This window comes from Momordica charantia (genome assembly GCF_013281855.1).
Source record: "Momordica charantia cultivar OHB3-1 chromosome 5 unlocalized genomic scaffold, Mcharantia_2.0 BLBB01000005.1, whole genome shotgun sequence".
Classification (NCBI taxonomy): Eukaryota; Viridiplantae; Streptophyta; class Magnoliopsida; order Cucurbitales; family Cucurbitaceae; genus Momordica; species Momordica charantia.
In genome coordinates, this window is record NW_028275163.1 from 15,472,397 (window position 1) to 15,543,497 (window position 71,101).

Sequence of the window (71,101 nt, forward strand, 5' to 3'; positions counted from 1 at the left end):
TATATACTCACCCCCCCCCCCTCTCTACAATGATTGTTTCAGATGAAGGACTCGTGAGTGACCATGGTGATGGGACGGAGGAGACCTGACGAGCGAGGACCATAGGCTGCTTAGTTTTCCTGTTTAGTTTAATTCATTGGTTAGGGCTTATGTTGTGGCCAATAAACAGTTTATTTGTATTTGAATAATTGAGAGATTTTTTCCTTGTTGTTAGTCTTGCTTCGGGTTAGGTGGCTATTTGAGTTTTATTCCTTTTGTTTAGATTCATATAGATTGAATAATAAACTTGCCTCGTGAGGTGGTTCACGAATGTTGTTGAATGTTATTCCATGAGATTGGTTTATCGTTAATTTGATGAGGATTGGAACTTGATTTTTATGAGCTTATGTGCATAGGAAGTTGGCAGGATGTAGCCGGGGTTAAATTTGATTAGTTGGGTAGTTAATGTGACCTAGAGGTGTGCGGAAAATTCTGGGTCGTTACAAGTTCACTCCTTGCAAGCTCGACCTCCTTAGAGACTTCAACATGAGTCATGTCCTCCTTCTCCGTCGCCCATTGCTCGCGAACAAACAGTCGGCTGCCGCTAAAGCTGCAGACTTGCACATCAGTGCATGTGCTTGAAAAAAAGAAGTTAGAACGAGCGCAAGCACCAGAAGAGAAGAAACAAGTTAAAGATAAGGGAAAAGAGGACGCTAAGTACCTCGATGGCATGGTCGACGACCATTTGAAGAGTGGTCCCACTGTTTACGGTAAGAGAGCTTGAGCATGCTAAAGCACACGTAGAGCTCACATTTTTACACGGCGGGCCAGTGCATTCACACTGCTAGAGGTGGGGTGAGTTCGGCACTGCAGGTTGAAGTCCATGACGTCGCCAATCACCTTAGGAATAGAGGAGCGCGTGCCTTAGCAGTTAAAGGAATGATCTGTTCAGTGCACTCCAACCTTTGCTTTTTCTGGCCTAAGCTCTTGTATGATTTCTTCTTCGTCAGGGGTGAGGAGTGCAGCGTTTGGATGGTAGAGGCTGTGATGATAGGCTTTGACCTAGGGGTACCGAGGACTGGAGACCTCAGACACGCCTCCTCGTCGATGATCTCAATGGGGGTTGAGCCGTCCCCGCCTCAGCAGCCCTCCTCTTCCTCCTAACGAGAAAGGAAATCAACATGTCTGTGCGAGTCGGTAATTAAAAAAAACCAAAAAAAAAGAGGGAAGAGAGAAAGGTGAGGGAGGACGACATACCTTCAGAGTTGACTAGTGAAAGAAAATGGGAGGGCGACCTCAGAGGGCTGGGCGTACATAGGCTAGGTGCATACCGACCTCTTTGATAATGTGCAGGCCGCAGTCGTACAAGTTGTTGTCCACGAGCAACCAGATAGTACCGAGCTGCTTTGCAAATCTTGGGAATCCTCTTCAGATATTTCAAGGTGAGCTTCTCAGGCACATGGGCATGCTTGGGAAGAACTGAAATAGAGGTATGCAAGTCAGAAAACTTTGCAGACCTAAAAGAGCTAAAGGACAGAAGACTACCGAGGACCAAGGAGGAAGGGCGTTACCTAAGTTACTGAAGCTGCAAGGAACTTGCCAGCTTAGCTCACCCTCGCGACCCTTCGTCAACTAGTCGCCATACACATAGAACCAATCATTCTTCTAGTGCTTGATGGAGAACGGTCCCCTCACCAACTTCCCAACACCCTGCGAGCAGTCAGGTAGACTTGCCTTGGTTTATTGGGGAGGTTATTGACATTGTAGAAGGATACAAACTTGGTTAGGGTTAAGTAGTCCGCACCAACGGTGTCGACCCCAAGCCCCCACCATAGCATCAAACAGCCCCAGCCATTCGACGAGAGCTAGGCTGGCGTGAGGTTCACCATGCCGAGAAACTCTTGGGAGAAGGTGTGAAGGGGAAACCTTACCCCGAAGTTGAACATCTTATCGTAAAATTCGACATGCCCCTCAAGAGTTTTATCCACATTCTCACCTTTCCTAGGGAACCTCTATCCTATAGAGGCAGGGATGTCATACCTATCTTTGAAGAAAACCAGGGATCCATCACCCAGCTCGGAAAGAGACTCCCTTCGGGTTTTTTTGAGATCCTAGGTAGGGGAACATAAGATTGGATCTTTAAGCAAGGCGGGACCTCGTCTGCACCCGCATGGGAGGATGACCTATTGCTTGAGTATTGGGTGTGTTATCTTAAAATCGTAGTTTGTAATTATGTAAAAACATATTTATATTCAATAAAGTTATGTTTGAAAGGATGTCAATCCCACAGCGAAAACGACAATCTTGTTCTTGAACTTTTTAGGAACAAAAACCACAAAATCAAAGAAAAATATACGGAAAGAAATTAACTTACATTTGAAGACCTTTCTTCAAGATTCTTTGGTAATCAATCTATTTCACTACCACCGATCTTTCCGGCTATTCTCTAAGTACGAGAATCTGATTGTGGGAGCAACGAACTTGTAAAATGGGTTTGAGAGAGAGCTTGAGAAGAGAAAATTGCAAAGGACTTGTGAATTTGAGAGAATAAAAATATTCTGCTATATATGATACACGCAACTTGGGTCTTCTTATATAGGAGAAAGGCCCACTACAATATAAGGAAACAAATAAATGTCATAAATTCTAAATATTGACAGGCAAATTTACACACAAATAGTGAAATATCCAACACTCCCCCTCAAGCTAGTTTAAAGATGCCATCCACAGCCAGCTTGCAGTTTAGTTTGTCGAATTGTATCTTTGGAAGTCCCTTAGTTAGTACATCAGCAATTTGCTCTGTTGTCGGAAGATAAGGAATACATATTGCACCTGCATCACAATAAATCTGTATAGGTGTCGTCTGAGGAACCTTCAATTCTTCAAGTATACTTTTGATCCATATACCTTCACAAATTCCATGAGCTAATGCTCTAAACTTTGCTTCACCGCTACTTCTGGCCAGAACATTTTGTTTTTTCCTTCGCCATGTAACCAAATTTCCTCCAACAAAGGAACAGTAACCTGAAGTAGATTTTCTATCAGTAGCACTTCTAGCCAATCTACATCAGTATAAACTTCTACTTTGAAGTGATTGTTCTTTTTAAATAGAATACCTTTTCCAGGAGTTCCGATCAAATATCTCAAGATTTTGTATGCAGCTTCAAAATGAGTCAGTCCAGGTGCATGCATAATTGACTTACCATGCTTATAGCAAATGCGATATCCGGTCGCATATGAGACAAATAAATTAATCTTCCCACAAGTTTCTAGTATTGTTCCCCATATTTCACTTCTTCTGAGTTTGCTGCTTGTAATTTCAAATTCGGTTCAATAAGAGTTTCTGCAACTCTGCAACCAAGTAATCCTGTTTCTCCAAGTAAGTCAAGCACATATTTTCTTTGATTGACAAAGATACCTTTCTTCGATCTTGCGAAATACATCCCTAGGAAATATTTTAAGAGTTCCTAAATCCTTGATTTGAAACTCACTAGCAAGATTATTCTTAAGATCAGCTAAACCTACTTCATCATCACCGGTGAGAATAATATCATCTATGTAAACAATCAAAATTGAGATTTTGAAGAAATCCATTGCTAGATACAACTTTTCCAAACCGTTCGAACCAAGCTCTAGGAGACTGTTTGAGGTCATAGAGTGATTTCTTTAATTTGTAGAATTTACTACATCCAAGTTCCTTTTCAAAATCAGGTGGTAAGTTCATAAAAATCACTTCATCAAGATTGCCATTTCCTGATAATCGAGTCCATAGATTGAAGCCTTTAGCTACCAGTCTAGCCTTGTATCTCTCAATACTGCCATCCACATTGCATCTTACAGTAAATATCCATGTACATCCCACTAGTTTCTCATCTTTTGGCAACTCTACCATCTCCCACATATTATTATGCTTTAGAGCATTCATCTCCTTTATAACAGCTAGTTACCAATTTGGATTTTCTAAAGCTTCATGCATATTCCTTGGAACAAACAAATCATTTATCCTAGATGTGAAGACTTTATGACTATTTGACAACTTTTTGATATTAAATGTAGTTCGAAATGGGATATTTGGTACAGCTTCGCACACCTTTTCTAAGGGCTTTGGGAACATCAAGATCAAAGATAATAAGAGAAGTATTGTGAATGATTGAAGAGGTAGGGTTAGAAGAGGCATTACTAGGCAGTTCAGTTTCATTTCTCGGAGTCTCAGATTGGCTTTGTGAAGGAACAACAATTCGATCTTGGTTCCTTTGATTGAGGTTCCTTCTAGTATAAAACTTTAACTCATGAACAGGATTAGTATAATCATTTGGTAGTATTTCTCCCTCTGTTTGGAAAGTTTCTATACTTGACATCGAAGGACTAGTAAAATCCGAACAAATAGGACTAGGAAGAGGAACAAAAATATCTCAAAAATTATCTTCCAAATTCATTTTCTCCCCTGAAGAGAATTTTGGGTAAAATATAGTTGATTTTCTAAAAAAGACACATCCATACTCACCAAAGAAAAAAAAAAGATTTTGTTTGAGGATAAAAATACTTATAACCCTTTTGACCTAAAGCATAGTTTAAGAAAATACATTTAATAGTGCAAGGATCAAGTTTTTACCTGAAATGACTAGGTATGTGAACATAAGTGGCACACCCAAAAACATTGAGAGATAGATCAGAATATATGTGGGATGTTGGAAAAACATTTTTAAAGCATTCAATGAGAGTTTTTGATATGAACCAAAGTGTCTTAGTCTTCAAGAGTTAAAGGAAGTTGTTGGAGAATCCTATGTCCAAGTTGACAACAAATTGGAGTTGCATTAAATGCACTCTAGTGTCATTTATGGCAACCTCAAGTTGCATTGAATTAAGTCAAGAACAAGTCCAACTTCATTTACTACAAACTCAAGTTGCATTAATGGAAGTCTAAGTTGAACTCAAGATGCATTAAATGAACAAGACTTCAAAGTACTTGAAAGTAGTTCAACCTCCAATTCATTCACTCTTGAAGGGTTACAAACTCTTGGTTTTATGGTGGAGCAGTTTCATTCTCAGATTTAAAGCATGTTTAATTGTATTTTCAGTTTTAAACATTTCATTTATGTGTTTTAAGTTTTATTTGTGTTAGTGGTGGTTATGGTATTGATGTAGTAGGGAGTTACAACCTTTACAATTCTTTTAGGTTACTTGAAGGGTTGTTTTGGAGGCTATAAATAGCCTAGCTTGTTCCCTTGGAAAAACAGATTTGAGATTTGAGATTTGAGATTTGAGTTTTGAGATAATGAAATTTAAGCTTATTGAGCCATGAGCTTTTCCTTTGCATTTCTTGTGTTTTAGAATTGCATGCTAGAATCATTCAAGTAGTCTTGATCAAGCTATTTGTGGAGTGGTTCGAATCTTGAGTTTAGAAACAAGTTTTCTCTACTCTTGATATTGATCATCAAGGTAAATCCGTTCTAACTTCTTCCTTGGGTTGACATCATCTTGATTTGGGGGTTTTAGCACTTGTGATCTAGGGGTTTGCATAACCATAAGGGTTCTTAGATCCAATTGGCTATTGTTTTCTTATCATTTGGTATCAGAGATATAGGCTCTAGATCGGATATATGTTTTCGTTTTCGTATTGCTCTTCTTGATCTTTGTTTTGATATTTTTTTTTCTTATTGTTCATCTCGTTACATTCTGTCCACGTATCTAAAATACAAAAAAAGTGTCATTTCCATTCTTCTTTCCGTCTTGTTGTCTTCTATGAGTTTGTAGATCTCTGTCTTATCTACAACTTTGTCTTATTTCATATCGTGTGATTCAATTTGCTTCTGGGTGAAAACATCGAAAATTTACATTCTATTCTGGAAAACTGCTATACCCGAGAGCATGTGTTATTCTTTGTTCTTTTCATTTTTACTTCCAAATCATGCTAGATCTGAGTTGTGCTGTTGAAATTGACTATTTTTGTTAATCTAGCTGTTGGTAATAAATCATATCAATTATGTTTTGATTTATTTCCACAACTAACCGTTACTCATTAAATTTTTGGCGGTTACAATTGTCTCAATTAATTTCCAGCAATTTGTTTTTCAATTCTCATGATGTTTTTCTTGTGTAACTCATATATGTTGTCAAGGCTAAATTAAACTCCATAAATTCTCAAAATAGCCTAATTGTTCAAGGGTTACATTTTCTGGTCTTTTGAACTTCTTGTTCCATCTTAATTATCGTGTTCCAATTCTGTCACTTTCTTCTTTAGCTTGTTTCTAATTTGAGTTTTGAATTTACTCCTATATCAAGTTATTTGAGTGTTTTCTTTGTGTGTTATATCTAACCACTTGAATTGCAAACTTTGCTCATTGGCTTATGTGAGTGAGATTGTGAGTTTCTTGAGAGTGTTGTTGTTTTGAGTAAAAACAGGAGTGACTATACCTTTACGAGTGTAAACACGTGAGGGAGTGCTTGTGAGATCCGTTTTTCTTTGTTACTTTGTTTTCTTTTGCAGCCATGTCTCAGCAAGAGAATTTTACAAAACTTATCCACAATATGGAGCATTTGATAAAGACGCTCCAAAGGTTGGATTCGAGACTCAAATCTATTGAAAGACAACCAACCCATCTGAAGCAAAAGAGGAGGAATAATTCAATGCACCATAAGGAGTATTTGGAGGTCGAAGGAAGGGAACATGGTGGATGTTGCAATGCTGTCCAAAGGAGAAATCTAGGAGGAGTTCATAAAGTTGATCCTATATTGAGAAGCATCAAGCCTAAACTTCCTATGTTCCATGGAAGTACAAACCCGAAGGAATACATTCAATGGGAACAGCAAGTTGAACGTGTCTTTGATTACTACCCATTAAGTGAGGAAGTAAAGGTAAAACTCATTGTTGCTCAACTTCGAGATTATGCTATTACTTGGTGGGATAACATGTTTTTGAGTAGGAGGAAGAACTTTGAGTGTCCAATAAACTCATGGTATGTTCTCAAGCATTTAATGAGAGAGCATTTTGTTCCCAAGTGTTTCTATAAGTTGAGATCTTTGCGACAAGGTAGCAATAGCGTGGAGGCTTACTACAGATGCAAATGTTGCTTGAGGAGCTTGATCTTTATGAGGATGAGGAAGTTACAATGGTTCGTTTCTTAAGAGGACTCAAGAAGGAAATTGCCGAACGACTTGATCTTCAATTTTATGAGGATTTAGAAGGGATGGTGCAAATAGCCATAAAGATTGAGAAACATCTCCAAAGGAAGTCTACAAGGTATACTAAACCTAAACCATTTTCTAAGATTCATTTATCTATAGAGAATTTTAGTTTACCAACTAACATTAAGCCTATTGTTGAGGTAGAATGTGATCAAATTCAAGAAGACATAGTTTGTGACCTAGTGCCACATGCTGATAGTGTTTTATTTAGTAGGCAACTAGATTGCAATGAATTGTTTGATTGTAACACTTCTACTATTGTAACACCTACTCCTCAAGACGTATATGATGTTGTGTGTGAGTTAGGGAAAAAGGCGAATGAGGTCGAGACAAAAGCATGTGAATTGTTTGAAAAAGAATCTTGTGTGAGAGAAAAGCATGAGATTAGTCTATGGCCTAAAGAGAAAAATGAGAGAAAAGCCAAGAATGTAAGCTTGTTTGAAAAAGTTTGTCATGTCAACTATGTTTCATTTTCCAAACAAAACATTCTTGATCTTTTGTACAAAGGTGTTTGTTATCTAACGGGAGAGCTTAAACCATGTTGGTCTAGTGTTTCCCTTGAGTTTTTACAGGAGGCTAGAACACTCATTGAGAAGATTGAACCAAAGAATGCTGCCAAAGTATACAATGGCAGCCAACATGTGGTTTACAAGGCTGAAGCATCTCGTGAGAAGCAAAAGTCAAAATTTGTTTCTAAATTCATTCATGGCAGGAAGCATACAATGTTCAAACCGGCTTATTGGGTTTGGAAACACTATTGGAAGGATCGATTTTTTGTTGGCAAGAAGTTGAAGAGGAACCCATGTAGAGATATACACTTGACTTTTGATGATTTTAAGAGTGCTCTACACGGCGAGTTTGATGAAGATTACATATTCAATGCTGCTGATTTTCGTCCATTTGATGTAGGAGATCCTTTTGATTCGAAGACGAATCCTTTTGAAGAAAGGGAGGATGATATGAACCAAAGTGTCTTAGTCTTCAAAGAGTTAAAGGAAGTTGTTGGAGAATCCTATGTCCAAGTTGACAACAAATTGGAGTTGCATTAAATGCACTCTAGTGTCATTTATGGCAACCTCAAGTGGCATTGAATGAAGTCAAGAAGAAGTCCAACTTCATTTACTACAAACTCAAGTTGCATTAATGGAAGTCTAAGTTGAACTCAAGATGCATTAAATGAACAAGACTTCAAAGTACTTGAAAGTAGTTCAAACTCCAGTTCATTCACTCTTGAATGGTTACAAACTCTTGGTTTTATGGTGGAGGAGTTTCATTCTCGGATTTAAAGCATGTTTAATTGTATTTTCAGTTTTAAACATTTCATTTATGTGTTTTAAGTTTTATTTGTGTTAGTGGTGGTTATGGTATTGATGTAGTAGAGAGTTACAACCTTTACAATTCTTTTAGGTTACTTGAAGGGTTGTTTTGGAGGCTATAAATAGCCTAGCTTGTTCCCTTGGAAAAACAGATTTGAGATTTGAGATTTGAGACTTATTTTTTGTCAACTTGGACATAGGATTCTCCAACAACTTCCTTTAACTCTTTGAAGACTAAGACACTTTGGTTCATATCACTGGCGCACACCGGATGCCATGCGACGTGCGGTGCTCTTTCAGCCATTGGACCCTACCTCCAACTGAGACGTTTCTAGGATAGGCAGGCTGTTAAATGGAAAATATAACTTTTCCCGAGGCCTCGCCGACGCCTCCGGGCTCCCTAAAGTTACCATCAGCCGCGACGTCCCGATTCAGGAATTTTAACCTAATTCCCTTTCGAAGCTCGTGCGGTCCGTGCTATCAGACGGGCTTCCCCCATCTATTAGGATCGACTAACCCATGTGCAATTGTCATTCACATGGAACCTTTCCCCTCTTCGACCTTCAAAGTTCTCATTTGAAGATTTGCTACTACCACCAAGATCTGCACTGACGGTCACTCCGCCCAGGCAAGCACCCAAGGTTTTGCAGCAACCGTCGGCCGTCCTACTCATTAGGGCCTGGCACTTGCCCCAACGACCGGATATAGGTCGCGCGCTTTAGCACCATCCATTTTCGGGGCTAGTTGATTCGGGAGGTGAGTTGTTACACACTCCTTAACGGATTTCGATTTCCACCACCTAATGCACTACATCCGAGAGAGCGAGCGACTGATGCCACATGCCACAACGAGCCGAATGCACTACACGACTGAAGTGGAACATCACGTGGGATTTGAGGTTCATCGGGTACCTCATAAAGGATGTTGACAGAAAGGAACCGATCGACGAGACTTGATGCTTCCATTACGTGGGTAAACCATGCAAGAACCGATCCACATTGCGTTCGCTCGAAATACTACTAATTATGGGAACATCGAACCAATGAGGATGAGTTAGTGTTGACATTTGATGCCCGAGCACCCAGCTTGCTGACCCAACCAATCGAATCACCACTCAGGCACCGTACGCTGTACAATGGACTCAAGCGACAACCCACTATTCGCGCCGCTCCTACGCCAAGCCAAGGGCAAGGAGAGGGGAGGCGCGAAATCGTTGAGCAAAGTCGAGCCTAGAACGTCGTGCATGGTCTCTTTTCTCTTCTCTTTGCAAGGTGAGCCCTTCCATCGAGTTGGGGAGAGATCGTAAGCAATCTCGTCTTGCACAAAGCACGCAAGCCCCAACGAGCGACACCTCATTATTCGCACCTCTCCTCAGCCAAGCTGAGGGCAAGGCGAGGGGAGGCGCGAAATCATCAGGCAAAGTCGAGCCTGCAACATCATGCGTCGACCTCTTTTCTCTTCTCTTTGCGGGGCAAGCCCTTTCATCGAATAGGGCAGAGATCACAGGCAATCTCATCTCGCTCAAAGCAAGCAAGCCTCGACTACGCAAGCTGTTAGGGTTGACTTTTTACTGCAGAAACATATCTCGATCGTCCTGTTTGACCACGTTTTTTACCCCTCTCCCATTATTATTTGCCAAAAAAGACCATATATTCTTAAAGTAGAACATGCATAGATTATTTCTGCATAAAAGTCAAACTATGGTACTTTTAGGAAAAATATGAGAAAAATACGATCAAAGTTGGAAGAAAATAATAGAAATCTATTTTTTGTAGAATTGCATCTGGCACATTTGCATTTTTGGAGGACAAAATGTCAAAATGCATGTTTTGATTGATGAAGGGCAAGGAGGATATTTCCCACATGATCAAAACCATGAGTCCAAGCCCAACTAAGGTGGTTAGGTGAATCTCAACTCATTTCCACCTAAAATGGATGGGAGTTTTAACCAACCTATGGTGCTATAAAAGGAAGTCATCCCTCTATCAGCAAATCATCCCTTCCAAGCTTCATTTCATCTTCTTTTAGTTGTTCTTTAGTTGTAGAACATGTTTTTAGGGTTTATGTTTATGTTCTAGTTGTTCATTTCTTTGTTTTTCATGCTTTTACCTTTTGTATTACCTTTAATTCAAGTTCCTACTTCAATTATTTGTTCATTCTGTTCTTTTAAAGCTAGAACTCCTTGTACGACTTATTTATTCATTTAAATTCAACGAAAAATACTTTCTTTATGTTTTCGTGCATTTACTTACATTTAATTATGTTCTAAATTAGTTATCAATCTCCTTGTGGAATGCCTTAGTCAAATGATTTGATTTTCAACACACTCGGGATTTTGGCCAGATTGCGCCTAGCACTTTTTTGGGTTGGTTTCTAAAAGCTTCTCTTTACGTCTTTTTTCCATTCGACCAATGGGAACTTGATTTATACACCAAAGTCCAACCTTGGGAAAGGTGAGTTAGGTAAAATAATAGGAAACCAATATGGGATGTGATCTAGGAATAAGCGCATAAAACATGGTCCTAGGCATAGGCCCTCTGACCCATAATGCAAATAAGTTAGTAGATATTCTCTAGGATTGTAATCACACATAAGCATATGATTGTAAGTTACCCTAGCCTCTGCAGCAACCAAAAGTAGTGAAAGAGTAGAACTCAAATCCCAAGAAAAGTCAGAAATTACGTCTGGTGCATTTTTCCAACATAGTGTGTTTTCCATGTTTTGCATCAAAATTAGGGTAGGAGACAAGGAGGATGAGTTCTATTAAATTGCTTGTTAGTTAAAACCCCAAATAACAACGTTTCATCACATTTTTTCTCATAAATCACAATTGCATATTCGAACCGTTCACTTCTTAAAACTGTGTCGAAAGCAACAAGTCCCTAAGGATTCGACCTTGGATTACTTCCGAGTATTACTTGTGACCGTGTGCGCTTGCACGAGTCTCTAATCTTTTTAAAGGTAGAGAAAGTCCCAACACAAGCCAAGCTGTTTCTTATCATCAAAAGGCAACCAACGAAACAGCCACATGCAATCATCGTCAAAGAAACACCCACCTCGAGTTCAACTTGACAGCTTGCGAGCATTTTGGTAATTCATAGAAATCAATAGAGAAATAAATGAAAAGAAAATTTGTTAATAGATAAATCTACAGAATTAATTGTCAATATTTTATTAGAAAAATACATTACATTAATTAATAAAGATTCGAGAAAGTATAAAAAATATATTGAGAAAGTATAAATTAAAGTATCATAATTTGGTAGGAGAATCATAAATCAGTGTTTTGGTAATTTTCTTTTTAAGTTGTATCTAGAAAGTTAAAGGAATGATTTTAAATTTCATGATTTGAAATCCTAGAAATTATTTGAAATTCTTTATGTTGTCTTGGATGAGAGTGATTTGAAATCAATTAAATTAAATTTTTTTGTTTGGATGTTCACTAGAAATGAAAAGAAGATAAAAATTTTACTCATTTCGGGCTTTTAATATAAATTTATTAATTATAAATTAAAATATGATAGGGCTAAATGTAATTTATTTTGAAATTATACGAAACCCTGCAAAATTCGACCATTTTAATCAGAAATTCTTTTACATAAAAACAGGATTTGAAATCCGATAATTCAAAATCATGTGCTAACAAATAGTAGAACTCATTTGAAATTGGTTATGATTTTGAAATTTCAAAATCCAAGGTACCAAATAGACCAAATAGAGCATAAAAATATAAATAATCTTAAAAGTTAGACATTTATGAAACATGGATTCTAAAACACATGATGAAAACTTTGTTTTCTTAAAAGAAAAAAGATTATGAAAATTTTTAATTTGATATACAGCCTAGCCCAATGAGGGGTTTTTTTTTTATTTACTATTGTTGTGAATAAAACTTATTTTAAAAATATAGTTGTTTAATTAAAAATATTAAAAATATTGTAGATTTTGAAACTTATTTTAAAAATATTGTAGTTTTAAAAAACTGAACGTTGGTAAGAGACGACCATCCCACAACTATTTAGACATGGCGCCATGTAAATTTTTCTTAAAATTTGAACGTGGTCATCTCTTAGAGACGATCATGTGCCGATCGGTTCATTTCTGGAAAAAAAAATATATAATTGTTTATATTTTATATTATTTAGTAGTTTTAATATAAAATACTATTTTTTCTTAGTGGTGTAATGTGTGTATATTCGAATCTGGAATGGAAGAGATATTAGGGTAGCAATACACCTACTATTTTTTACATTAAAACCACTAAATAATATATAATATAAAACATTATATTTTTATTTCCAGAAATGTAACGACCCAGAATTTTCCACACACCTCTAGGTCAGATCAACTACCCAACTAATCAAATTTAACCCCCGACTACATCCTGCAAACTTCCTATGCACACAAACTTATAAAATCAAGTTTCAATCCTTATCAGTTTAACGATAGATCAATCTCATGGAATAACATTCGACAACATTCATGAACCACTTCACGAGGCAAGTTTATTGTTCAATCTATATGAATCTAAACAAATGGAATAAAACTCAAATAGGCACCTATCCCGAAGCAAAACTAACAACAAGGGGAAAATCTCTCAATTATTCAAATGCAAATAAACCGTTTATTGGCCACAACATAAGGCCCTAACCAATGACTTGAACTAAACAGGAAAACTAAGCAACCTATGGTCCTCGCTCGTCATGTCTCCTCCGTCCCATCACCATGGTCACCCATGAGTCCTTCACTTGAAACAATCATTGTAGAAGGGGGGGTGAGTATATAACATATACTCCGTAAGTAGCCCTCACCAAGTACACACAAACATCATGCTCATAACCATAAAGGAAACATACATCGTCATGCTCTATCATTACAGTATGCGAACAACCTTAGACATGCTCTACTATTACATTATACATTCAACCATAAACATGCTCTATAAGACCCGATGCTAACCCCAATCATATAAAAAAAACATCTACCATCCACTTGGCTCCCTAACACCTCAAATACATCTATGTTCACCTCAGCTATTCAAGCTCTTCGAAACTATTCTATTGGTAGTGTCGGCCCCTGACCATTTATACCCAGAACCCCGACACTAGTGCATCAACCCTCGACCATTTATACCCGAGGCCTCGATGTCTTACCATCTATTGGCCCTTGACCATTTATACCCAAGGCCCCAATAGTTCTCCTTTCGAAAGACTCCTCGCATCGACCCCCGACCATTTATACCTGAGGCCTCGACGCTCATTGATATGAACCAAGGAGCTACCTTTGTTATGCCTCATGGACCGATTACAAGATCGAGAGCTAGGAAACTTCAACAAGCTTTGCTACTTCGTGTCCAAGCGTTATTGAACTCGACAAGAGAAAAAAAGGAAGATGTGCAAGAAGTTGGAACTATGCACTTCAATTTGGTGCAAGTTATGCATTTTTAAGTGTTTTTAAGGCAAGTCAAAGTCCACTTGGTCAAGGTCAAAGTCAACTCCATTAAGACAAGTCAAAGTCAACTCATTCAATTCAAAAACCAAGTCAAACACTCACATCCCTCATTATGGACGAGATTGCACTTATTTTGGTTGGCTTTCCATGTTCTTAACCTTTTCATTTGCTTGTCTTTTCATTTCTCGTAAGTTATGTCTTTTCATTTACAAGTCTTTTCATTTCTTGTAAGTTACAAGTCTTTTCATTTGCTTAAGACTTTTCATATGGCTTGCTAGGATGGCTATATTTAGCCTTGAGATGTCTTGTTGTAACACAATTTGATGTGGAATGAAAAGTGAGTTTTCTCATTAGCTTGGTTGAGAGATTTATCTCTCATTTCTTGTGCAATTTCTTGTGTCTTTAGAATTTGCATGTTAGGATCATTCAAGCGGTGTTGATCATACCTCTTGTGGAGTGATTCGAATCACGAGTTTAGAAACAAGTTTTCTCTACTCTTGATATTGATCATTAAGGTAATCCGTTCTAAAACTTTTCCTTGGGTTGATTCCATACTTGTTTTCGGGGTTTTTGGGATTGAGTTCTATGGGTCTTGTTCGTTAGCAAGGTTCTTAGATCCAACTCTCAAGGGTTTCTTAACACTCATCTTTATCCAATATTGGCGTATCGACCCCCGACCATTTATACCCGAGGCCTCGATACCCAATTAGTGACGTATCAGCCCCCGACCATTTATACCCGAGGCCCTGACACTCACCCATTCACTTCATAACTTCCAAAACTCCATATATCATTTCTAGCCTCCAACCAAGATCCAGTATTAATTCCCTAATAACACCAACCACCACAACGCCCATCTACAACACCACCACTAGTATGATTTCAATGCATCTCTCAGCTCACCAACACAATTCAGCATGCTTCCACAACATAAACATCATTCTAATAGCAAAACAATAAACCAAACATGCTTTCACCACATATCAATTCTTAACAACCGCGCCACAGTGAGTTTAGTCATAACAAAGCATAGTCAACAAATTGCAAACGATTGGAGTCCCAACACAATTCATCTAAACACTTAATATCCAACGTCCATATCCAATAAGCATTGCCAGATATAATAAACAACTCATGAGACACGCCAAACACTTCATACAAATTCAGACAACAAACATTCCCAAAATAAATCCACTTTAACGAACATTCCCTATAAACATACATCATTCTACAATAGATCTCAGCTGCTCAACAATACAAAATTCTCACTATTATCACCGACGGACATTCAACACTACCCAGGTATACAAACCAACATAAACAAGGGTTACACTGCACAACAACGTATCAGAACCAATATTAAACGTCATAAACAGCACATCGGCAACCAAATAACAAACATCAACGCACGCACCCGCCCCCGTGCTACTTACCGACAACCACGCCCTTAAATGTTGCGCCGACTCCACACCTAAGCACACCGAAACAGAAAATACAGCACATTACACAACCTATTTGGCCTCCGAAATTCAACTCTAAAAGGGTTCGAATGACACATTACCACCAAACCAACTTCGTATGGATGTGGGTCACCTAGATCTAGCTTGCCAAGGTGTGGGTAGCCTAAATCGAGCTTCGAACGGATGTGGTTCGCCACCAAACGTCCTAAACACTGCTGTAACGTACAAATCCTGTCGCTGGAGTCGCTGTCCGTCGGATCGTAGCAGCCGACCGCCGCCGGTTCACCGCTGTACACCCGTTCGCCGTGCGCCGCCGCAGATCTGGGCTACCGCCGCGGAGAGGAGCTGCACTGGTTCGTTGCCGACGCCGGGGGAAACGCGCCGCCGCTGCTACAGATTGCCGGAACGTCGAGGTCGTGCCGCCTGCTGCTGCTGCTGCTTCAGATTCGGTCGCCGGCTGCTGCGCGTGGTTGTCTTCGTCCGCCGCTGCTACGAGTCGTCGTCCCTGTCGGAGTGGTTAGCAGCACCGGTGCTGCGTCGAGGCATCGGAGGAGCTGCCGGAAAACGAAGGGAGGGGCGACGGGAATTGGGAACGAAGAAGAACCGGGGGGGCGGCTAGGGAGAAGAAGAAGAATAAAAGAAGAAGAAAAGAAGGAACTTGGGCTAGGGTTTTGTTTTTGTTTTCTTTCTTTTTCCCTTTGTTTTAAAACCAAAATAACCCAAAGGAGGCCCAATAAGTCCAAGCCCAAAGATAAGAAATCTACCCCCTTCCTAAACAAGACCCACCACACGGGATTCGGTAAATATTAATTTAATTGGATTTTAGAGCCCGATAAATATAAATAAATTAAATTAACATTCACTTTGAAAATTAAATAAAAAATCTCCTGATTCGAGACTAACTAACCTGAGGGACTCGGGGCGTTACAAGAAATGAACCGACCAGATTCAAGAGACGACCATCCCACATGGTCGGACCATGTTCAAATTTTAAAAAAAAAATTACGTGGCGCCACGTCAAGAGACAACCATGTCGGATAGTCGTCTCTTCAAAAGACGACCAACCTTCAGTTTTTTAAAACTAAAATATTTTTAAAATAAGTTTAAAAATCTACAATATTTTTAATATTTTTAATTAAACTATATTTTTAAAAGAAGTTTAGGGTTCAGGGTTTACAACAATATTAAAAAAAAAAAAAAAAAACCGCCCAATGACAATGTTGAAAATATCTTGGATCTTGGGAAAATTGACAAAATAAGCCTCCTGTAGGGGCCTATTAAGTTTTTTAATCGCCCTCCTCAAAACACAAGTTTTCTAGTCATTTGCTGACATCACCTACTTTGCCAAATGACCTCCAATGCCCCTCCTTACTTGGGTACAAAATTTTAGTTTTCCCTCCTCCCTTACTTGGGTAATACGAATAGTCTGAACTTTCAATTTTCCCACGTCCGTTCCATCTTTATCGCACTCACACTGTAGCATTCTTCGCTCGACTCAAATTTGACTGTCTTCACCTGCGATTGAAATTACATTTCTCTAAATCTCGGTCTCGTTCTCCTTCATATTTTGATTGCGACTCTTTAAGGTAACTCTGACCCTGTCGTCTTCACGCGGTGAGACGAAGTGATTTTGGTAGCAGATTACAACGAAGGAGATTTCATCGTTAACTTTGGGTTAGTGCATTTATCTCTCGAATTGCTTAAGATTTTCGTTTCATTTCCACTATTTTAGCTATTGTTTGTAAGTTCTGTACAACCCCGACGTTGTTCTTCGGTCTCTTTTGCGATTTTTGTGGATTTTTTACACTGCACATCTAGGGCTTTCAGAGAAGAGGAAAATAATATGTAATCGGCGCCATGAAAATAAATCGATTAAGGAGAAAATCGTGTTTTTAAAAACCAATAATATTGGGGGGGGCTGATGTTGAAATAGCCAGAGCCAAAAATGAGATCGAGAAATACAGTGAACATGAAAAATCGAGAGCTAGAAATATCAAGGACGAGAGAATCTCCAGTGATTTACAATTATCGTGAGTGTGCAATAGGAAGAGCGAAATCGAGAATCATCTGATCGATAAAGTGAACTTGAAAAATCTAGAGCTAGAAATATCGAGAGCTAGAATGATCAAGAGCGAGAAAGATCGAGAGCGAGAGAATCTCCAGTTATTTACAATTATCGTGAGTGTGCAATAGGAAGAGCGAAATCGAGAATCATCGTGATCGATACAGTGAACTTGAAAAATCCAGAGTTAGAAATATCGAGAGCTAGAAATATCGAGAGCTAGAACATCGAGAGCTAGAAAGATCGAGAGCGAGAAATATCGAGGACGAGAGAAACTCCATTGATTTGCAATTAAAGGGTGTGAAATAGGTAGAGCAAAATCGAGCATCATCGAGATCGAGAAACATCGAGATCAAGAAAAATTACAGTGTTTTACATTTTGTATTTCAACTAGTTGTTTGTTTCCCTTTCCCTATCTTCTTAATCCGTGATTATGTATCATGTTCAATTATTAAATTTTTGAACAACTTGCGTGTTTCCGTTTCTCTATCTGCTTAATTTGTCATCATATATCTTGTTCAATTTGTTGCAGGTGCACAATGGACCATCAGTTGAGGATTAAGGAGAATAACCGCTTTTCGGCTCAAGCTACCAGCATGTCTCACTTGAGCAATGTCAACAGGCTTATCAAGGATATGCTCACAGCAGACCAACTTGATATGTTTAGTAGAAGAACAATATTTGGTCGATTTGTCGACTTGGAGATGATGTTTTGCAGTGGTGTAGTTCATCACTTTCTGTCAAGGGAGGTTGCTGGGAGTAGTGACGACAACATGAGATTCTTAATTGGTGGCAACGTATTGACATTCTCGAAGGATCAATTCATGCTTGTAACGGGATTGTGGCGGCTACCCGGTAAGGTGGTCCAGAAAAAGATTGGAAAGAATAGGTTGCGGAGGAAGTACTTCAACGATGAAGCCTCCATGAGTTTGTGGAGGTTTACAAGCAGACTGATTTTGAGGACGATGAGGACGCCGTTAAAGTGACATTAATTTTGTACACGGAGCTTGTGATGATGAGAAAGAGCAAGAGCAAGTCGAAGGTTGACATCGACTTGTACAACCACGTCGATGACTTGTACTACTTCAACCATTTGGACTGGAGTTCTGATGTTTGGAGTAGGATAGTTAACGGCCTGAAGCGTGCAATGAATGGAAAAGTTGCGCTATACAAGAATAAAGTAAGAACGAACAAAAAGTATCTAGTAAAGTATAGCCTACCGGGATTTCCGCTTGCGTTTCAGGTAATCAATACGTATACATACGAGATTGTTATTTGTGAAAACTTTTTTAGGTGTGAGACTAAACTGAAATTTTATATTCAGGTGTGGATATATGAGGTTGTCCCATCTCTCATCACTCCCGGTGTCAATCGTTTGAGCGAGACCGCCATTCCACGGATAATTCGGTATTCGTGTAGTAGAGTCGTCGGTACAAAAGATCTGGGGGAGGAGGTCCTTGCTTCAGCGGTGGTAAGCGATCTAGAATATATTTATTGTTGTGTAGTTGTAATGGTATTTACACTTTCTTATGTTCTTCTGATGTACGTTCAGTTGGTCATATCTTATCCACTCGTGGACACGGAGCTGGATAAAGACTACCAGAGGTGTCCATTGGACGAAAAAGAGGTGGTTGATTTAAATGCACCTGGGTGTTCCACCTCCGATAGCGATGATGGACAAAATCCTTCCCCCATCACCGACAATTTTGGCGCTGAAGACGATCTCCCACTCGACGATGCGCATTCGTTGGAAACGAATGTACAGGCAGTGCGGGATGAGTATTCGGATATGCCACGTACAGAGGCCGCATCCGAAGGTGGGCAACGGACACCAGTCGAAGTACTTCGACCAAGTACTTCTATTCGGTCGAATGTGGGGCAAAGCACGCGGCAATCACCGCGAGAGACGTCACGTGATGCTTGCCCTACACAACAACACGACACCCGTGGATCGAATGATAGATTCGGGGCTATGGAGAAAAGGCTGGATCTTTTAGCTTCGGACATGGCGGAGGTGAAGACGGATTTGGTGGATGTCAAGTCGGACTTGAGTGAAATGAAACTCATGCTTCAACGATTGTGCCAGGTAGCCTTTTTCTATGACTTGGTATAGTTCGTATACTGTATGTATTCATTCAATCGAAGTGCTAATACGTTAGTTCGTTTGCAGATCGATAGGCGCGAGGTGAATATTGGTGTCTCTTCGTCGAATACAGTCCACGTGTCACATCCATTGGTATCCATCCAATATTATCCCCAAGCATGATGGGGATGTTGATGACCATCAACCTGGAGGTTCCAATGCTGGAAAGGATGATGATGTGGTTCATGTAGAAGCGTCGTTGCATGAAAAGGCAACAGATGTTGTAGAGATGACCATACACCCATCCGATCTTGAAGATGCTGAACTAGCCAACCCCTCGCATATCGTCGATTCGGTGGATTCTGTGGATGCCGTGCTAGGTTAGGTGGAAGATTTCCATCCTGGGTGGACGTCGACGTAGTGTACAACCCGCTCTGTATCAAGGATCATTGGGTCCTGGTTGTGATAGATATGACCCAGTTCGAGATTTTTGTGTACGACTCATTGCCAAGCCATATTTCCACGTCGAAGTTGATGACAGACCTGCGGCCGTCGAGTCATACAATCTCATCGCTTTTGTACGCATGTGGGTTGATGGATACGGCCGATGCAAGCTGAGGAAGACTCTGTGGCGTGTATACCGTCCTACGACCGACACGAGGCAGAAAGGTAGTATAGACTGTGGTATTTTTGCATGTAAATTTTTGGAATATCTTGTGTCTGGTAATACTTTAGAAACTCTAGTTCAGTCTGAAGTGTCGCACATTAGAAGGCAGTATGCGACACAACTTTGGCATAATGAATCTTACTTTGAATGAACATTTCTTGTTTTTTTGTCATTGCATCTTATAAGCTTGCTCTCGATGTAAATCGATCTCAATGTTATTCGCTCTCGATCTCGATCTAACTCGATGTTCATCTCGATCTCGATATCGCTCTCGATCTAACTCGACCTAACTTGATCTAACTCGTTCTCGATGTTATTCGCTCTCGATCTCGATCTAACTCGATCTCAAAGTAAATCGTTATCGCTCTCGATCTAACTCAATCTCGATCTGACATGATCTCGATTTCGATATGTCCCCTCTCGACGCGCGCTTTCTCGATATTGTTGTTACAGCGCATGATCACGATCATTCTCGCTCTCGATATTGTTTTTTATTCATTGTCGTTTGTACTTCTTTTATTTTCACACACGTCGTCAGATGCACTTAATGTGATGTGGCTGATTGTACTGCATGGCAAAGAGTGTAATGGTAACATGTCATTTACCAATCACTCGCATTAATTTTATTTGATTTTGTCAATTTTCCCAATATCAAAAAACTCATTAAGTTCTTCTTCCTTCTTCTTCTTCTACTTGCTCGTTTGTTGAAGCATCAGAAGGACATTGATTGCATTACACTTCCTTATCACGCTGTAAGCACTCTCTCACAACCATTAATGTGTATTCCCGTGTTAAATTAACTATTCTGATGATTAATACATCAGACTTCCTAACACATCTGTCACGTTTTTTTTAACTATCCCACAATCACTGAACTATAAATCGTCTATCTTGCAAGTATGTTTTAAATAGATACCGTTTGAGGACTCTGTAGCCTGCATGTTTATTCGATAATCTGAAATCTATGTATTTGTCCCCTTCTAATGCAGGATGGAGATTGGTAAAAGTTTGTTCATAAGATTTAGTGCTACGTGGGAAGACAACACAAATTCGTATGTCGGCGGTGAGCTGAAAGGAATAATTGTCTCAGTTACAGTAACGTTCAAAGAACTGAAAAATCGGTTGTACAGAGTGATGAAAGTCGACCAGAATGGGTACGACCTGGTAATTAGGGTACCGTACAACTTGGCATGCGATTCACCACCAATGTTCGTAACGGATGACGATGACCTCCGATTTGCATTAGTCCAAGAACAGGTTTCTAAAGTCCAACTGTTTGTATTGACTGTCCTTCGCGAAAGCATTGACCTACAATCATCTAGATTAAATCAAGATGGAGAGTAATTCGTTCCAAACGGAGAATCTGTACCGGAAGAAGGTTCCACGGGAGTAGAGGAGTGGGGGTTGAACGACGTATACATGCACGACATGTATAGTTCATACTGTATATACACTCAAGACTCGGAATTGGTCACCCCCGCAACACGCATGCCTTCCGTAATGCACGTCCCATCAGATGAAATAAATAATATAGCACAAGTACAACATGCTAGTCCTCGTACGGAACATGTTTTTCCGTTTGATGAATTAAATAATACAGCACAAGTACAACATGCAAGTTCTTTGACAGACCATGTTTTCCCATCAGTAGAACCCTCATCCACTGAGCCCGGTAATGTTGGTGATCACCAAATACCAATACCTCAAGCCGCAAGCACCGTGACTATAGAACAGGCCACAAGGTACAACCTTTTACCAGGTGGATCGGAACTGCACGTGGGGAAGATATTCGTTTTAAAGCAAGACCTGCGTATGGTGCTGTCAAATGCAGCGATGCGTTCTAATCGTGAATACAAGGTCAGTAGGTCAACGAAATCAAAGTTCACTGTTCGCTGTATCGACAATACATGCAATTGGAGGGTTGCAGCCCACTTCGTCGGTAAATCTTCGATATTTTGTATATCAAAGTATGTAAATGCACACACTGCATGATTGACACTGTGAACGACGACCACAAACAGGCGAGCAACTGGGTCGTAGCGAATCTTATTAAGGATAGAGTTGCTGGAACCGGTCGTATTTACAAGATAAAGCATATTAAGGAGGATGTCCGTAAAGAGTTCGGGGTGAACATAAGTTATGACAAGGCCCATCGAGCACGAGAGTTAGCATCTGCTATTGTTAGGGGCCGACCGGAGGACTCCTACATGCATCTCCATGCATACAATGAAGCGATAAAAATAGAGAATCCATGTGCTATTTTCCACATCGAGACTGAAGGTTCGCTTAACTTCAAATACTTGTTCATGGCATTGGGTGCTAGCATTAGAGGGTTTCAGCCAATCACAAGGCGTGTAATCATGGTTGATGGCACACATTTGAAGGGGAAGTTCAGAGGAGTGATACTAATAGGTGTCGCCATGGACGGGAATAATCAAATATATCCACTTGCATTCGGGATTGTAGACAACGAAAGCGATGCATCGTGGAAGTGGTTTATGAAGAACTTGAAGGACATGATCGGACACCCACCAGAACTTGTATTCATATCTGATCGACATGTAAGTATCACCAATGCAACCAGTGAGATATTCCCGGACGCATCCATGCTATATGCACTTATCACCTAGGGAACAACATAAAGACTCGATTCAAGAATGCTGCATTTTATAAATTGTATCAGGATGCAACGTATGTGTATCGGAAGTCACAGTTCACGTACTACTGGAACCAGATACTATCGGTTGGATCGGGTTCACTTGCCAAATACTTACAAGAAATTGGGGTAGAACGGTGGGCCCGATGCTACCAAGTTGGTAGAAGATATGAAAACATGACGACAAACAGCGCTGAGTCGGTAAATGCCCTCCTTCAAGAGGCTAGAGAGTTACCTATCACTAAGATTGTCGAGTTCATCCGCGACTTGCTACAAAGATGGTTCCAGGAAAGAAGGACTCACTAGTCCACCCAAAACACCTCTCATTCAGACTATGCAGAAGAGCGACTTGCACTACAGTTTGAGAAGTCTCATCGCTACACAGTCAAATCAGTCGACTGGTGCATGTTTCATGTTGAGGACGGTGGCTTGGACGGGAAGGCTGATTTGAATGCCCGTACATGTACATGCATGGAGTTCCAGTACATGGGCATTCCATGTTCGCACGCAATTGCAGTAGCGAGGCACAAGAATATAAATTGTCACACGTTGATCGATCCATGCTACAGTGTGGACTCCCTAATTGGTGCCTACGCCGAACCAATCTTACCGGTAGGCCACATGTCGGAATGGAAAAGGCCAGTTGATTACCAGCCTATTCCCATCCAACCACCAGAACTTGTTAAACATGCAGGCCGGCGTAGAACGCAACAGATCACCTCAACCGGTGAGCGTCGTGTTGTCAACAAGTGTTCTTGATGCGGTACATCGGGTCACAATAGACAGACATGTACTAACCCAATTACGATGGCACGGACATCTGCATGCATATATGGGGGGGACGGTGTAAGTCAATCAGATAAGGCAGTCCCTCTATGAGAACACCCAATTTCTGTAGTAGTATATTTGTTCTTCAGTATCTGGAAGCTGTCTCGCTCTCGCTGTCTCTCTGTCTTGCTCTCGATGTCTTGCTCTCGTTGTGTAACGCCCCGAGTCCCTCGGGTTAGTTGGTCTCGAATCAAGAGATTTTTTTTATTTAATTTCTAAATTAATTGTTAAATTAAATTTATACATATTCATCGGGCTCTAAACTCCAATTAAATTTATATTCGTCGGACTTCGTGTAGTGGGCCTTGTTTTAAGGATGGAATGGGCTCCTTTCTCCTCTTGGGCTTGGGTATGTTGGGCTTTTGGGTTGGGTTGGTTTTAAAACAAAAAGAAAGAAAAGCAAAAGGGGAAAACCCTAAGCTCCATCTTCTTTTCCTCCTCTCCCTTGCACAGCCGCCCCCTTTGTTTTCCGGCGACCCAGCCTCCCTCCGACGACGACGTCTTCAGATCCGGCGACACCCAGCAGACCGCGACCCTCCTCCGGCGTTTCTTTTGCGTGCGACGCCGCGGCGGTCCTCCGCGAACGTTAAGTCCGACGAGTGGCATACGGGTTCCATGAGCAGCGGCGGCGCGACCTTCTCCTTGGCGGTGTTCGAGCAGCGGCGGCCGGCGATCCCCGACGTTCCAGCCGCTGCGTTCCGTAACAGGTACAGCGGCGAGCACGACAGCGTTTTTCGGCGGCGGCGCGACTTCGAAACCTCTTCGGCAGTCGTCGACGGCGGCCGCAGTGCGTTTTCAGGCCATTTCCGGCGTCTCACACGGGTCTTGAACCCAAACCCAGGGCGGTTCCGGTGTTTCTGCAGTGGCAGTGTCGTTTCTGCGGCGTTCCGACGGTGACCCTTGGTCGTGCGCACTCTGACGACCACAAACAGCTCTGATCTGTAGCCTTTGTTTCCTCCTGACAACTTTAGACGCTTACCCACACCTGTCCGGAGTTCGATTCGCGGTATCCACCCCTATTTAGACTCAAACCAGCATTACCCATCGCTTTTCGACATCGAACCGACAAGCGTAAGGGCTTTCGAACTCGATTTTAAGAGCCCGAACCTCCTCGGCGTCTACCCACTCCTAACCCAAGTAGTTTTAGTGTGAGTTGTAGGTAACGACTCACCTAAATTCGGTTTCAATTGTATTTAAGTATTTTTTTTTAGTTAGTTTCTAACTCAAGTTTGGTTGCCTTTGACTTAGGGAACCCTTCGGCGAGCTTGGTAGCGTTAGGGCCATTGGGTAAGTAGACAAGGGGCGTGTGCGTGCGTTAATGTATGCTAAATGGTCTCACGTGCTAATTTTGTAGCGTTTTATGCAAATTCTATTACATCAATGTGCTAAATAATTCTCGTTGTGTTAGTCGATATACTTGGAATTGTGTTGGATGTTTGTCGTTGAAAATGGTGAGATTTCTGCTTTGCTAAACTGATGAGTATTGTTGTGGTAATGTTAGTTGCTTGGATATGCATGAATTGTTCGGCGTGTTTCGTGTGTGTTATTATATCTAGCAATGCTTATTGAATATTGATGTTGGATATTAAGTGTTGTGGGTGAACTGTGTTGGGCTCTAATTGTTTAAAATTTGTTTGGTTATGCTTTGTTGTAACAAAACTCATTGTGGAGCTATTGTTAAGAAATGTTATATTATGAAAGCTTGATTGGTTTATTGTTTCATTATTAGAATGATGTTTATGTTGTGGAAGCATGCTGAATGGTGTTTGTGAGTTGAAAGGTGCATGGGTCATGGCTTAAGAAAGCATATGGTTAGACTCTGGTGAGAGTTGGATTCTTGGAGTAAAGCAATGAGTGAGTGTCAGGGCTTCGGGTATAAATGGTCGGGGGCTGATACGTCACTAATGGAGTATCGAGGCCTCGGGTAAAAATGGTCGAAGGTCGATACGAGGAGTCCTTTGGGAGGAAGACTATTGGGGCCTTGGGTATAAATGGTCAAGGGCCAATAGATGGTGAAGTCATCGGGGCCTCGGGTATAAATGGTCGAGGGCCGATGCAGCAGTGTCGGGGCTCTTGGTATAAATGGTCAGGGGCCGACTCTACTCGAAGGAGATAACTGTGGGAGGTTAGGATAACTGTGATAAGCGTAGGGGTACTTGTGATGTTAGGGAGACTAGAGGTTGGTTGTTAACGTGCTTCCTGGCTGTGGTTGTCACTAAATTTTATGGAATGTGTTTATGTTTGAATGCATGATGTATTGAAAAGCATGACTACGAATGTTTCTTGTTATAGTTGAGTATGATGTGTGTGTGTGGTGAGGGCTACTTACGGAGTATATTTAATATACTCACCCCCCCCCCCTCTACAATGATTGTTTCAGGTGAAGGACTCGTGGGCGACCATGGTGATAGGATGGAGGAGACATGACGAGCGAGGACCATAGGCTGCTTAGTCACTCTTGCTTAGTTTAAGTTATTAGTTAAGACCTTATGTTATGGTCAATAAACCATTTGTTTGTACTTGATTTATTGGGAGGTTCCCACAGGTTGTTAATTTCATTTCGGGATAGGTGCCTATTTTAGTTTTCTTCCATTCGTTGAGTTTTGCCTAGTTTAATAATAAAATTGCCTCGTGAGGTGGCCCACGATTGTTGTTGATTGATATTCTATCTAATTGATGTATTGTTGAATTGATGAAAAGTGGAACTTGATTTTTTTTTATATCTTTGTTGCATAGGGAGTTGGCATGATGTATTTTGGGTTAAGTTTAATTAGTTGAGTAGTTAACGTGACCTAGAAGTGTGTGGGAAATTCAGGGGCGTTACAATTGGTATCAGAGCGGAGTTGTTCCTGTAGACTGTCCTAGAATCTAGGTCGTTAGTGTATGGTCCTTGTCAGTCTCCTCGTCAGCACCAGGTACGCTTCCTAGTGCTGTTGTTCGATCATGAATGTTTTACATTGCTTATGGTTGAGATATTATTATTGACTGATATTAGATAGGTCGGCGTGTTTCCCTTGTCCATTATATAGACTTTGCTTGAACTTTGCACTTGTGTTGTGCCTCGGTTAGTGCGTTAATGACCTTGGTGCTCTGTTCTCTGTTCCTTTAGACAATGGCTTTTCGACGGAACACGAGAGCTCATAACTACGAGGATCCGAATCCTAGGGGTGAGGAAGCAGCGGATCCAAATGTTCCCTCGGCAGTTCCTAGAGGGGTAGCACCCCCGATTCCTCAGGCAGCACCTCATGGAGTTCCCTAGGTGAATCCCCAGGTGGCGTTACTAGCTGAGGCATTGCAAGTATTGTTGAATAATGCGAATGGAGTCGGTGGAGCTCAAGTGCAGCAGCCTCGCCGGGCACAAATTCAGCAAGAGGAGGTTCAGTTTATCAGGGATTTCAGACGCTTTGGGCCACCCGTTTTCAACGGGGTGAGTGAGAGGCCTACTGCAGCCGAGGAATGGGTCAGGGAGTTGGAAGCCTTTTATGTGTATTTGGGATGCTCCGACGATTTTAAGGTCCAGGGAGCAATGTTTATGCTTCGGGGGGAAGCAGTAAATTGGTGGGAGTCGGTGGCGGCAGTAGAGGATCACGCCAACGTACCCGTCACATGGGCAAGATTTAAGGACCTACTCTATGAGTACCATTTCCCCGTGACTGTCAGAAATGAAAAACGGGCAGAGTTTCTCCGTCTCACTCAAGGAAGCCTAACTGTGGCCCAGTACGAGAGGAAGTTCACTGAGCTGTCCCGTTTTGGAATGCAGTACTGAACCAATCTATCCACTGGGCAACGAGGAGGATTGGGTTTTGCCGGATGACTTTATCGAACACACCATCGAGCCTCCGAAGTTCGTTCCGAGAGTTGGACGACGGCAAACTATAAGGATACCGTCAACCGGAGAGCCGCAACAAGTTCATAAGTGCAGTAGGAGTGGGATCCAAGGTCACAATCGAAAGACTTGCCGTCAATCGTTACGAACTACGGAGATTTAATTGCATGTATTTTGTTTCATTTTGTGTTGTAGTATCTTATGTTAGATAGCATAATGTTAGATATTAGATATCGGGCGATATTTCGGGATTAATTCGGGCCAAATTGTCACAATTTTTGGGGAGGATAATTCCAGCGATGCAATACTGTACGCTGGAAAATTTCTCGGGCGAAAATCTCATTCGGGCGAGAAATTATCCAGCGTATAACATGTATTGCGCTGAATTGGGGCAAAAGATGACATTATCCGGGTCAAATTTCACGCGAAATGGTCTTTAATTCGCCCGAGAAATATTACAGCAATTTAGTAATGCATTCTTGAAAATTACTCGGTCCAAAATTCCACGACTTCGGTTGTAAAAAAGCTTATAATCAATTGTAACACTAATTATAGTCGCGATGTATTCGAAGACATAAAATTACAAATTATCCATCAACTATGAAGACATAAATAAACAAGTTTGCACGATGTATTCAAATCTGAAAATTGACATGTTCGCCCATAATTCAATTGCAAATTTTTCCCTAAAAAAACTAATTTTGTCTTGCGTTAAGGTGGTTATATCGGACCCAGTTGCATCATATTCAAAATATTTAACACAGAAAATCCCGCAATCACCAAAGCCAACCTGTTGCGGCGCCGACGTTACATGACGAATGCGCCATGGTAGGTTTGGTAAGGTCCGCTTCTGTACCATAACACCAGCCCTGTGCCTCAATGCTGGGAGGACGACACTCATGGGCTTCAACTCGGCCTCCATAACCGACTACGGGGTGTTCGCCCTCAGTGAATCCCACACGATGATCTCGCCATCTTCCATATCGATGCAAACCATAATCCAATGGTGTCCACCGATGTTGAACAGTAGGTAGACAACATCCAAACCAAGCCACCGCTTCTGGTAGTCTGTGTGTGTCCCGTCTATGTAGTTAAGGATGGTTTTATATTTCTCGGTCCAATTGTATTCCGCTGCAACTATGGCTGGCACTGCGTTCGGGGCTACCAAACGTTCGTACAATCCGTCGGTTTGTCGAAATAAGTTCTGTAATTGATGGCGAAGACATGTTAGAACATAAATTACTATGAATATACGCGGCTTATGAGAATTATATATTACGTACCACAAGGACTATGTCACCGATGGTGAACTTTCGACAGCATAGGTCTGGCCGTTGCTCAAGCTTATTCCACGTGAACATGACCAGTGAATCCACCACCTATATAGGGTTACCATTGTTAGCAAATAACGGTAGCATAAATGAGGGTTTCGACCTCGTACCTCACTCGTCAACCAGTTATCCGATGTGAGAAGGCCACGAAACCACGTCTTTCCTCGATCACCGTAACATGACTTTCTGAAAGAATGGTCAGTATTCGAGTTTGTCATCCATGCATGAAACTTCTCGACCTGATTGGGGGGGACCTACACGAGTGGATCATACCGAGTAACCTTCTTTCGTTTCCCGTCCACCAGAACTTGGAACGAACCCCGAAGCTTCCATGGGAGCTTCCTCTTTCGCGACCTTCGTTGAGGTTTAGGTCGTTCAATCACTGCGAGAGATGTACTACATCCGACTCCACCCGTGATACACCAGATGTATTCTCGACAGTCTGAGATTGAACATTTCTCGGTTTTTCCAAACCCGAGTCGGTGAAATCATCTGCATGTTGGTCCTGCAGAAAATATGTTAAAAGCCGAAGTGCTTTATTAAAAGGTCGACTACCAAGAATAAATACCTCGTCTCCGGACGACTCGGAGTACTGTGAATCTATTATGATACGTTCAACCGCTGTGCACTCGCCGAGACAATCTTGAAGAGGGGCATTCTCGGCACGAGCATGTTCGCCTTGTGATGCATGCAAGCTTTGATCGCCATTCGCATCTTCCTGTACGTTCTCTTCATGCACGTCTTGCTTGCACAACAAGTCACGTGCATGTTGCTCCAAATATGACACATGCAGACCTCATTATTACCGGATTAAGACTTATAATTTGAAATGGAAAAGTAATAAAATGTACCCCTCGTTCTGGTGTGTAATAGCCACCCGATGTAGCTTCCAATTCAGCTTGCTCCCCCTCGTGATCACAATGAGGTGATTCTCTCTCATACACGCCTAAATCCGAAGGATCAATGTTCATGTCATCGGTAGATTCTTTAAAACCATCACCACCACTGGGTCCATTACCGCGTCCATCGTCATCGAGCCCATCCAATCCGTCACTCCGTCTGTCACCCGATCCAGTCCGTCTCATGTCGTTGGGATCTACAGGTAAACCCTAGAAAATGTACTGACATGTTAATAAAAAACAAATATTCAATCGTTCGTTAATTATTATAAATGACAAAATACAGTACCTTAGCTATTCGGCGAAGAAATTTTCGAATGGATTTCAATTGAGCCTGCATACTACCCATCCGATCGTCCATACGCGTGTCCATGCGCTTCAAACGTTTTTCCACTCTCCTCAGACGCACACTGGACATGCGTCCCTTCTTGTCACTCTAACTCCTCTTTGTCTCATTCTCCTCAACCTCCACATCGATGTCATCAACCTTCTCCCCACTCTTATCCTCCTCATTCGCCTTCTCTTTCACACCCTGATCAACATTCACACCTCATCCCCCAGCGTCGTTCTCATTTCCTCCGTGTGCTATCGATGGTTCAGCAACATCGCTTCCATGCAAACCTTCGACCATAACTTCGTTGTCCTCCGCTTCGGGTGGGTCGAAGGGCCTATTAAGGAAGTTCGTCTCCGCATCGGTTGGATTTAATGTTAGCGTTCTTGCCTACAGAAACGGTAAGTTGTCGATGGCTTGAACATGAGAACTAATTAATAAATAGTTATAACGTAAATTCAACTTAGAGTAGAAGATCGAAAAATCTCTCTGGCCAGCACGTGATATGCAGTCGAATGGCCACACCTCCACCGGAGAATGCGTGGCACGGCGTCCTGACTTACTATAGTCGCAACACGTCCCGAAAGAGAAGATATAGTCTCGTATGCCCACACCTGTACAAATACACGATGGATGTAATAAACCACAACATAGAAAAAAAACAGCGAATAATAGAGTTTTTATGTCCGTACCTGGAACACCCATGGAAAACCATGGAGACTATATGATTTCCTCAATCCTCCCTCCTTCGACTTCTTGGATGCGCCACGCTGCAGACTATAGATTGTTTTCTCGAACGACAACAATGCCCAATCGTGGTTGCAGCAGGCTTCCCAATCATCCACTATTCCCAACAGTACTAACAGTACTAACTCTACGAAGTACACTATTGACACCTTAACTGCATCAAAGTCATCCTCGAACCAAATTGATGTATACATCTTCTCCAACTCACTCAGCAACAGGTCCGTGCTATTATTGAAGTATAGGGTCCTAAGTCTTTGAGGATACGTGATTTTCCTAACTGGACTCCTATAATACTTTAGACCGCTAATGATGTCAAACTCTCTCCGACCGAACGACACCTTAGTCCAAAAAAGGTTGAAGCTAATAGTGTCTGGCGTACTCTCTTCAACCTCCCTAAGCAAAACACTATGTATCAGGGGCCCGTTAAATACAAGGTCCACATCAAGGAGGTGGCCGAAGACAGTTTTCCTAAACATAGCAAGCTGTTTTGGGGTCATTTTTGTCTTGATATCATTGCTTGTTTTTGCTATATGCGATAGACAAGTTAGGTTGGTAGAGGCGTAGGTTGCAGGATCGATTTTAGGAATCATTTTACAACACCTGGACGGAGAGTCAAGAATAAAAACAACACAATAATGAGAAAGAACCCAGAAAGAACCAAGTAAGCAGTTGACATATAAAAAAAAAACCAATTTTGTTCACGTGCTGATAAATTTCTTGGGGTCGACCTCGGGCGAAATCGGTCCCGAGAATTAAAACAAAAAAATCAATACTGTACACTTCCTCGGGTCTAAATTCGGGCGAAATCATCCCCGAGAATTAATTTGCAAACAAAAAAATTCTCGGGGATTTTCGGGCGACGTGTTTCATGAAGAACCTTTAAAAAAATGGAAACCTCGGTCTTCCTCGCCCGAATTCGTCCCAGGAATTTTTCGAGCAAACAAAACCCCAATTAATAAATTTGAATTCACCAGTTTCTTACCCCATTTCGCTCGAAATCGCCCCGATTCTTCACCTTCTTCAACCTAAAACCACTTCAAACCCAACATTTACAGATCCATAACCCTTCTAACCGTAACAGATAACGACGATGAGCATAAAAACCTTTCAATCGATGAAAACTAAATCCTAAAAACAATGAAATCGATGATAATAGAAAATGAAATTCTTACATGCTAAAATCGACAAACCCTAACTACACAAACTAACGAAATCAACTTACCTCCAATATTGAATGCCAATAGCGAGGAAGAGAGCTTTTTAGTCAGCTTTAGTACTTGAATAGCGGAAGAAACGGTGAAGAAAAAACGGAAAAGGAGAGGAAGAAGAGAAAGAGGGGGAAACGGGGGAGGCCAACGGTTGTTTTTGAGGCAAGGGTAAATATGTAATTTCGTTTAAGTTTAATTTAACTAAAATAATAGAATGAGTCATCCAAAACATTTATTTGAAGGTGGGTTATTTGAGCAAGAAATTCTTTTGAGAGGGTCATTTGAGTCAATATCCTCAGTTTATTAAGGGGTCAAAGAGTATTGATCTCTGCATCATGAATATGTTGTTTATAATTTATATGAGTTGTTATCATAGACACATGATATGCCGTGGGCTTCTATTTTGTTCAACAATAATGACGAATGGTTGTTTTTTTGCTTTAGGAATTTACATCATCAACCTTGCTAAGACATGGGAGAAACTCCAATTGGCTGCCAGAGTAATTGTGGCTATTGAGAATCCTCAAAGATATCATTGTCCAGTCTGCTAGGCCTTATGGTCAGAGAGCCGTTTTGAAGCTTGCTCAATACACTGGTGCGAGCATTCACCAACCAGCTTCAGACCTCATTCAATGAACCACGACTTCTGATACTTACTGATTCTAGAACTGATCATCAGGTGCTTAAACCTATTAAGAGATTAATAATAGTTTGCAGTTATAAGTTTTAGTATAGGATGTCTGTTTTGGCTTCTGGTGAGGATGGTTCTGCAGATGCGTGGAACAATTCATGCTGGGCACAAGTGGGACGTGATGGTAAATTCAGAATTGTATCTTCTATTTGAACTTCAAAAGCCACATTCTGACATGAAATTTGAAATTAACACTCGGATTGTTTGAACTTAAAATTAAACCAGAGGCTTGGAATGAATGAATGCATGTGTTCTTGTGCAGGTGGATTTATTTTTCTATCGGGAGCCTGAGGAAGCTAAGGAGCAAGAAGAAGAAGAGGCTGTTGCGCCTCCAGATTATGGCATTGCAGATTTCGGAGCTGCTCCGCTTGTTGCTTCAGATCAATGGGCTGGACAGGTTCCTGATGCTCAGTGGGGTGCTCCTGATGTGGTTCCAGCTCCTGTTGCTCCACCCATCCAGTGGTTCGAGCAAGGTTGAGTCCGAGTTACTTTGGCTTAATTAGTTAGCACCCAACACATCCATCCATACAGTTACCTCGTAGTTTGCTATTGCATAGATTTTGTGTTTTAGAAACATTGACCAGGAGTTGTAAGATGCAATGCAAAGCAGTTACAGTTAGGATGGTTGTGTTTTAAGATTTTCGTTATATGCGTGTTGTGGTCCTACCTCTCATTTCTTTCAATGCCGTTTGGTTTTTTTTCAGTTGCAGCAGACGGATGGGATGCAGCACCAGCACCAGCGCCAGCACCAGCGCCAGCAGTTGAAGGTGGTGCACCTCCGGCTTCCGGTTGGTTCTGAGTGAAGGTTCCCATAGAGCTTTTTTCGGTTTTCTTTTGTGGCTACAAAATTGGCTTGTATTTTCTTTCCTAGTCCAGTTTTGGATGATGAGATTGAAATTTTTATATAATTCATTTACTTCGTTTTCTCTGACCGCTTTTTCAAATTTATCATTTTTCATATATCGAATGGGAGTGTTTTGAAATTGTCTTGTCCTGCATCCACCTTCTGTACATGCTTCAATAGAAATTAAATAAGGGTAGATTGATAGGATATAAACCTCTGGTAACATGTCCACCGACCACACTTATTTTATTATTAACAAACATGTAATAGGGAGAGTGGATGGGAATAAGTTCACAAGCTTAGAGATGAAACAGAACATTGAGATTGTAAGGCCTGATGCTCTCAGAACTCCCATTCCATAGAAACCGAGCAAATAATTGGTTGGCCTTTTCAGAGGGATGGCTGCCATCAAAAAATAAATACTCATTGGGGTTCCCACACAACTCGTACTCTTGTCCATTCCTTCCTCCACAACTACCGTATCCTCTAAATGGTCCACTTCCACAACATGCTATCTTTCCTTCCTTGAAACCTGAGAGGAAATGGAAATCACAGAACTAAATCCACAGAAATCATGCTATAACATAAAGTGTACGTATTAGTTGTACTTTCTCTCCATGTTAAGTATCTTTTTTTAGATTTTTTTTTTTAAGTAATTGGTGAATATTTTGATGATTCTATATAACTATTATGTTTAGTAATACTTGAATTTGTATAATTTTTTAATTAGAATTGAGGCTTGTATTTCATATCGCCTTGAGATTCGGGGGCGTCTTTAGCCTTTTAAAACATTGCTTTCTCTTACCATATTTAGCAGGGTTGTTTGTTACTTCGACGGCGGTGGCGTAAAAGTCGGCATAAGAATAAACAAATCCTTCAAGTTTCTTTCCAAGCTGTAGGAGAGTTTTGGAAAGATGTTTGTTGTGTAGTTTTACAAGTTGTGTGATCTCTTCCGAGCATTCATCTTTGCCTTGTAACAAAACTGCCTTCACTACGGGGACACACACAACCTACAGACCCAACACCTAGAAATGCGAATTTTCTTCCTCCATTCTTATGGATTCCCTGTAGAACAAATCAATTCATATCAGAGAGAAGAAAAAAAGAATACTTTATACAGTTTAAAGATGTTTGTTAACTATATGTTAAGTAACAATCTATATATATGAAGACTTTTTTATATAACGGGAAGTTGGAGTTTTGCTCTCCAACACCCAGGACGCCTGCCCCAAGGTTCAGAAGTGAGAGACATCAAAGTCTTTTTGTATTAAGCTCATTAGAAGGTTCAAATTTAGATCTTTTAGCCAATATAATTGAGTTGAAAGTATTTGTTTGGGTATTTACTTTGATGACAGTGTTAAGTTTCCAATGACCAAGTCAACATATTGTTGTGGAGAGTGGGATCGGAAGAGGCTGGAATTTGTAGTGAAAGGAACGATATAATCGTTGCTTCCAATGCTGATAAAATAAACAGCTCTTGATAGTAATGCTTTTGCTCCTGCATGTCCAAGCTCCTCCTTTATAATCTTTGCCACTTTGTTGAAGTAACTCAACTGGGTTTTCAGGTCAATTACCTTCCAACAAAACAAAACAAACACACATATAAAGCTGAAGGAACTTATTGGACCCTATTTGAAAACCGTATGATAGAAGATCCATTAGAGTCCAACAATTTTTCGTTGAACCGTCAAAGCTGGTTTTTTCGTATGATCAACCACACTGGGATTGAGACACGGTCCAGACTCCCACGGGAGACAGTCGTAGGGAATCTTGGACAATGGGTGAAAGCCCGATCCATAAACAATAAGCAGATTACTTACAAATCCTTGATTGGTGTTAAGTAAAGCACCTGCTCCTGCTGATGCGAAGTTCACTCCATGAAGGTAAAATTTGTTCTTAGGATTAAGATATGGATGGATTAATGGCAAGTTATCATATTTAGCTGCAAACAAAAAAGTTTGATCAGTCAATGATTTATGTAATTTGGTAACTCATTCATTTAATTACCAATGAAATCAGGAATCAATCTGCCATCAGAAAATCGCCCAGTTGGAGATCTGAAGAAGGTTTCTCCATATGGGAAGAAATTTGCTTGAAAAGTGGTAGAGGTGTTGATGTAGTTATTGTTTCCAGCATCAAAAAGGGAATCCCCAAAGATGAACAAAGCTACATGTTTTGGCAGTGGCTTCAGATCACCACCTCTGCAACAGTGTAGAGACAGAAAACTAGCTATGAAAAAGATAAAAAAAGATGAAGATAACCATGAACTTGCCATCTCAATTTACTTGGATGGATCACTTCTTCTTTGACTTTATAGTGAAGTTAGAATGCAGTTGCTTGAGCTACAAGTTAATGATTATATAATCGATTTGATGGTGATAATATATAATATGAAGAACCCAAGAAAGATGAAACCATGAACTTGCCATCTCAATTACTTGGATGGATCACTTCAAATGATTCAAAGACCAGAAATAATTAGCTTGTTTGAATGGATCATACAACACTTATGTTTATTATGTTAAAATAAAGTTTTAGTTCATAATATTGTAAGGAGGAATAGTCGTTCGAGAGAAAAATGTTGGATTTGTATGACAATCTACTATAAGTTTAATATTTGAACATTTTACTATCGTCAAATAGTTTTTTAACATTTAAAACTCTCTTTAATAGATACCGAACTTTCAATTTTGTAGCCAACATAAGCTTAGTTTAACGGTTAAGATATGTTGTTCCTTCTTTGATCACTCTGAGCTCCAGAAATAATGAGAAAAATGAGTTAGATTAGAAAAGAAAGAGATCTCTAAGAGAATAATGGAAGGAATTAGGTGATAAGACAATCACATTTCACAAGCAAGCTGTTTGTGGAGATTCTCAGTGAGATGGTAAGAATCCCAAAACACATATTCATCAGGATTCCTACACAGTCCAAACTCCTTCACTCTTCTTCCTCTGCAGCTGAACACTCCTCCATAGCTCCCTGTCCCGCAGCATGCCTTCTTCCCTTCCTTTAATCCATATTTCAATGGTCTCCCCATTCTCTGCCTCATCCTGCTGCTGAAGTCGTACACTGACAGCTCTTCCAAGCAGCCCCCATCTGCCACTCTCAGCCCTAGGCTGCAACCCATCGCGGGCAGGTTCATCAACCCGAATTTCCTGCCTCCACTCTCGCATGGTTGCTGTCAAAACTGAAAACCAAAACCAAAACCACCATCTTTTTAATCTCATACGTAACATAGGTTAAGTGATACGAATCCATTTGTGACCAATTACATATATCAAAGGAGCAATTATTACAAGAAAGGCAAGGAAGATTCAAGAGGCTTTCACATTGCACCTTCAAAAGGTTGTTAATGCACAAGAACCAACAAAGAGTTTTGAGCCCAAATTTATTCATAATGTTACTTCAATGAGTCAAGAAGAGAATGGAGCAAAGATGGCACGGGAAAAGTTGTCTATTTTGAGAGATGGCACGGAGGACAAAAAAAGTGTGCAGATTCGTGAACAGGTGCCTTTGCAGATTGCACCTCTTTGGAGTTTGTGAAGTCAAAAGTTGTCAAACCATATCCAAATGTGAAGCGCCTCCTACAGCACATAGATAAGACCATTTGAAGCATGACTACGTTTTCTGATCCGCATTTAAGTGTCTAGAATGATGTGCAATCAAGTTTTAATTTGCATGTCTTATTTTCTACAATTTGCATTAAGTAGTATTTTGAAAAACTTTTGGTGTTCTTATGTTGAACGACCATTTGGCCTATTTAAAGGCTTGTAATGCTCTTGTTATGGAGAACTTAAGATTAAAACATATTGATATTCAAGAACTTTTGTTCCTTAACACTTTTAGTGTTGCTTCTTTCAAATCTTGCTTTAGGTTTGATGTTGAACCGATTCATTGGATTAGTCTCGATCAAGCTAATTCTGGAGTGAGTCGTCTTAGGATCTAGGAGTGACCATCGTAGATTCTAAGTCCGATCTAAGAGTGATTCATCTTCTAACCTTACTCTTGGTTGGAATCATTCGGTAAGTTAAGTCGTTTTTGTGAATGTTTGCAAGGATCCTAGAAGGACCTCTAACTTTGTAAACACGAGCAACCTTGGCGCTTATCATTAAGGATTTCACAAAGGTTTGTATAGAGGTTTGTAATAGACATGTACTAATTCTCTCATTACCAATTGATTATGAGATGGAAATTCCATAACTATTGATATGGTATCATGTGAGAGATTCTATATTTTAACTCTGCATTGTTTTTTACTTCCTATTTATAATGATTTCAACTTGTTGGGTCTTGTGCAATTATTCCAAGCCTACAAGTGAGGGGAAGTATTGAGATATCCTTATATGAAATAAATTTATCCAATCCATTAACTTAAGCTTTTGGGTTGAGTGACGGTTTATTCATTCTTAATATTAGAGTCCAAAACGCTCGAACAAGCATCCGATCCAAAAATAAAATCCGATTAAAATCGATGAGCCAAAAGAACCATGATCTTGAGGAGGCATGTTAAAGATCCCACAAAGATTTATAATAGATATAGGCTACTCCTCTCACTGCAAATTGGTTATGAGATGAAACCAATGAATATTGATAAAGTTAATGGAGTTGATAAATTTAATTCATATATAGATATCTCAATAACACTGTGTTTGATGATCACTACTTAAAATGAAATTAACTTACTTGGATGGAAGCTGTCAAGTTTCCAATAACCAGCTCAAGATATTGAGATTTGGAGTGGGATTTGAGTATGTTTGGGGGTAAACGTACCCGGGACACGTGGAGGACCCTTATTAGTATTTGAAGAAACCAAATAAGGATTGTTTAGGTCCACCCCGGCCACCTCGGCTGAGGTGGCCGGGTTCGCCCGTTATAAAAGACTAAGTATGGGCACCAAGGTTCGACCTGACTAGGGTCCGACCTGCTCGGAACCCGACAGGTCCGATATGAGAAAAAGACACATAACCGCCGGTCATGTGTACTGTCGGATCCATTACCTATAAATAGAGGAGTTCATTTCACGCTCAGGTATCGAATCTCACCTCGAACTAAATAAGAAGTCCGATCTATACTGACTTGAGCGTCGGAGTGCTTACCCTTTTGTGCAGGTCCACTCTAGTATTCAGGTCGGAACCGGAGACCGGGTTCGAGCTCGATTCGTGAAGAACCGTTGTGCAAATTCCTGCATAAACATTTGGCGCCGTCTGTGGGGAAGGACATCCTAAGTCATCCCGATTTAGAAAATATACGCAACGATGGTGCATTCGGCAAGCTCTGCTAATACGACAGAACGGAAGGGTGTGAACGCTGATAATGACACTCAGCAAGACCTCGACGCAAGAGTAGTCGAGGACCAGATCCGAGCAGGGCAAGAGGGAGATCTACCGCGTAGATCTGCCCGCCATGCGAACCAAGAGTTACCCCCTGCTCATCCGAAACCCTCAAAGGCCAACCGAGGCCGAGGAGGTACCTCGAGAAAGACCTCCCAAAGGGTCAACCAGGCAACAGACCCTGAAGCTTTGTCTACTCTCCAGCGCGAGTTAGATGATATGCGCCATCGGTTGCGCACAATGGAAGAAATGTACGCCGAGGCAACGCGTGCCAACCGAACTGCGTCTCCCTCTAGGGTCCCGGGCGCACCTGGTGAAAAGGGAGCCCCATCCATCCAACCTAGCGACCGCGAGCCCATTCCCAACGTTGAAGGAGTGGATTACAGCTTGCGGGACAATGATCTGAGAAAGCATCTCACTGAAAAGAAGAAGAGAGCATCTCGGGAGTCGGAAGACTCTCCTTCCTACTCCCGAGAGTTCTCGAACTCGAACCTAAAGGCTCAGTCAAAATACAAGCCTCTAGCACCAAAAGCTGTGATCACTAGGGAAGAGTTCGACCTGATGAAGCACAAGTTCGATGAGCAGGTCGAGGCGCTTAAGACCAGGTGCGAGAAGAAAGAATGTTCATTCGACGATGGCGACTTGGGAGAATCGCCATTCACCCCGGACATCCTGGAGGCTCCAATCCCTCCGAAGTTCAAGACTCCCACGGTTAAGCCTTATGATGGGTCTAAGGACCCTAAAGACTATGTTGAGGTCTTCGAAGGCCTCATGGACTTTCAAGCGGCAACAGATGCAATCAAGTGTCGCGCCTTCCAGATCGCGCTCACCGGTAGCGCGCGCCTGTGGTATCGAAGACTGCCGGCTAGGTCGATCTCGACCTACTCTCAGCTGAGAAAGGAGTTCATCAGTCAGTTCTCTTCTCGGTATTATGACAGAAAGATAGCGACTCATCTCGCCACTATCAGGCAGAAGGAAGGAGAGACGCTGAGAGAGTATGTCACGAGGTTCCAATAGGAGCAGTTGAAGGTCGCGCACTGCTCTGATGATTCGGTCATGTGCTACTTCCTCACCGGCCTGGCCAGAGACCTTAATAGTAAAACTTGGAGAGGAGTCTCCAGCCACCTTCGTCGAAGTCCTGCAGAAGGCGAAAAAAGTCATTGATGGGCAGGAGCTCCTCCGAACCAAAACTGGCCGACCTGAAAAGCAGATCGACCAGAAGAAGTTGAACCAGGAGACGAGGAGGCCTGTTATCAAGTCCAAGGATAAGGGACAATCCTCTTCCAGTAGCCGAATTGAGTATCGCAGGTCGGACGGTGGCCCCAACCGAAGCCGACCTTACGAACGTTATACCCCGACCACCATCCCAATCTCTGAAATACTTACAAATATTGAGGAAACTGGGATGGAAAAGCTCCTCAAGCGACCTTAGAAGCTCCGAGGAGATCCAGAAAAGCGCAACAAAGATAAGTACTGCCGTTTTCATCGCGATCACGGCCACAATACGTCAAGTTGCTGGGAGTTAAAACGCCAGATTGAAGACCTCATTCAAGACGGCTACTTCAAAAAATTCGTGGGCAAACCGAGGTCTAACTCGGTCGAAAAGAAAGAAGAGAGGAAGAGTTCAAGAACGCCGCCTCGACGAGAAGACCGACCTGCGGTCATCAATACTATTTTCGGAAGTCTGAGCGGGGGCCAGTCCGGAAACAAGAGGAAGAAGCTAGCTCGCGAGGCCAGGCGCGAGGTATGCATAATCAGGGAGCAGAAGCCCACTTGCTCCATCACTTTCGGCGATGCCGACCTGGAGGGGGTCCACTTGCCTCACAACGATGCACTGGTGATTGCCCATCTGATTGATCACGTCCTGGTCCGAAGAGTGTTGGTCGATGGAGGCGCATCTGCCAACATCTTGTCCCTCCCAACATATCTAGCATTGGGATGGACCAGGTCACAATTGAAGAAGAGTCCAACACCCTTTGTTGGATTCTCTGGAGAATCGGTCTCCCTAGAAGGATGCATTGACCTGCCGGTAACTATCGGGCAAGATGCTACCCAAGTAACGCAGATGACCGAGTTCATGGTAATCGACGGCAGATCGACCTACAACGCCATTTTTGGGAGACCCATTATCCACTCATTTCGGGCTGTCCCCTCCACATTGCATCAAGTCTTGAAGTACTCAACCCCGAATGGAGTGGGCATGGTCCTAGGTGAGCAAAAAACCTCGCGGGAGTGTTATGCGTCCGCGCTTAAAGGGTCGGCAGTATGTGCCCTGGAAGAGCAAACCAACCATGGCAAGCTGCAAGAATCCGAAGCAGACCTGCCAAAGGAAGGTAAAAGGCAGTTCTCCCCGCCAACAGAAGAACTCGAGCTTGTTCCTTTACTCAGTAAGCATAGGAACCAAGCTGGGGGCCACTGACAGGGAAGAACTGATCAACTTCCTCAGGTCTAGCTCGGACGTCTTCGCATGGTCTCACGAGGACATGCCTGGCATCGACCCGAAGATCATGGTGCATCGCCTCAACATAGACCCATCATTCCGACCTGTAAAGCAAAAAAGAAGACCTGTAAATAAGGAGAGGAGTGATGTAATTGTTGAGGAAGTAAACAAACTTTTAAAAGCTGAATATATACGAGAAATTATGTATCCCGAGTGGCTCTCTAATGTAGTATTAGTTAAAAAATCCAACGGGAAGTGGAGGATGTGCGTGGACTTTACAAATCTAAATAAGTCATGCCCAAAAGATTGCTTCCCCCTTCCGAGGATCGACCAGCTCGTGGATGCAACGGCCGGGCATGAGCTGCTCACCTTCATGGATGCCTACTCCGGATACAACCAAATTAAAATGCACTTGCCAGACCAAGATCATACCGCGTTTATTACAGACCAAGGTCTGTACTGCTACAAGGTGATGCCTTTTGGCCTAAAGAATGCAGGTGCGACCTACCAAAGGATGGTGAACAAAATGTTCGCCAAGCAGATCGGTGGGAATATGGAAGTGTATGTGGACGACATGTTTGTCAAGAGCAAGCAGTCAAAGTTGCATCTTTCCGACCTGACCGAAGCCTTTGGAGTGCTACGCAAGTATCAAAGGAAGCTCAATCCGACCAAGTGTGCCTTTGGAGTCTCCTCGGGAAAGTTCCTTGGTTTTATGGTAAATAACCGGGGGATTGAAGCTAACCCAGAGAAGATAAAGGCCGTGCTCGAGATGGAGGCGCCCAAGACTCTAAAACAGCTGCAGTGCCTCAATGGCAGGATTGCAGCCTTGAATAGGTTCATGTCAAGATCAACGGACAAGTGCCTTCCTTTCTTCAAGGTCCTTAGGAAGAAAGGACTGTTCGAGTGGACAGTAGAATGTGAGCAAGCACTAGAGCAGTTAAAAGACTATCTCTGCTCGGCACCTTTACTCGCAAAACCATTGCCAGGAGAAAAACTCCATTTGTATCTAGCAGTGTCTGATAGCGCCGTCAGCTCGGCACTGATTAAGCAGGAAGGTGCGAGCCAAAGCCCCGTTTATTATACCAGTAAGGCCATGACCGAAGCCGAGACCAGATACCCCCAAATGGAGAAGCTGGTCCTCGCATTAGTCACCTCGGCCCGAAGACTTAGGTCGTACTTCCAAGCACACACTGTCATAGTACTTACAAACTTGCCCCTGAGGAATATCTTCAATAAGCCTGAAACATCAGGGCGTCTGATGAAGTGGGCAATGGAATTGAGCGAGTACGACATCCAGTTCGAGCCCAGAACTGCGATGAAAAGGCAAGCAGTGGCCGATTTTATCGCAGAGCTCACTCCACCACCTCAGTTGGCCAAGTCCGACCTCCCGTGGACGATCTACGTTGATGGATCTTCCAACGAGAAGGGGTGCGGGGCAGGAATCCTCTTGCTCGCACCAGGAGGTGAGCGATTCGAATATGCTCTGCGATTCCACTTTCGAACGTCGAAGAACGAGGCCGAGTATGAAGCACTCCTAGCAGGCCTGCGTGTTGCCAAAGGACTGGGGGCCAATCACATTAAGGTCTTTAGTGACTCCCAGCTAGTTGTAAATCAGATCAAGGAGGAGTACCAAAAAAAGGGCCCCCGAATGGAAAAATCTCTAAGCAAGGTCAGATCACACCTCGCCCAGTTCGGGACTTACAAGGTGAGTCAAGTTCCAAGATCTGAAAACTCTAATGCGGATGCCTTAGCCAAATTGGCATCAGCGTACGAGACCGACTTGGCTAGATCGGTCCCGGTCGAGATCTTGGACACTCCTTCAATCTTGGAGCCAGATGTAATGGAGGTTGATACTCCATCACCCACTTGGATGGACCCAATCGTGGAGTTCATCAAAGGAAACCCACCGCAAGATCCGAAGGAGCAAAAGAAGATGGCTCGAAGAGCGGCTCGGTTCACACTCCGAGAAGGAATGTTGTACCGACGTGGCTTCTCCCTGCCTCTCCTCAAGTGTGTGACTCCCGAAGAAGGCCTTTACATTCTTAGGGAAGTTCATGAAGGGGTGTGTGGAAACCACTTTGGCGCTAGGTCGTTGTCGGCCAAGGTGGTTCGACAAGGCTACTATTAGCCCAGTGTCGAGCAGGATGCAAAGCAGTTTGTGAAAGCTTGTGACAACTGCCAGCGTTTCGCAAACATTATCCATCAACCTCCCGAACTGCTCACCCCATCTCGGCCCCATGGCCATTTGCGCAATGGGGGGTAGACATCATAGGTCCTTTTCCTCTGGGCAAAGGACAAGCAAAGTTCGCCGTTGTCGCTGTGGACTACTTAACTAAGTGGGCCGAAGCCGAGGCACTATCCCACATCACAGAGTCCAGGGTCACGTCGTTCATATGGACAAACATCGTATGCCGCTTTGGCATACCCAATGCTATTGTGACGGACAACGGAAAACAGTTTGACAATGCAAAGTTCAAGGACTTTTGCAAAAAACTGAGTATAAGCCACCTCAGTTCGTCCCCTGCGCATCCAAAAGCAAATGGGCAGGTTGAAGCAGTAAACAAGATCATAAAGCGAGGACTCAAGCTAAGGTTGGACTCCAGAAAGGGAAGGTGGGCCGAGGAGCTACCTGAAGTTTTGTGGTCATATCGAACCACCCCAAGAGAATCAACTGGCGAAACTCCGTTCTCGCTAGCCTTTGGCTCCGAAGCTGTTGTACCAGTCGAGATCGGCATACCAACAGATAGGGTAGAACAGTACGAGCCAACAAAGAACGAGGAAGAGCTACTCCTTAACCTGGACTTATTGGAAGGGAAAAGGGAAACGGCTCAGCTGCGCTTAGCAGAGTATCAGAACAGAATGGCTAGACATTACAAATGCCCGAGTTCGACCTTGAAGCTTCCAAGTTGGACATTTAGTCTTAAGAAAAATTCAGAGTCATGTCGGCACCCTTGACCCAAGTTGGGAGGGACCATTCGAAGTCAAAGGCATAGTCCGACCTGGAACTTATATGCTGGTTGACCTGGAAGGAAGAGTGCTTGCGCATCCATGGAACGCGGAGCACTTGAAGCGTTATTACCCCTGAAATGTCAAAATAGTCCCAAAATGGGCTTGTAAAAATTTTCAAGGTGCGGAACTTTCAATAAATGGGGTTATTTAATTTCATAACTCCGAGTTCGATTAGAAATTAAATGGGGGCCACGGACTCCCATAAGACTTAAAATCGGCAACCTCAAAACCCACGGGTTCGAGGTGCGATGTCAAAATCAATTACGAGCCAAAATTCAATCCTTTGAACGCTTAAGTTAAAGGTACGATGTTGAAGGTTCAAAAAACTCAATCCTCTAAACCTATGGGTTCGAGGCGCGATGTGAGTATTAATTATGAACTTAAAATTCAAACCTTAGAACGTTCAAGTTAAAGGTGCGATGTAAAAAAGTTCAAATTGCTTGATATTATCTTTTGGACTTCCGAGTTCGAGGAGAAATATTAAAGATTAATAAAAGACTCTCAAATTCAAACCTTAGGAAAGAGGTGCGATGTGAAAAGAGTTATCTCAAAAGCCTTTGAACTTAAAAAAGTTACAAGTTAAGAGGCGCGAGATGGAGATTATAAGTTTAAAAAGTTTGAGGAAAAAGTAATAGAAGAAAGAGTCAGAGCTGGAATCAGAACTGCAATTAAATGTAGGGAAAGAAGAATTTATTAATTGGAGGACAGAGCCAAGGCTTGTACACCTTGCAGCTCCGCCCAAAGACTTACAAAAAGGAAACAACAAAAGGGAGAAGAAAATAGAGCCTCAGCTACTTCCGAGGTAGGAGGATAGCTCGCCCTGGGACCCCAGAAGGTTAACCTCCTGAGATCCATCCTGCTGGGAAGGAACCTCCTCTTACGTCATGCCGATCTCATTGGGCTCTTGGCTAGGAGCATCCTCTTCCTCTACATCGGAGTAGTCAGAGTCCAGCTCCTTGACGTACTTGTCCACCAGCGATTAGGGGCCAGGAATCCCATTAGGCCCAGAAGCCCACTTCTCAGAATATTTCTTCTTGAGATCGCTGAGATCGATATGAAGGTGGGGCATGTCGGCAGCAATGCCCTTCATCAGGAACTTGAAGCCGGCGTCGCTGAAGTCCTTGGCAAACCCATCGAAGTCTGGGTGTTGCCTGAACGACTCCTCCAGCAGAGATCCATTGGTTAGGCGCTCCTTCAGGTCTTTAAGCTCGGCTGTGAGGCGCCCTATTGAGGCATCCTTCTCCTCAAGGACTTGAGCGAGATCGTCCTTCTCCTTCAAGAGTTGGAATTTCTCCTTCTCCAGCCCCTTGGTAATCGCATGGGCTGCTCGGAGGTGGGCCTTGTGCTTCTCACCCTCCTTCTTCAGAGCTCACGAACTTGGATGCTCTCCTCAGGCAGCGGTTCAAGCACGAGGCCGAGATGCAGAACACCTGGTCCTTCACCCCGGAACTTGACGGTTCCATCCTGAACCGCATTCGTACATCGAATGTCCCACCCATCCGAGCTTCGAGGTCATCCACCAAATCAGCATGGCTCGTAGGCAGAGTCCCACAAGCCTCAGCTTCCGAGGAAGAGGAGGCCTTCTTCTTCTTTCTTCTTCTCTTCAAAGGCGACTCTCCCCTCACCTGGTTCAGGGGAGATACGTCAAGCGCCTCGGACTCTTCCCTCAGACGCTTCTCTTCAGATCGACCCCCAGATAAGTCTAGTTCGATCACAGGGGTGGGGACTGCAGAAGAAGGCCCAGAGTTACCCTGAGCCTCAGTCCGTGGCACCGTAGACGTCACCGGTTCAGTCCTCACCACGGTCTTGAGGGTGTGAGCACGACCCTTGGACTTGAGCTTCACACTTCCAGTGAATCCGCACACCATTGCTGCAAAATAAACAAGCATAAAGTTAGAGATCAAAGGAAAGATAAAATTGAAACCTAGGTCGAGCACGACTTACCGAGTTCAGAGTTCGGCCTTGAAGCTTCGATTGGTCGAACTAGAGGGTTGTAGTCAAGAAGCCCCGACTCCAAGAGAAGCTTGTCGGTGACCAAGGTTCTGATCTTCCTGCCTTTGGGGAAGTTGTCCTTGTAGTACTTGAGAGCGTCAAAGGAGGCTTGAGTGAGCTCCGGAATCGGCTTAATCGATACTGCACAAAACAAATCAAAATTTGAGTTAGAAGTGAAAATCAAGAAATTAAAAGGAAAGAAAACAAGATAGACTTCATACCTAAGTTCCCAAACCTAGTGGGAACATCAAAAAAGGCACGACCAGACTCGTCCTTTGCCAGCCACTCTCCCGAGGCAAAGAACCACTTTCCTACCCATCCCTTGATGGAGGTCGGCCCCTTGACTATGCCACCTGCGCCTTTCCTTGCGCACATGTAGTACCGACCAGGCTTCTTGGCTATCCTCTTGGCCTCAAAACACCCAAGGAGCTGATCAACACTTTAGCAGCTCGGCCTCGTCCTCATCCCGAGCTTGCAACCAAAAAAGAATGGCTAAAGCAAAAATGACACGCTACCCATTGGAGGCCACTTGAGCAGGAGCCAGTCCAGTTCGGTTTAAGAACTCCTGAGCAAAGGGATGAAGGGGAAGTCTGAGGCCATACTCAAACATCTTCAAATAAAGAGTGGCCCATCCCTCTGGACTATTGTCAGCTCTTTCCCCTTCCTCCGGAACCCTAAGGAGAATGTCATTCGGAATTTTAAACCCCCTATGAAGGGGTCCGAGATAGTGCTCGGGCATCCTAGAAGGGTACTCCAGACCCTGGCCCGAGGTGGAGGTATCACTATCCTCTCCATCATCTGAGAACCTAAAGTTCTCTATTTCTTCAAGCTCGGACTCTAACCTACGAGCTAAGACCTCCCCAGAGTCACTTGGTTTGGGGGGCGAACTACTTATGGTCTGACCCGCACTACCTATGCTATCACTAATGGTCTGACCCGCACTACCTATGCTATCAATGGTCCTCTGCAGTACGGACCCAGGATCACTCACGAACTTGGATGCTCTCCTCAGGCAGCGGTTCAAGCACGAGGCCGAGATGCAGAACACCTGGTCCTTCACCCCGGAACTTGACGGTTCCATCCTGAACCGCATTCGTACATCGAATGTCCCCCCCATCCGAGCTTCGAGGTCATCCACCAAATCAGCATGGCTCGTAGGCAGAGTCCCACAAGCCTCAGCTTCCGAGGAAGAGGAGGCCTTCTTCTTCTTTCTTCTTCTCTTCAAAGGCGACTCTCCCCTCACCTGGTTCAGGGGAGATACGTCAAGCGCCTCGGACTCTTCCCTCGGACGCTTCTCTTCAGATCGACCCCCAGATAAGTCTAGTTCGATCACAGGGGTGGGGACTGCAGAAGAAGGCCCAGAGTTACCCTGAGCCTCAGTCCGTGGCACCGTAGACGTCACCGGTTCAGTCCTCACCACGGTCTTGAGGGTGTGAGCACGACCCTTGGACTTGAGCTTCACACTTCCAGTGAATCCGCACACCATTGCTGCAAAATAAACAAGCATAAAGTTAGAGATCAAAGGAAAGATAAAATTGAAACCTAGGTCGAGCACGACTTACCGAGTTCAGAGTTCGGCCTTGAAGCTTCGATTGGTCGAACTAGAGGGTTGTAGTCAAGAAGCCCCGACTCCAAGAGAAGCTTGTCGGTGACCAAGGTTCTGATCTTCCTGCCTTTGGGGAAGTTGTCCTTGTAGTACTTGAGAGCGTCAAAGGAGGCTTGAGTGAGCTCCGGAATCGGCTTAATCGATACTGCACAAAACAAATCAAAATTTGAGTTAGAAGTGAAAATCAAGAAATTAAAAGGAAAGAAAACAAGATAGACTTCATACCTAAGTTCCCAAACCTAGTGGGAACATCAAAAAGGCACGACCAGACTCGTCCTTTGCCAGCCACTCTCCCGAGGCAAAGAACCACTTTCCTACCCATCCCTTGATGGAGGTCGGCCCCTTGACTATGCCACCTGCGCCTTTCCTTGCGCACATGTAGTACCGACCAGGCTTCTTGGCTATCCTCTTGGCCTCAAAACACCCAAGGAGCTGATCAACACTTTAGCAGCTCGGCCTCGTCCTCATCCCGAGCTTGCAACCAAAAAAGAATGGCTAAAGCAAAAATGACACGCCACCCATTGGAGGCCACTTGAGCAGGAGCCAGTCCAGTTCGGTTTAAGAACTCCTGAGCAAAGGGATGAAGGGGAAGTCTGAGGCCATACTCAAACATCTTCAAATAAAGAGTGGCCCATCCCTCTGGACTATTGTCAGCTCTTTCCCCTTCCTCCGGAACCCTAAGGAGAATGTCATTCGGAATTTTAAACCCCCTACGAAGGGGTCCGAGATAGTGCTCGGGCATCCTAGAAGGGTACTCCAGACCCTGGCCCGAGGTGGAGGTATCACTATCCTCTCCATCATCTGAGAACCTAAAGTTCTCTATTTCTTCAAGCTCGGACTCTAACCTACGAGCTAAGACCTCCCTAGAGTCACTTGGTTTGGGGGGCGAACTACTTATGGTCTGACCCGCACTACCTATGCTATCACTACTGGAGGGGGAAGACAAGAAAACTATCATGTTTGAAAGAAGAGTAAAAGCAAGGAAAAGCGACTGACCTACAGAAAGGGTTCGAGCTGGTTTCAGATCGAACTCCAGAAATTCAGGAAACGTAAGGTTTGACCTGATGTTTCGGGACTATTTATAGCTGATCGGAAAAACCTTTGCGCCGTACACGTGTAATCAACGAGCGGCTGGGATCTTCTCGAAATACGCAACGGCGGAACACTTGAGTGCTCCGACAACCTGGCAGGTCGAAACGTCTTCCGCAACGGTCATATTCCCTCTACAAATGAAAAGTCGCCACGTGTCCAAAATAAAATTCGAATGAACTTCTCTGTCAGGTCGAGATCGAACCTAACAGAGAGGGGGCCAATGTTTGGTGGTAAATGTACCCGAGACACGTGGAGGACCCTTATTAGTATTTGAAGAAACCAAATAAGGATTGTTTAGGTCCACCTCGGCCCCGCCGAGGTGGCCGGGTTCGCCCGTTATAAAAGACTAAGTATGGGCACCAAGGTTCGACCTGACTAGGGTCCGACCTACTCGGAACCCGACAGGTCCGATATGAGGAAAAGACACATAACCGCCGGTCGTGTGTACTGTCGGATCCATTACCTATAAATAGAGGAGTTCATTTCACGCTCAGGTATCGAATCTCACCTCGAACTAAATAAGGAGTCCGATCTATACTGACTTGAGCGTCGGAGTGCTTACCCTCTTGTGCAGGTCCACTCTAGTGTTCAGGTCGGAACCGGAGACCGGGTTCGAGCTCGAATCGTGAAGAACCGTTGTGCAAATTCTTGCATAAACAGAGTAGAAAGGAATTTGTTAAGAAGAGGCTCATGTAATCGTTGGTTTCGACGCTAAACAAATATACTACTTTTGACAACGACCACTTAAGCATTAGAGTGTTCGTTTATCTTGTGCAGCTCATTCTCTAACGTATGGCGTGTTAGCTATTCCATCTGTTCGACCTTGACTAGGTCAGACTTCATCCTGTTTTTCGCATAAACATACTTGATTCAATGCCTGCTACCATACCTGAAGGAAGATAAAAGGGAACTACAAGATAAGCACAGCGTTGGAGGCTCGTTTGTAGGCGTTGGAGCACTGTGGGCATTGAGCATATGTTTGCTGGGTTCGTACAATCTTTATATTTTAATTCTTCGGTTAAGTATTTACTTTCCCCTTGGCAATTTATTTTCTTATAAATGTTAGTTAAAAGTTGTAACGTGCAAGGTGTTTAACCAATGTATTTCATAATTTTAAATGAGTATCTCTAGTAATTCATTATAGCAAAAATGATTATCATGGTCCTGCTACAAAAAAGAAAGAAATAAATATAAGAAAAAATGAAAAAAAATCGGCTCTAGAATATCTCTCACTCTCGGTATTGTTTTCTCTTGCTCTCTCTCTCTCGTTCTCTTTGAAATCTCTCTCTCTCAAATATTTCTCTCACTTTCAGTATCATTCTTTGTGATGCATATCCATCGCTTGGTGTTAACAAACTAGCTCTCGGTAAACTTATTATCATCAATGTATCGGTAAGCAGACTAAACTTAAACGTTCCCATCATTGCTCTCGATTCAATTTTGGATATACTAGTCACTCGAACTAGTGAAGAATAAATAACTCAATTGAAGTAAGAACAATTCAATCGACCTAGAACCAACAATATTTATTTAAAATCATGAGAAATCGAACACATGCGAAATCGATGAGGAAAGAAATACCGAAAAAAATACGAAACGGGAAGGAACTCAGGAGGAACAAAAATAACCCGAAAACGATAATCAGCCGGAAGATACTCACCGTGAAGAGCGAACGAGGACGGCAAATCGAACAAAAAACTGAAAACATTAATATTACATAAGAGAATCGGAGATAAACTAAGCGAGGAGGAAATATGAATCAGATAGAGAGCACACCAAAAAAAAGGAGAGAACTGAAATTATTAACAAGTCAGTTGGAGGGACAAAGAAAATCATTTGGATTATGCGGTAATGTTACCATAAGATTAGAAAACTTGGTATTGAAAGAGGAGTAGAAATCAAATATGCCTTAAAAAAGGCTACCAAGCCCAAAAAGCCCTCAAAAAGCCCTTCCATGCGGTTTTCCCTTAAATAAGTGGAAGTGCCCAGTTTGGATTGAATTAAGATTTTAATAACCGTCCGGTTCGGTTCGTAGATTCAGAAAAACAGTTTCGACTCAAGAGCCCTATTTCAGATTTAAGGTTTTCGTTACTCCAATCAGAAAGCTCTTGCCTCTAACACTCATCTCTCTCACTGCCTCACCCGCCGTTCGACGTCCTATTGTCGGCCGTCGCCTCTCACGTTCTGAGCTTCCATCTCTCTCACGGTACTTATTTGTTTCAGTTTTTCGTTGAATTAATTCCAAAAGAATGTGCTGTGATTGTTTAGAATCACTTAGAGGCAAAAGATAGCTGTATTGATTTGCTGTCATGGCTTGATTTTGCCTGCTCGACTATCGGACTGAGAACCCCAATTTATTTGTTTTATGATTTTCCAAGTGGTATTAGGGCTCTTGCTGCCTTTTATTTTGTGACTATTTCAGAGAGCAACAATGTAATTACCGGGGCTAATTTCCTTGCTCTTATCTCTCTGTTTTTTTTTTTGGTCATGCCTGACTTGTGATTATTTCAGAAATGGAAGTTGTGGTTGAAGCGGATCAGGAACTTACCCAGCCTCACCATGATGTGAAGCTTTTCAATCGTTGGACCTTTGATGATGTCCAGGTTACAATTTTATTTTTTAATGCACCGTTAGTTTTAACTGATTTGTATGGATCCCATGATTATTTTTATTCAACTTTGGATGCTATTCTGCGTTTCAATTATTTGGCGTTTCTCTGAAGTTTGTTTTGTGTTCTTCCTACCATAGCTTGGTTTTTTGATTTAGGACCTTTGCTATTATAGATTTCAATGTTCCCATCATACACCGTTTGGTCTAAAACGTTGCAACTTGTTTGTGTGATAAATTATGAAATACCTGAGTTTTGGAGCTCAAACCTTTGTATTGTAGTGTCCTTCGATGTATGATGGCAAATTTACAATGATAAGATATGTCTTTTTTTTTTTTTTGGTATTAGTTCCTGTTTTCCCTTTTATTTAGTGTTTGTGTTCTGTTTCTTGTAATTTAGAAGAAAAAGCAATTATTGGGTTGAATCCGTCTACCCTTCTTATTTTACTTAAGTTATGATCAGAAAGTGTCGCATAGTGTCACAGTGAGAAGATTTTCTTTTTCTTTCTCACTTATTGAAATCGCTAATTACGGTGTGGTCGAATGGTGGTTGCTTTGTACCATTTGGTTTGAACTTGGCCTGTTCAGCAATAACTTGCGACCATGTACATTTTCTGACCGTCCCTTGGGTGTGATGTGATGATTCAGGTTAATGACATCTCTCTGGTGGATTACGTTGGAGTTGCACCTGCCAAGCATGCAACTTATGTTCCACACACGGCTGGTCGATACTCTGTGAAGCGTTTCAGGAAAGCCCAATGCCCAATTGTGGAGAGACTTACAAACTCACTTATGATGCACGGTAGAAACAATGGGAAGAAACTAATGGCAGTGAGGATTATCAAGCATGCAATGGAGATTATTCATCTACTAACTGATCTTAATCCAATTCAAGTTATCGTTGATGCTGTTGTTAACAGGTATACTTGTTCCATCCACTGAGTTCCTTCAATGAAATGTTATATTTATGTTACACCATGGTTTATTTAACATACTTGTTGCAATTTGGCAGTGGACCCCGTGAAGACGCAACCAGAATTGGTTCAGCTGGTGTTGTTAGGCGTCAAGCTGTGGATATTTCCCCATTGCGACGTGTAAATCAGGCAATATACCTTCTTACAACTGGTGCTCGTGAGGCTGCTTTCAGAAACATCAAAACAATCGCAGAATGTTTAGCTGACGAACTCATCAATGCTGCAAAGGGCTCATCGAACAGGTAAATTTCTCTGTCTTACTAATGTCTCATCCATCCTCGCCCAGTATGTCAATGAGTTTTTCTGCATTTGCAGTTATGCCATCAAGAAAAAGGATGAGATTGAGAGAGTTGCAAAGGCCAATCGTTAAGGATAGTTGGGAAAAAGAGAGAATAGGGAGCTCCCAGTACAACAGGAGTTGATTTTTGTTGTTCTTTCCCAAGTTTTTACGAACATGGTTGTTGTCGATGTTTGGTTTTGTCATTTTAGTTGTGAGAATTCATCCAACGCTTGATTAAGGATTAAGAGTTTTGATATGGATATTACTTTATATTTACTATTGAGTAAATTGCAAAAATGTAACCTTGCATTTGTAGACTTGTTTGTGGTTATCTCTACTGTAGTTTCTCTTTTGGATTACAAATCTCATGTTAGTACATTGCATATTTTCTTAAAAAAAAAATTATATGTACAGATGTTTTTTTTTCTTCTTAAAAAAAATACTGGGGGATTAAATCGAGATGTTGTGATTGTTGCTGCTGTAATTGACCGAATGTTAGTTTTTTTAACTTTTTGCCTAAATGTCAATTTTTACATTGAACTTGGCAATGCACATCTTTTTTTATCCTAAATTTTCAATTTATCACCTTGAATTACACTCTTGTAACTTGAGCTTTAATAAGTGTGGCAATATTCTAATAAGTGTTTTCATATATATTTAATGAAATATAAAATACTGATCGATAGGAAATTGATATGATTTGTCAATTTGAAAAGAAAAAATTGAAATTAAAAAAAGAGAAGGTGCACTGCACTAAGCTAACTTTCATTTTTTGGTTGAAATTTGTGAATCTTGGCAGGGTACAATAGTTGATCATGCTTTGCATAATTTTGTGCAAAACTTATATTTTGAGATTTCTCTCTTTTTTTTTTTTTATTAAAAAACACACAACCCACTATGGTCGCTTTGACAAAAAAGGTATAATGGGATTCAAAAGTTTGTGAAAATTACTAATTAGTACATTACCAACTACCAACTTGATTTAACATTTAAACACAAAAAAAGAAGATAGAGATAGAGTTGTTATAATGGAGCTTAACCATCATATATATATAGATTACTTCAAATCAGAATACAAACATTTTTACCCTTCTTGGTCATCTTTTGCCCACGAAGACTATTTTTGTTCTTGAAGATGATGGAGGAGAAGGGGTAAAATAGTGTGCTCTTATTTATTTTCCGAGTCGAATATCGCGATATGATATGCTCAAAACCCTTCCTTCAATTCCTGCCGTTTATCTAGATTAGACTTTAATTTTAGCTTATACACATTCAATTACTTCTCAAATAACTCGAAATGCAAAAGTTCCTTTACAAATTCCTTATGATGAATAATATTTAGTCCAAATTGTATTCGTTTCATAATTTATTCCATCTCCAAATCCAAATAGGTTTTTGGTATATTTTTTCATATTACAAATTGTAAAGAATCAAATTCAAATCAGCTATTATTTTTTGAGTTTTATTTGAAAGTATGTATTATGTTAGTATAAAAATCTATAGTATATATAAAATGTGGGATGAGGTGAAACTTTTTTTCTCATATTGGCCCTTCATTTTTTTTACCATTTTCAATATAAGTGTGAAGGTAAATTAGTCATTTTACATTATATTACATGATGCTAATTAGCAGATAAATGGTTCATCCCATAACTTATCAATTCTCTCTTCCCTTCAAAATCCTTAAATTAAAGGTTTAATTTAGGGATAATTTAAGATTTTATTTATTGTTTTTGTTTCTTTAAATAAAAACAAATCAAAGATGAATTTATATGGATTAATTGAAATTAAAAAAAAAATAAACTAACCATGATGCCTTCGGCCTCTCCCTCTCACCCTCTTATCATTTTCTCTCTCTTTTCTTTCCAAATCCTTAAATTAAGTGTTTAATTTAAGGATAAATCTTATTGTTTTAGTTTCTTTGAATAAAAAAAAAATCAAAGATGAATTTGTATGGATTAATTGAAATTTTAAAAAAGGTGATCTCAGTGCCTTGCAATGCTCTCTCTTTCCCCTCAAAAACCTTAGGTTTAATTTAGGGATAATTAAGAGTTATTTCATTGACTGTTTGGTTTCTTTAAATTAAAGAAATTAAAATTAATTTGTACGGATACCTTTAAGAGAATTGAATTGAGAGCCAAAGTGATTAACAACTCAATATAGACAAGCAAGGGAGATTAAAAGGTAGAAATTGAGATCCAAAACAAGAGAGACAAAGTTGTTCGAGGGGGAAGCTTATTAAAACTATTATGTGGAAATTTAGTGCAAATGCGAAGACCTGACATTACATATAAACGAGTGAACCATATCAATACGTGAGTGAAGACAAACCAAGTTTTGAGTGGCGACCTACGCATTGACGCTAATAGAGAGAGAGAAAACCAAGAAAGCTGAGAGAGATGGAGGAGAGAGAAAGAAAAAAAAGGTTGGTGAGGAGAGGGGAGAGAGAGGAAATATTAATTTTTTATTTTTTTCTTTGAATTCAAGGCCAAAGGCTTTTGAATGTATCAATCCCACGAAATCCTACCATTTTGATCTTGACCGATTGTGAAGTGAAAATACAAAAAAGCTTATGATTTAAATTCAATAACAAATAACAAAAAAAAATCACTTAAAAAGATTCTTTGAAAACCAACCGAATTATCAGAAATAAGAACGTGACTAGGTTTAAATCAACTCATTTATCATTTTTGTCTAAAAAAAACTCATTTATCATTTTAAATTTGTATTCTTTTAACATTTTACTTTAAATTAAATTTTAAATAAATCTCTTGAAATTTCACAGGCACGTGTGGTTAACTAGCAATAATAAAATATGATATGATTGCATAGGTTGAATCAAACTCTTATTTTAAATCCAAAGATGATTTGATAACTCGATAAAATAATGTTTACCAACCCACTTATATAATTAATTTGTAGAACAATCAACCAAAAAGAAAAAAGAGAGACTGTAATTTATAATTAAAGTTTAAAACATGTTGATGCAAGTAGCAGTAATGAGATTGGTAAACACGTTATGAGGTTGAGGATGCACCATATCCTATCCTGTCTTTCTTCTTCTTCTTCACTGTTAGCTTTTAGATGAGCAATCTTTGGTTTTTGAAACTCAGATCTCTTCCTCTTTCTAAATTCCTCTATTTCAGAAAGTAATTGTTGATTCCTGGCTTCCACAACCGCGGCCTTCAAATTATCGGACACTCCCATCATCAAATTCTCGATTTTCTTAAATTTAACCAATAAATCTCTGAGGCTATCATGAGTAATCTTCAATTTGTCCCTCTCAGCACACAGAATCCGCAACTCCTCATTCCCTTTTTCAAGCTTTGCATCAAGTTCCTTAATTGTAAATTTCAGTAATCCAATCTTGGCTTCCGCTTCGCTTTTTTATATCTTTGGGTCTGCAAAAAGGTATGGATCCCGTTTCTGTCCAAATCGAGCCCGAAAATCTCTTGCCACGCAACAATCAGCTGCTTCTTTTCCTTGAAATCCTCCTTGGCCTGAATCACGGCGCCGACTAGCTCTATCAATCTCTCTAATCTCTCGTCCATGGGGGGGGGCGTTGGATTGTTCTTGTGCCTCAATCCACTCCTGCTTTCTTTCCTCCTCATCGTCAATCGCCTCCTTTGCTTTCATTTTTAAACGATATTTACAGTTCCAAAAATTAGGATTTTCGAGAAGAAGGGCTGCCAGAGAATCTTCTTAGAATTCTGAGGAAATTTTGAGTGAAGAGAAGAGGATGAAAATTAGGAATTTATTCCTGTTTTCTTAATTACTCCTATTAGGATTAGGAAAAGGAATTGTTTTTTTTTTTAATTGTATTGCACCTCAATTTGATTTGGAATCTGCCATTACCTAATAATATACTAGTATTTCGAAAAGCAAGCATAGGTAAATGCCTGTTTGTTTTAGGAGTAGATTTGTCTAAAATAAAACCTGAAGATTCTAAAATAATTGTCAATGGCAATAAAATTATCACGGTATTTTCCCTTTATAATTCAAGCAGAAATTAGGAAGCCCATGAATATTACCCACTAGCTACGGCCCATTTCGAAAAGCCCATACAATTTTGGTGGAAAAGGTCCAATGGGTCTTTTCCTTCTCAGAACTCAGGTGTAACGAACCGAGAGAAGAGGCAGAAAAATCAAAATGGGAAGGTCTCCAAGAAGGAGCGGCGCCACCGGCACCGGCGGAGAAGATCAACTTCACGCCGCCGCCAGAAACGGCGACCTGAGTTCCGTCATTTCGATTTTGGCCTCCAACCCTTCGTCTGTCAACTCCAGAGATAAGCACTCCCGAACGCCGTATCCTTCATCTTCTATTTCCTCCTCTTAATTCTTATTTCGACCCTCAATTTTTTTAGGAATTTGTTGATTCATCGTGCAGTATTTATGTTCCGCAAATCCCTTCTGCAATACTCAATTGGGTGGGTTGTGTTCAATTATAAGATTGTTCTGATCAGTTTTGAGTTCAATTAAGTTGAAGTTGAATAGATTAGGTTGGCTTAAGAAGCTTGAATCACCCGAACCAGTCTAAGTAAATTAACTACGAAAATAATTCAATATATATGCCTATTTATCATTCACCAATTACTCTTTTTAGGTTGTTTGTTCTTCAACAATTTTGGGGAAATAGCTGGTTTAAATGTTTAGAATGTTATTCTTCATAATATAGAAGTTGATATTGAACTGTTATTTTAGAGCCATTTCTCTTGCATTTTTTCTGTTTGGGTAATTCTTTTTCTTGCTTGAAATCAATAATTTTGATGAATCTGGAGTTGTGGGTGCAGTAAAGCTGATTAAGGACCATTCATTTTTATCTTTGAAGGATAGAAACTAATATAAAAATATATATAAAAAAATCGTGTTGCTTCATTCCTCTTTGTTCTAAAATTATTCTTAAAAGTTCTTCTTTGCCAAGCCTACCACGGGCTTGGTAAGAACTAAGAAGAGTCTTATAAATTTCAGGCTGATAGTTCAGTATACTGGTTCTCCCAGGGTGATAATAATATTCTCTATTTGATAGTTTATCCAAAAAAAAAAAAATATTAAAAAAAAAAGCAGGTCATGACATTTTTTCTATAAATTAGAAAACTAGGAATTACATGCCTGCTTGCAAACTAACAAGCAGAAATCTTGGAATTAGTTCTGAATGGTCCTAACTGCTACTCAGGACACCTTTTATTGACTAGTCACAAAATAAATGAAGGATATTTTGCACCAATCTACCACTCTCTTAGCACAACAAGATGTTGTGCTGTGTAACTTAGAAGTTCTTTGAAAAACATCCTTCTTACCTTGTATTTAGTTTACCGATTTGTAGCTAACTACGAGCATTTTGTAACAACACGAGAGTATTTTTGTGAGCATTGATTCTTCTTAATCATATTGCTTTTTGGCCAGGTTTGTGCATTTTATTACTGAGATTTTTTACCTGCTTCATTTTGTGGCAAGGTTCGGATATTTTGATGATTGAATTGCTAATTTAGAGCATTTCTAATATAGCTTTTCAAAGGTGTCATTTTGAGTGTTTTTAGTTCTTCGCTGGGATTCCAGTAATATCATAATAGACATTGATCAATCGTCCCGTCCAACGTCTTTTACAATTTCAGTTTCTGGTTGTAAAGTCTTCTTTACCTTTGCTGTAAACTTCATCTTAATATATGATGCTGGAGTCTTGACAGGTTCTTAAGTTGCTCTTATCGTTCCAATCTCCTGATTTCTGCTGGCTTGACTGACTAGCTCTCACTTTTGTTTTGTAATTTTATTTCCAATACACAGATTGTAGCATCCTAGCATTTTGATTGCGTTTCCTTGACTCTACCAAACTTTGAAATATAGACTGCACTTAGCAGCATGGGCTGGACAAGCAGAGGTTTTGAATTATCTATGCAAGAACAAGGCTGAAGTTGGTGCTGCCGCCATGGACGATATGGCTGCGATACATTTTGCATCTCAGAAGGGACATTTAGAAGTAGTTCATACTTTGATCTCGTGCGGTGGATCTGTAAAAGCTTCCACTCGAAAGGGTATGACCCCTCTACACTATGCTGTACAAGGTTCCCATCTGGAGCTTGTTAAGTATTTGGCAAAGAAAGGTGCCAGTTTGAGTGCTAAAACCAAGGCAGGGCAAACCCCTCTTGATTTGGCTAGCAATGAAGACATTGGCTCGTTCTTGAAGGAACACGAAAACTCGTCTAAAGATAAAGCAAAAGCTGGGACAATTCATTCACAGCCAACATTGTTGGGAGAAGACGAGACACCCGCTGCAAAGGCGAGTGAAGCTGAAAATGAAGAACATTTGGAAGATCGGAGGGCCGAGCAGTCAAAAAGGAAGAGTGACGAGGCTGTTGGTGAGGGAGCCTTATTAGAACCAAAGAAGGCCAAAGTTGCTCTCGTCCATCTTCTGACATCGGATGACACACAAGAGGATGATGAAAACTCATAAGAGTGGTGTCAAGTGGTTGGTCTGTATAACCCGAATCGTTGTAATAACATTAAGACACCTTAGGCGTCCTTCCTTGTAATATCAATTTAACGATTTGAGCAATAGATCTTTAAAAGGAACAAACCTTTCTTTCAGTCACTCTAATGGATATCATCTCTTTAACTCCTCTGTCTGGTGATAAAGTTTTAGCAACGTAAGTTACAAAACTCATACTTCAAATCCAACATAAGGTTTTTTTGAGATTAAGATACTGTTGTCAATGATAAATCCAAAAAAAAAAAAAAACATAGCAACTCAAATCTATTAAGAATTATAGATATTTTTCAGCTGTCACGAGGAAAATGTCTGAATTCATTTTTTATTAGAATATTGTTGTTTGAAAAATTCTCTCTTTTGAAGAGATGTTTTAAATGATGTAGCCTTCAAAAGACAATTTACCAACTTTTAATCAAATTATTGGTACGATGATTCTCCAAGTTACTATGTCATTTCATATCTATTTAGGATTAGAGATAACCCAATTTTTCGCAAACTAAGTGTTTGCAGTAGAGGTCAACAAGCTAGCATGGACCTTATGGACTTACCTGAGTTCTAATGGTAAAGAATTGATTAATCAAACTCTTTAATTTACCAGTTTTACCATTAACTCAAGGCGACTCATGTTCAATTTTACCATAAATCCAAGGGTTCATGACACTCATCTATTCACAAAATGATTCGTACTCCTAGTTGAGTGAAATTATCGTTTACCTTAGTCTTATCTTTTGCTCCTCAAGTCTCACTTAGGGATGTTTAAAAAAACCAACAACCCGAACAATATGTACATGTATATGTATGTATATTTTTTCTCCTCTCAAAGATTTCATCCCCCTCTTCATTTCTCAACTCTCTCATCTCAGATCTCACATCACCATCATCTATCACGATTTCTGATGGGAAAAAAATATAGATCGATTAATCTTCCTGTAAGTTCTTCAAACAGGAACTATTTGATTTTTCTTTCCACAGGATAAAAGTAGATAAGTAAGTAACAATAAAAAAGGAATAAAAGATAGAGATAGAAAAACTTAACACCACAGGAATTATACTAGTTCACTCAAATCTTGGGACTACGTCCAGTCTTCTATAAAAAAAAAAAAAACAAGTTCTATTGTAGTTGGAAATATTACAATAGAGGTATCAGTCAAGATATCACTATACAATGATTATCTTGCTTCTAAGTACCCTAACAATGGCTACCTAGGATTACACAATTGAAAACACTCTCGCTAATCCCACGGGATACACACTTCTTTTCACACACTACCCACAACCACTCAAGTATCTTTTATTTGGATTCTGTACAAAATAAAACCTTGACAAAATGGCTCTATTTATAGGGAGCCAAATATCCTGGCTTTCCAAGCTTCAATCATACAATATATTTTGATGATAACAAACTTAATCTATTAATGATTTTAGTGTTTCAAAGTGTCCATAGTGTAGAGCTTGAAAATTCGAATCCAATGCAATTTGAGTTACTCAAATCGGAGTTCAAATGAAGAAGTTACGATCGAAACAAATTGAAAGAAAAATATCTGAGAGGATGACGTGAGCAAATCTTGTACTGACACATGGCAAGCTGAATTGTTGAAAAAAAAGGAAAGAAAAGAAAAATGAAAATGAAAAGAAAAAAAAAAGGAAAAAGAAATTAAAAAAAAAGAAAGAAGGAAGGAAGTTACCGTTGATAACTTAAAAAAATATTCGAAATAGCCGTTACACACACATATATTATAATATTTTATAATATATTATTATTATATATTATATTATAATATAATGTAATCATTACCTTTTTCTAATTCAATCTGCACCCTTCATCTTCAATCATTAAGATCTAATTGTCCAATTTGATTTTAGTTTCAAACCATTTTTATTCTTGTGAGAGATTTTATTGTTGTGAGGATTGATGTATTTGTGAGCTTAAACATGTAAATCTACTCTATTGGAGAGTTTTAGTGTGTGAAAAATTCTTATTTTCGCATTTAGTTGGGCTCAGTAAAAGGAATAGAGTGTGAGTTTTGATATTTGTCCCGGGAAAAAGGTTGAACTTAGTTTTAAATCTCGTAAAAATAGCGGTTTGTAAGGTTTGGTTTTGATCCCGTAAAAGGACCAGGTTGACGATCTTAAACCCGTAAAAGGATCGTGTTTAGTCGAAAATCTCGAGAGGTGCTTGAGGAGTGGAGTAGGCCGGGGGTTTGCCGAACCATTATAAATTTGTTGCGTGATGTTTTCTCTATCCCTATACTTTTTATTTATTGCAATTTATTTTCCAAGCATTTCTCAGTGCAAATATACATTGTGCTCATCTTTCATATTTATTTTATGATATTTTGGTTTTATAAATTATGCATGAATTGTTTTTGCTTAAATAGTTTACATAGTTATTTGTTGTGTGCTTAAATTCGAAAAAGATTAGTAAGTTGATCTTCAATACTATTCACTCATCTCTAGTGTTGTCATACTGATCTAACATATAAGACAAAAATATCCTAATAATCCTTGTAGGAAAGTGTAGTAATGTTAAAAATCCTTCTTCTTGTAGGATATGGGTCTCCTGTTTTGTCCATTATCCCAACAATTTCATCCCTCAATCTCGATCTTATATCTCTCACGATTTCGTTACTCGTCTCCACAGGCTGTTGCTCCTAGCCCACCATTACAGATTGTCGCCACTGTTATATTCGATCGTCGTTGGCTGTTGCCCATTGCTGCAGGTCATCGCTTGTCGTCGTAGACTGTCGCCGCTGTCTATATATCAGTAATTATTGTGATTGCGAATGAACGCTAAGTTAGGGATATTTTGTGTTTGCATTAAGTAAGTTTTCTTTGCTATTTCTTTCTATTGATTTGTTTGGATCTGGAAGTTGTTTTCGTTAAAGAAAAAATAGGAGTTCTTGGTTTGGCCGATGTCGATTCGTATGGCAATGCGGACTCGACTCAAGAAAGTATCCACAGTGTATATTGTTGTGAAAAATACACCAATAACTATTGGGAAAAAATATATATGCAATAATATAAAATATCTCTAGCTCTTAAGTATGAGCAATCCAACAAGATCTAACTAGTACTTTTCCTCTTCCACAGTTATGAGCAAGTCACAATTCTATCAACGTAATAAAGGAAATACGAGATAGGGATAGAAAACTAATACCATAAAATAAACTGGTTCACTCCAAGCTCGGAGCTACGTCCAGTCTTCTGCAATGTGTAGGTTCCACTATAATGGGAAGATTACAATGGGCCTCACTTTCTCTAAAACGCTATCTAGATGCTACAACAATAGTCACCTAGCTTCTAAGCAATACAACAATAGCTACTTAGGGATACGAAATGAAAAACCTCACAAAAATCGCTAGAACGGAATGCCGAAGATGCTCTATAGGCCAAGATCTCATTTTCTCTCTTCCTCTACTGGCAAAAATGGTCGCCACCACTGCTTCTTTTTTTTTCTTTCTATTTTAATCTCTTGGGCGAAGAAGACTAAAGAACAAAAAAAAAAATCCATATAAAAAATGGTGGAAGACTAAACTTAGAGGAGAAGTAAAAGGTTATTGGGTTATTTTTTTCTTGGCCCAATAACAACATTTAATGGTTTTCTTTTGTCTCCACTTTTCCCAACAATCTACCACTAGACAAAACATCGATCTCGCCTCCCACTATAACAACATTGTCGATGTTCTTGATAAACAACCAAAGTTCCATCTGTGCTTGCCCTCAGACTCAGCAACCTACGTGGTCTTGTCTCCCAGACGTAAAAAAACTCAGCCACGTACTCCCACTCGAACTAAGTGGTACCTCCCAACATCGCCTTCTTCGATTGCTCCCAATGACTCCCAAAGAAAGAATTCTTCTTCGATGATTTGACACTCCCACTCAAGTTTGTTACCAAGTTAGAGACTTCAACCTCAACCTTAGCACCAACCGTGATCTTCTTCTTCGATGCATCCTTTCGCCTGTGCGGCTTCATCAATTCGCTCAACTGTCTGACAACTGGGGCTATCACCTGACAACGAACTGAACTCTTTTTATTTTCCTTATCATTGCCTCCCAATTGTTGAACATGAACGAATGGATCTATCTTAGTTGTCAATGCTACTGATTCTATCATGTCTCCATTTAAACCATTTGTAGCTTTATGCATCATCTGTCTCCCTAATCCTTTGGTAACATCAAATCTCACTATGTACACTGTAGATGTTATGTGGCCAACAACCACCAACCTGGATCCTCTAGTGAGTTTCCACATGTTTCTACCAAACTCACTTCCATAACCATCATCGTCCAACTTTCCTACAGATATTCAATTCAACCTGGTACTGGGTACATACCTGACATCTCACAGAACCAACTCAGTCCCACTGTCGGTCTTCAGACTAATATCTCCAATTCCTCTGGTCTTGGAGAGCCTACCATTTCCCATCATGCCATAGTTGCCTATAGTGAAAGATGTGAACAATCTCCTACCTGAAGAAATGTGTACTGAAGCTACACCACTACCCATTCTGATGACTGGTCTTCTGTTGTTGTGTTACTCTCAACTACGTTTGCATTTGCCTCCAGCTTTTTCAGATCATTTTTCAATTTGTACGGTGCCTCTTATAGTGGTCTTTCTTGTGGGAGTAATAACAATCGATTTCTCCATTCCCATTTCTCCTGCTATTTCTATATTGTCTATCATCATGCTGAACCTTTTTTTTTTTTACCTTTTAGTTGAACTGCTAATGCTGAGCCTGAACCAGAACCAGAAGTGAATTCTTTTCCACTTTATTTCCTGCGAATATCTTCAGCAATTGTAGCATCACAAATTTCTATAAATTTTAAACTCTTATCTCCTAACGAATTTGACATGGCCGTCTTCATCGTTTCCCAACTTTCAGGCAAAGAAGTCAACAATAAAATAACATTCACTTCATCACTAAATGTAATCTTTAGAGACGCTAACTGATTGATTAAATTAGTGACTTCATTTATATCAGAATTTACAGAAGCATTCTCATCCATACGAATGTTAAAATATCTTCTAACGAGATATACCTTATTATTGGCAGAGGATTTTTCATACCTATTCGCCAGTGCATTCATCAAGCCTATCGCTGTTGTCTCATTCGCCACGAGACTCGCCACATTCATTGATATACACAATCTAATAATTGCAACTGCCTGTTCATCCATATTTTCCCAATCTTCAGCTTTCATTCCAGCTGGTCGTTCTTTCAAAGCTTTGTGCACTTTTTTGCAGGTCAAGTAATCCTAAATTTGCATTTTCCAATACCCAAAGTTGGCTCCATCGAACCTCATAATTCCTTCGAAACTTGATTGCTCACCAAATCTCATGAATCTGAACCAAAAAAACTATGATACCAGTTGTTGGGAAAAAATATATATGTAGTAATTTAAAATATCTCTAGTTCTTAAGCAAGAGCAATCTAACAAGATCTAACTAGTACTTTTCCCCTTCCACAATTATGAGCAAGTCACAGTTCTATCAATACAATAAAGAAAATACGAGATAGGGATAGAAAATAAACATTAGAAAATATACTAGTTCACTCCAAGCTCGGAGCTACGTCCAGTTTTCTATAATGTGCAGGTTCCTGAATGGGAAGATTACAATAGGCCTCACTTTCTTTAAAACGCTCTCTAGATGCTACAAACAATAGCCATCTAGCTTCTAGGCACTACAACAATAGCCACTTAGTGAAACAGAATGAAAAACCTCACAAGAATGGCGAGAACGGACTGTGCGCCTCTACTTAATAACTAGAGGATTAGTGCAAGTGCACACTGTCATAAGTAATAATCTAGAAATATTCCAAGTTTGTCTCTCAGGGACTAGTTTTTCTTTTAAAATAGAATTTGAAAACTGTTGGAATGAGCAATCAGGTTTATGATAAAAATTGGTGAGATTGGTTGAATACGAGAAACACACGAAAATAATAAAATTTAAAAGGCCAACCCCTACTTCTGTTTAGTTCTAAAATGATGAATTAAACCTACCAAATGTGCCCGTAATTACGCTCAATTTATGCAAACTGGTTCAACTCCTATTCCATACCACTTTTGGTTTGTTTAGAAGTTTAGGTTAGTGTTTACATATGTCTATGCAACTCTAGAATCCTAAATGAATTAAATGCCAACTTACGTTTAACGGGTAAGAGAGCCTATGTCTAGGTGTTTTAGTTCTTATTTCTAAGTAACTTCCCATTTTACCTTGATGAGATCCGTTTGACTCTAACCTTATCAGAATTAAATTCAAACCAATGTGATTTAAACAAGTGGTCAACAAGATAATCAACTGGATAAATTGTATCAATCAAGATAAGCAAAGAGAGCGTAATACCACGTGCTCACTGATAGATGTAATTTAAAATAGATGAACTAAATCATTCGTAGGAGGGTTGAAGAAATAATTTAGCTACTCATAGAAGTAAAAGAAATGAAATAGCAAAAGAAGATAACAAAAGAATGCATTTCCATTGATCGGGAAAGAATAACACAATTAGAGTAACTAGAACTGTGATAAAATAAGCAAGGAATAATTGTAAAAACAATAAAGGAAGAACAAAACTTAAAGCTCAAATTAAAACTTCAAAGCTAAAGTTGACAAGAATTTTAGAAAGAAAAAACAAAGCATGGAAATAGATGTCTAGAAGTGATGCTTGGAGGCTCCTTTTAAAGGCAATGGAAGTAACAAGGATTTGAGAAATTCAAGGGAAGTTGGCAACCACTTGTTTTAGAGATATTAGGAGTAAAACCGAATCTTGGACCAATAATTTGGTAAAAAGTTGTTATTCCCGTTTTGACAATCTATGCATTGAATGTGGCTGGCGCATTGTGAAGCTGGAATTTCCAAAGCAATTGGCTAGCGCATCCTTTTAATAATCTGGAAATACTTAGCGTGTGATGTTCCTGATGCATTGAAGTCATCAATTTCCAATTTTCCTTACAAAATAAACAAATTTTCATCAATTAGCCTCTATTTGCTTCTAACTAATTGTCTAAGTCCTTAATAACTAAATATGCACATTTTCAATAAATTATATGCATTAACATACATTTTCCATCATAATTAACTCCCAACTAAGCATAAAAACTACTCTTTTTAGCCTTTAATCAATTCTTATCACGGACTGTTGATGCTCTACATGCCAAGATCTCGTTTTCTCTCTTCCTATACCGACAAAAATGGTCGCCACCACTGCTTCTTTTTTTTTTCCTATTTTAATCTCTCGGGTGAAGAAGACTAAATAACAAAAAAAAAAATCTATATAAAAAATGGTGGAAAACTAAACTTTGAGGAGAAGTAAAAGGTTATTCAGCTATTTTTTTCTTGGCTAAATAACAACATTAAATGGTTTTCTTTTCTCTCCACTTTTCCCAACAATAATCACTACGTCTTTTATCACATGATATTAATCAATCATATAAATGATCCATCAAGCAATATTAAAACTAAATCAAGTAAGGAAGCATAGAGAAGACGACACCAAAAATTTATAGTAGTTCAACCAATGTGCTCTACATCCAAAGTGCATGGACATAGAAAACTTATATTAGCTTCAATATCCAAGAACAATACAAACGGAAGAGAAAGAATAGCAAACCTGAACTGTCAAGCAGAAAATTAACCCAAGGAAGAAGATGAAGACAACAAGATGAAAAAAATACAAGGAGAAAGAAACAAACTATTAAGCTCCTTGTTCCAACCGCTAATTTTAGAACAGCAAAAAGCTTTCAGTACAACCCAAAAATATTTTCTATTTAACCAAACAGAAATTTCAGACTAAACTGATGAATCACACACTTTAAGAATATCCCAGATGCTTGAACGGAAGCTTATAGAATCAAGAAACAGAATAGACTACAACTGGTATAATTTACCTTCAGCTCTGATACCATTTGTTATGCAAAATACACCAATAACCACTACGTCTTTTATCACACGATATTAATCAATCATCCAAATAATTCACCAAGCAATATTTAAACTAAATCAAGTAAGGAAGGATAGAGAAGACGATACCAAAAATTTATAGTGGGTCGACCAATGTGGTCTACATCCACTATGCATGGTGAGAGCAAACTTATATTAGCTTCAATATCGAAGAACAATACAAACGGAAGAGGGAGAATAACAAAATCAAACTCTTAAGTAGAAAATTAATCCAACGAAGAAGATGAAGACAACCAAATGAAAAAAATACAGAGAAAGAAACAAATTGTTAAGCTCCTTGTTCCAAACGCTAATTTTAGAACAGCCAAAAACCTTTAGTACAACCCAAAAATATTTTCTATTTAACTAAACAAAAATTTCTGACTAAACCGACCAATCAAACAATTTCATAATAGCCCAGATGCTTGAACAAAAGCTTACAGAATCAAGACACGGAATAGACTGCAATTGATATAATTTACCTTAAGCTCTGATACCATTTGTTGTGCAAAATACACCAATAACCACTTCGTCTTTTATCACACGATATTAATCAATCATCCAAATAATCCACCAAGCAATATTAAAACTAAATCAAGTAAGGAAGGATAGAGAAGACGACACCAAAAATTTATAGTGGTTCGACCAATGTGGTCTACATCCACTGTGCATGGTGAGAACAAACTTGTATTAGCTTCAATATCCAAGAACGATACAAACATAAGAGAGAGAATAACAAACCCAAACTCTCAAGCCGAAAATTAACCCAATGAAGAAGATGAAGACAAAGGGATGAAGAAATACAAGGAGAAAGAAACAAACTCTTAAGCTCCTTATTTCAAACGTTAATTTTAGAACATCCAAGAACCTTTAGTACGACCCAAAAATATTTTCTATTTAACCAAACAGAAATTTTTGACTAAACCAGTGATCAAACAATTTCATAATAGCCCACGTGTTTGAACAAAAGCTTACAGAATCAAGAAACGGAATAGACTGCAACTGATATAATTTACCTTCAGCTCTGATACCATTTGTAGTGCAAAATACACCAATAACCATTTCGTCTTTTATCACACGATATTAATCAATCATCCAAATAATCCACCAAGCAATATTAAAGCTAAATCAAGTAAGGAAGGAAAGAGAATACGACACCAAAAATTTAAAATTTATAGTGGTTCGACCAATGTGGTATACATCCACAGTGCATGAACATAACAAACTTATATTAGCTTCAATATCCAAGAATAATACAAACGGAGGAGGGAGAATAACAAACTCAAACTCTTAAGTAGAAAAATAACCCAACGAAGAAGATGAAGACAATGGGACGAAAAAATACAAGGAGAAAGAAACAAACTCTTAAGCTCCTTTTTCGAAATGCTAATTTTAGAACAGCAAAAACCCTTTAGTACAACCAAAAAATATTTTCTATTGAATCAAACATAAATTTCCGACTAAACCGACCAATCAAACAATTTCATAATAGCCCAGATGCTTGAACGGAAGCTTACAGAATCAAGAAACGAAATAGACTGCAACTGATATAATTTACCTTAAACTCTAATACCATTTGTTGTGCAAAATACACCAATAACCACTACGTCTTTGATCACACGACATTAATCAAACATCCAAATAATCCACCAAGCAATATTAAAACTAAATCAAGTAAGGAAAGAAAGAGAAGACGACACCAAAAATTTATAGTGGTTCGACCAATGTGGTCTACATCCACTGTGCATGGTGAGAACAAACTTGTATTAGTTTCAATATCCAAGAACAATACAAACAGAAGAGAGAGAATAACAAACCCAAATTCTCAAGCCGAAAATTAACCCAATGAAGAAGATGAAGACAACAGGACGAAGAAATACAAGGAGAAAGAAACAAACTCTTAAGCTCCTTGTTATCCAAACGCTTCGAAGAGAAGCTTGAGAAATCAAAGAATTTTTCTCTCTCATCTTCGACTGCTGTATCAAAAAGGTGTAACAAAATTATGCTCATTTTCTCAATCTCACAACACAAAACCAAGGGTTTAGAAAGTAGTTAAAACTACATGGGCTTCACTCACAATTAAACCCAGCCATATGTAGGCTTTAAAAAAATAAGCCCACCCAAGGTCTTTAATTAATAAATCAAAGTAATGTACTTGATTCACAAACAACACCATATATCTTAGTAGCTATTGAGATTGTGAGTGAATGTTGTTAGGATTTTTTTTTTTTTTTTTGTGTTAGGTTGGTTATCATGTTTGATTTCGTCGGCTTTCTTATCTTATCAACCAAAAAATTTGGATTGCTCCAAAAAAACCCCCTAACTCGATCGAGCCTAACTCGTGAATACCCGTAGTATTACTGGTTCTCTAATTGATAGCATTCCATTAACTCATCATGAGAAAACCTTTCTTGGGGTAGCAATAAGACGGATACCCTATTATCCAAGTCTCGAACTTTAAGAAAATCAATTATACATGCTCAACAAGAAAACATGTACACTTTGCACCACTATTGAGAGGCTTTGAATTTCATCTTGCATTGCAATATTCCCAACTCCTCACTTGAATATGTTCATAAAACAGAAAGCTTATTTGGGTGAACATTCACGTCACCCTCATCAAACTAAATCAAATAACACACCTGCATATAGACAACAGTTCATAACCCTCTCAAGATTAAGATCAAATAAGTATCATCTTAATGATGTGTCTGCATTTTTTAACAGTTTTATAAGAAACTATAGGACACATCAGAGTCAAGTCTAAGGCAATCTCATTGCATAGAATTAGGATATCTCATCTCACATATCACCACATGAACGATCCAAATAGAATCATTTGTAACAATTAATAAGTGTACCGTATCAACAATGTCACCAACATAAGGTCCCCAACCCTATCATTATACAATAGACTTTTTAAGCTACTACTCTTAAATTACATCCTCTCATATCTTTGTTACATTATCAGTTTAATTTAAGAACACATATCCAGTAGCTTGGGAGTTATTACACATGAAATGTCAATTTCCTTGTTAAAATCGACATCTAATTATAGATTTCATTTTCTCTATATCTAAATACTTTACTTAATGTCACGAGCTTAGGGCATACATCCCAACATGATTATTGTCCTCTCCAAATTCTTCATACCCACATGTCTTAGGATTTATGCCAATAACCTCATAGTTGGTATCAATAATTTATGAATAAAGTAATTATTTGATTTTACTTTGTCATGTGCAAATATTATCTAATTTTGCAAAAATCCAAGGTTATAAATGTAATCTTGAACAATATGTAGTTGACATACAAGAGAATTATGTTCATGTTATAACTTAAAGAGTTTATAGTATATGGATAATGTTGGGTGCTGTTGGGACTTTCTCTACCTTCAAAAAGATTAGAGATCTGTGCAAGCACACACGGTCACAAGTAATACTTGGTAGTAATCCAAGATCGAATCCTTAGGGACTTGTTGCTTTACAAAACAGTTTTTAAGAAGTGAATGGTTCAAATATGCAATTGTGATTTAGGAAGAAAAATGTGATGAAATTTTGTTGTTTGGGGTTTTAACTAACAAACAATTTAATAAAACTCAACATCATTGTCTCCTACCTTAGTTTTGATGCAAAACATGGAAAACACACTATGTTGGGAAAATGCTGAAGGGATGTGATTCCCGGAGCGGAAACGGATTTTCGTTGCTGATTTCCGGGTTACAAAATTGAATTACAAAGTAGGAAAATATAGAGGAAACTATACCTTTGAAGAACGTTTCTTC

The 71,101-nt window shown here is 40.3% G+C and overlaps 6 protein-coding genes and 1 pseudogene across 7 annotated transcripts; 5 read left to right on the forward strand and 2 right to left on the reverse strand.

The window, feature by feature from the left end:
• Positions 1 to 22,191: 22,191 nt before the first annotated feature.
• On the forward strand, positions 22,192 to 23,618 carry LOC111024593 (uncharacterized). The gene is made up of 3 exons (XM_022302304.1): positions 22,192 to 22,764; positions 22,887 to 23,060; positions 23,220 to 23,618. Exons 1-3 carry the CDS (start codon positions 22,192 to 22,194, stop codon positions 23,616 to 23,618), a joined length of 1,146 nt encoding a protein of 381 aa, XP_022157996.1.
• A 6,561-nt stretch (positions 23,619 to 30,179) lies between these two features.
• Positions 30,180 to 31,318, reverse strand: LOC111024595 (uncharacterized). The gene is made up of 3 exons (XM_022302306.1): positions 30,767 to 31,318; positions 30,638 to 30,688; positions 30,180 to 30,275 (listed from the first exon to the last, which is right to left on the reverse strand). The coding sequence occupies exons 1-3, from the start codon at positions 31,316 to 31,318 to the stop codon at positions 30,180 to 30,182; spliced, it is 699 nt and encodes a 232-aa protein (XP_022157998.1).
• A 1,127-nt stretch (positions 31,319 to 32,445) lies between these two features.
• On the forward strand, positions 32,446 to 33,519 carry LOC111024596 (small ribosomal subunit protein uS2-like; annotated as a pseudogene).
• A 344-nt stretch (positions 33,520 to 33,863) lies between these two features.
• Positions 33,864 to 36,469, reverse strand: LOC111024597 (GDSL esterase/lipase 1-like). The gene is given in 7 exon segments (XM_088124413.1): positions 33,864 to 34,096; positions 34,370 to 34,568; positions 34,570 to 34,640; positions 34,919 to 35,138; positions 35,385 to 35,506; positions 35,572 to 35,745; positions 36,406 to 36,469. Coding segments are annotated over 7 exon segments (1,083 nt in total).
• Positions 36,470 to 42,650: 6,181 nt separating this feature from the next.
• On the forward strand, positions 42,651 to 43,463 carry LOC148211420 (uncharacterized). The gene is made up of 2 exons (XM_088124414.1): positions 42,651 to 43,040; positions 43,167 to 43,463. Exons 1-2 carry the CDS (start codon positions 42,651 to 42,653, stop codon positions 43,461 to 43,463), a joined length of 687 nt encoding a protein of 228 aa, XP_087980540.1.
• A 7,618-nt stretch (positions 43,464 to 51,081) lies between these two features.
• Positions 51,082 to 53,210, forward strand: LOC111024592 (small ribosomal subunit protein uS7). Its single transcript, XM_022302303.2, has 5 exons — positions 51,082 to 51,240; positions 51,546 to 51,637; positions 52,290 to 52,561; positions 52,654 to 52,857; positions 52,931 to 53,210. Exons 2-5 carry the CDS (start codon positions 51,548 to 51,550, stop codon positions 52,983 to 52,985), a joined length of 621 nt encoding a protein of 206 aa, XP_022157995.1. The 5' UTR covers positions 51,082 to 51,240; positions 51,546 to 51,547; the 3' UTR covers positions 52,986 to 53,210.
• Positions 53,211 to 56,771: 3,561 nt separating this feature from the next.
• Positions 56,772 to 59,504, forward strand: LOC111024588 (Ankyrin repeat family protein). 2 transcript variants are annotated; one of them, XM_022302302.2, is made up of 2 exons: positions 56,772 to 57,199; positions 58,736 to 59,504. In XM_022302302.2, the coding sequence occupies exons 1-2, from the start codon at positions 57,045 to 57,047 to the stop codon at positions 59,340 to 59,342; spliced, it is 762 nt and encodes a 253-aa protein (XP_022157994.1). In that variant the 5' UTR covers positions 56,772 to 57,044; the 3' UTR covers positions 59,343 to 59,504. The 2 variants fall into 2 exon arrangements, with proteins under 2 accessions (XP_022157994.1, XP_087980674.1); XM_088124548.1 differs by having other exon boundaries at positions 57,191 to 57,321.
• Positions 59,505 to 71,101: the final 11,597 nt, after the last annotated feature.

What these genes read in the sequence shown, in the direction of transcription:
- LOC148211420 (XM_088124414.1), top strand. Translation starts at nt 42,651, where the DNA reads ATGAAAAGGCAAGCAGTGGCCGATTTTATCGCAGAGCTCACTCCACCA. An exon ending in CCCAGTTCGGGACTTACAAG is followed by an intron (nt 43,041 to 43,166) that starts GTGAGTCAAGTT and finishes TCAATCTTGGAG; the next exon opens with CCAGATGTAATGGAGGTTGA.
- LOC111024592 (XM_022302303.2), top strand. Translation starts at nt 51,548, where the DNA reads ATGGAAGTTGTGGTTGAAGCGGATCAGGAACTTACCCAGCCTCACCAT. An exon ending in GTTGATGCTGTTGTTAACAG is followed by an intron (nt 52,562 to 52,653) that starts GTATACTTGTTC and finishes GCAATTTGGCAG; the next exon opens with TGGACCCCGTGAAGACGCAA. An exon ending in GCAAAGGGCTCATCGAACAG is followed by an intron (nt 52,858 to 52,930) that starts GTAAATTTCTCT and finishes CTGCATTTGCAG; the next exon opens with TTATGCCATCAAGAAAAAGG.
- LOC111024588 (XM_022302302.2), top strand. Translation starts at nt 57,045, where the DNA reads ATGGGAAGGTCTCCAAGAAGGAGCGGCGCCACCGGCACCGGCGGAGAA. An exon ending in GATAAGCACTCCCGAACGCC is followed by an intron (nt 57,200 to 58,735) that starts GTATCCTTCATC and finishes TTTGAAATATAG; the next exon opens with ACTGCACTTAGCAGCATGGG.
- LOC111024593 (XM_022302304.1), top strand. Translation starts at nt 22,192, where the DNA reads ATGATTGACACTGTGAACGACGACCACAAACAGGCGAGCAACTGGGTC. An exon ending in TATTCATATCTGATCGACAT is followed by an intron (nt 22,765 to 22,886) that starts GTAAGTATCACC and finishes AAATTGTATCAG; the next exon opens with GATGCAACGTATGTGTATCG. An exon ending in CGACAAACAGCGCTGAGTCG is followed by an intron (nt 23,061 to 23,219) that starts GTAAATGCCCTC and finishes CTTGCACTACAG; the next exon opens with TTTGAGAAGTCTCATCGCTA.
- LOC111024595 (XM_022302306.1), bottom strand. Translation starts at nt 31,318, where the DNA reads ATGACCCCAAAACAGCTTGCTATGTTTAGGAAAACTGTCTTCGGCCAC. An exon ending in GTTTTCCATGGGTGTTCCAG is followed by an intron (nt 30,689 to 30,766) that starts GTACGGACATAA and finishes GTATTTGTACAG; the next exon opens with GTGTGGGCATACGAGACTAT. An exon ending in CGGGACGTGTTGCGACTATA is followed by an intron (nt 30,276 to 30,637) that starts GTAAGTCAGGAC and finishes AATGTTGATCAG; the next exon opens with GGTGTGAAAGAGAAGGCGAA.